The sequence below is a fragment of the Dermacentor albipictus genome, chromosome 9, assembly GCF_038994185.2.
Source record: "Dermacentor albipictus isolate Rhodes 1998 colony chromosome 9, USDA_Dalb.pri_finalv2, whole genome shotgun sequence".
Classification (NCBI taxonomy): Eukaryota; Metazoa; Arthropoda; class Arachnida; order Ixodida; family Ixodidae; genus Dermacentor; species Dermacentor albipictus.
In genome coordinates, this window is record NC_091829.1 from 40,396,096 (window position 1) to 40,467,927 (window position 71,832).

General features: G+C 48.9%; 2 protein-coding genes across 8 annotated transcripts; both read left to right on the forward strand.

Moving 5' to 3' along the window:
* Positions 1–7,354: 7,354 nt before the first annotated feature.
* LOC139049647 (anoctamin-10-like) lies at positions 7,355–23,810 on the forward strand. The gene is made up of 5 exons (XM_070525304.1): positions 7,355–7,656; positions 12,657–13,070; positions 17,718–17,960; positions 20,385–20,696; positions 23,040–23,810. Exons 1-5 carry the CDS (start codon positions 7,420–7,422, stop codon positions 23,652–23,654), a joined length of 1,821 nt encoding a protein of 606 aa, XP_070381405.1. The 5' UTR covers positions 7,355–7,419; the 3' UTR covers positions 23,655–23,810.
* Positions 23,811–28,462: 4,652 nt separating this feature from the next.
* LOC139049649 (E3 ubiquitin-protein ligase Siah1-like) lies at positions 28,463–44,942 on the forward strand. Of its 7 annotated transcripts, none has more exons than XM_070525311.1 (6): positions 28,463–28,716; positions 34,400–34,522; positions 34,578–34,830; positions 37,343–37,475; positions 38,373–38,479; positions 44,303–44,942. In XM_070525311.1, the coding sequence occupies exons 3-6, from the start codon at positions 34,656–34,658 to the stop codon at positions 44,674–44,676; spliced, it is 789 nt and encodes a 262-aa protein (XP_070381412.1). In that variant the 5' UTR covers positions 28,463–28,716; positions 34,400–34,522; positions 34,578–34,655; the 3' UTR covers positions 44,677–44,942. The 7 variants fall into 7 exon arrangements, with proteins under 7 accessions (XP_070381412.1, XP_070381410.1, XP_070381414.1 ...); XM_070525309.1 differs by having other exon boundaries at positions 34,400–34,518; XM_070525313.1 differs by having other exon boundaries at positions 34,400–34,518; positions 34,616–34,830.
* The last annotated feature ends 26,890 nt before the right edge of the window (positions 44,943–71,832 follow it).

Sequence of the window (71,832 nt, forward strand, 5' to 3'; positions counted from 1 at the left end):
TCGCGGCTGTTTTTTGCCGGCTTTTGTGAAAAATAAATCAGCGCATTTCCAGTGCGGCAAGAATGCACAGGTGATGAGGGGCAGCACACTTTACGCACACCACGGCACATCTAGCTATGGCTTGCTTAGAGCTACTCTATATGCAAGACTATCTGCTGTTTATGGGAACAAACACGTATGATGGTCATGGCTTTACAGTAATCGTTTTGCTGCTTTGTACAAGTTTCTGGCGACCGCGCAGAGATGTGACGAGCCACAGCGCGCCGACGAAGAGGTCAACAGAAGCGAACTTCATTACGCGTTTAAATGCACTGACTGCGACCAGATGCACATTGTTCTCACTGTAAGTGAAGCATCGCGGAAACAAAGTTCTGTGGTATCCCCCGCGCGGTGCCGAAAAGTACGCGCGTATGTGTGCGGGTAGCCCGTTGACCGGGGCCGACGAGCGACCGTCAGCCGTTTGAAGTGCGCGCAGGCGTAAGTTCTTCTGTCGAGCCTTGTTCACTCTTGCACCCGCATCCGCCAACTTTCACTTCCTTGCCCCATAGATGTCTGCAGTAAGCAGGGTTCGTCCGTTAATTACTAATTACTCACAGCAGTCGCTTCTTTCCCATCCTTCCGCATGGCTGTGTTGCGTGCCGCAAATGCATCGTATACACTGTCAGAAGCAGGAACTCTGCACAGCCGTCACTGGCTTGCAATGCGTTTACCGTACGTATTCCTCAACTTTAATTATTCGTAGGTTCCAAAGAAGGAGCCAAATATACAAAATGTATTTAATTTTCCGTTGGCCACCAGAAACATGGCGGCGCTATTGGCCAGGTACCTAAACTATAGCCCACCTCTCCACCCAGTGGTTTCCCCGCCTGTATCTTGACTCCATCTATATGAGGCTGCGACCTTGTGCTCAGAAGCAGGACATCATAGCCGCTGAACCAGTGCGTGCGCGCGCGCGTGTGTGTGTGTGTGTGTGTGTGTGTGTGTGTGTGTGTGTGTGTGTGTGTGTGTGCGTGTGTGTGTGTGTGTGTGTGTGTGTGTGTGTGTGTGTCTGTGTGTGTGTGTGTGTGTGTGTGTGTCATTGGAGCGCTCGACAGGATCGTAAAAAAAGAAAGGGAGGGCCGCCACCGACTGAATATGGAGATGTGTAGACGAGGATCTTACAAGTGTTATCGCTCAGCGCGGGACGCGCCCGCATGTATCTCGAATGTTATCGATGGTTATTTCCGCTGTCTCTTGTCGCCGAAGCTTGTGCAATCTAATTGCACGTCCGACGCGAATTGTGTAGAACGTTTTGGAAGACATGCGGGCACCAGCGATAACTCTGGAATCTTCGATGGCTCATGTATAAAAGCCGACGCGCTTGACCGGCAGATCAGATTTTGGACGATCGCCGACCGTGTTCGCCGCTTTTGCTGTGCTTTGAGTGCAATTTGCTTTTGTGAGCACAAGGTCGCCCAATAAAAAGTCAGTTTAGTCATTCACAGTTTTACAGCTGTATTATTCACCGTAACTACTGCGTGACAATGACGTGTGGTATATTCAGCTTATATTGCCACACCATTTTGTCAGTAAAGTTTCTCGTACCACGAGTCTTGCATTCCTGACGGAGTTAAGGAGGATGGCAGTCCATTAGCAAATGTCACGATGCAAAACACCGACAGCACATGCCTTTTATCTTAAATATTATCAGACTTAAATATTAAAAGTGTGAAACACTAGCAAAGCTCAAGCCTGAAAATGATTTTTTTTTCTGGTGACGCTGGTATGTTGAACCTCTACAGCCCAATCACGGTTTGCGCAATGGATTGTGCCGTTGTGGCCTGCCCACTCTGGGAATCCTGGAAACGAGGCTGCCAACGCTTTAGCCCGAGGTTCTCTCAACCGGGCACCGGCGGCCTCCGATCCAGGGTTCTCACGGGAGCGCATGCATTCATTCACTGAACTGACGGAAGCCTGCAAAGCCGAATGTCGGCTCTACCCCCCACCCCATCCCTCCCTCGACAATTATCACCAGACACTTTGGAGGCGGCTGCAAACACGCACCTTACCCTCCCCTTATATACGCTCGCGCTATCACTACGTCCACACCGACCCCTCCTGTACCCTCTGCCACCACCCCAAAGCCACTCGCGATCACATCCTTTTCCTCTGCCCGGCGGATCCTCCCCCGCGGGGCCTGGAGCACCTTACTACTTGGGAGGCTTGGGAGACCTTACTGCGCTCCGAGGACCCGGCCAAGCAAGCCATCGCCACAGGCCGGGCTGCCAGCGTCATGAGCCTCCGGGACATGAACGTTTGTGTGCTGGGGAGCCTTGCGGCGGCCAAAGGACCTGGGTGTCCGCAACTCCCCTGTGTACAATAAAGTTATCACCACCACCACCACTGTTGTGTCTGCTGTCACGACCTGCCTGCTGCCTGGAATGGAACACGTGACGACATAAGGTCGCGGGTTCGGTTCATGGTGCCCGCATTCCGGCGGCGATTGAATGAAAAAAACGCGCGTGCACCATGTCTTTGGTGCGAGTTATGAAAAAAAAAGACAGGTAGTACAGGTTAATCCGGAGTTGTTCTCGTTTTGCTCAAGTACAGATACTGAAGTACGTGATAAACAAATCGCAAAAGGAAGCTGCAACGTCCTTTTCAGCAGCACTTTCTCGGCAGAAATGTGAAACGACTTCCCGATACACAAATGCGCTTCTTATAATGCGTTTATGGCTAACACACGTGACGCTAATGAGCGTCACTGGGGAAGCGTTTGCAATTAAAACTGATCTAACGAGCAACACCGAAAAGAGGCAGCGTTCACCGCGAAAACGACGATTCGATGGCAATCTTTAAAAATGTGTTTGCCGCCGTCAGGATGAATGTTTCGCAACGTATGCGTGAAAAGCAAGGCGAACGCAACAACGCGGAGACTGCTGCACTAACACCCAGAAGATTTCTACACATAAGCATCACTACTGTAATAATGTCAACGTTTGAAGCGAACTGTGGAAAGTACTTCCTTGCACAGCCGCATAGGAATGTGCCCCCAATTCGAAGGCAAGAAAACGACAAAACGTCTGCTGCGCCGTCTGCTCGGTTCCGCTGGCTTTCCGCCGGCGCTTCCGCGATCTTCGGTGGTACGGGTCGCTATCTCGTCTCAGCATCTCTAGCTGTTTATTAATGTTGCAGGCTTGAGCCTGAACTGCTTGAGACTGCGCTGTCACGTCGTCGCACCCAGCAGTCGCGAACTCGGTGCCCCCCCGTCTGGCTCGCCACGCTTTGCGTCGCTCCTTTGTTTCTCCCGCTGAACACTAGGGGGAAAAGGCGGCGCTGCAGTGCTACTGCCCGCATGGCGAATGCCCCGAGGCGTTGAGATGACGTTTCCTTGCGACTCGTCCGAAGCCGTTGACAATAAGAGGTATAGTTTTGTTCTAGAGTGCACTTCATTCAATGAACTCTTGAAAGCTTTCCATCTAAATCCTTATCGCGAGCGGTATCTGGAGCCAAATTGTTGTGATGCATAGTTTTGACTACGTATTTAGGAGTAGGGACGCACGACCTATGAAGAACTCATGTGCTGTGGCGTAACGCATTTCAGTGTAAGGTATGCGCATGGTCAGGTAAGGTATGTACAGTTAACCGCAAAAGTTTACGGGACGCAGGATCTGCCAAGAAGCTGAATTCTCGCGAAGCATGGTCACACAGCCTCGAATTAAATGTTCCAGCATGTAGTAGCCTTCGCCACCTACACAGTGATTCATTAAATACGAAGTGTCATGCTTTAACAGTGCAGGAATTCACATTTGAAGTGGAAACCGCATCCCGCAAGCTTTTGCTGTTGACTGTACATGATCAAATTGAATTTATCCCGGAGTGGTGGTTTACCTCAGTAGATTGTTGATTCTTGCTACCATTGTAATATTCAGTGTATAAAATTTCATGGTTCCCTTAGTAACATGACCCACAGATGAGGAGGAACATTTATGACGTTTTCTGTATGCTCCGCGCAAGGACGTCTTCTGTAGCGGCGCAAGTGCATTAATAATCTGCTTACTGCAGTAAAAGCGATATAATGAAAAGACGCCTTCTTCGGGGACTCAGAATACCTTGGAGACACGCCCGGCGTCGAATGTTCGGCCTTTGAATAATCTAGCGTGTGGTCACACACCGTGCAAATTGGACATTTTAGCTATATTACAAGTATTTTGCTATTATATCACATACACTCATGCTGTAGTTTACAGTCATGCCAGATGTTTCTGCGAAGACATAAGGAAATTTTTAAATCTCGCCTGTGGCACACCAGCTCAAGGACTATAATTGCGCTATCTGGATTGCACAATTTTAGTCCTTGAGCTGGTCAACTAGAAGCGGTGGACATTAGTTCCACGACAAATCAAAATGCATAATAATTAACCAAAATGTACTAATAAGGCACAAACTCATTATCATATGGCACAAATTGAAATTTACGAATTGTAGCCGAGGGTTGATAGGCGGGCTATATGGTAACGCATAATAATAAAAAACGAACTTAGAGCGCTAAAAACACGAAGGACGTAGAAAAAGAAATACACACCACAAGCGCGTGTGGTGTGTTTCTTTTTCTACATCATTCATGTTTTTAGCGCTCTAAGTTTTTTTTATTATTATTGTAGCCGAGGAGTTCACAAGGCGGATCCACTTAAAACGAATTCTCAGGGTGACACCAGTTCCGAGATATTAAATCCCGCACTTTGCGATTACACTGGCGGTCAAGTTACGCTTATGCTGCAATGCACCAAGAGATGTTCTGTTTAAAAAAGAAAAACGTGCTCTTCTACTGCAAGTTTGCCAGCGCATATACCGCAAACGGCGTCATCCACAGAATTAGTTTCAAATGTACATACTATGCATTCTCACCAGCTGCGATACGTGCCGTAATATAATTAGTTCCAAGCTTAATTTAAGAATTTGTTAATTACTTGATTATGCAGTTCGATTTATCGTGCAAAATACGTCGATCCGCCTCTTCGAGTAGGCCAGCCCAAGGACTAGAATTGTGCTGTCTGCCACAGGCGACTTTTTTTTAATTTGTTTTAAATTAATCGCAGGAACACCAATTTATTTTGGACAATACCCTGAGCACGTGGCAAAATTTAAAAGAAATACGATGTAATAAAATTCTAGGATTTTACGTACGAAAATCATGATCTGATTATGAGGCACGCCATAGGAAAGGACTCTGTAATAATTTGGACAAGCTGGGGTTCTTTAACTTGCACTCAATGCGCACTAGACGAGCGTTTTCTTTTTTTTTTTTTCATTTCGCCCGCCATTGATATGCGGCCGCCGCGGTTGGGATTTGATCCCGCGTAACCTGCACGCTCAGTCGCCTGGCCACCACAGCGACAGGTAAACGCATCCTCGAAGAGCTGGGTTACCACCCTGCGGAATTCTCGATGGTCAGTACCCCGATCCCTAGGTGCATTCGAGACAAGTTCGTAGTGGCCCCTATGCCCCGAAACGTCCATCCCGTCCACAACGAGGGCCGACGCAAGGCCAGAGCAGCCGCCATCCTCAAACAGATCAAGCGACACGACATTAGCGCAAGCTTCGTCGACGCTGCGGAGTACAGTGACGGGAAGACCTTTGCCGTCGTTGTGGTCGACTCGAGCGGAAACATTTCCAATAGCGCCTCGATTCGCACTTCAGACCCCGGAGTCGCCAAGCAAGTCGCCATCGCCCTCGCCCTGCTAGACGGTCGTGGGTCCGAAATACATAGTGACTCCAAAACGGCAGTTAGGGCTTTTCAAAAGGGTTGCATCGCCAAGGAAGCTCTTCGTCTTCTTAGCGGCTCGAGTCCACATGCTCTCGCAAACCATTGAATTCACTGGTTTCCCGCACACGTAGGATCGGTCGAGGGTGCTCCCCCGAACCTCAATGAGTCTGCCCACGAGGCTGCGCGTGACTTCACCGACCGCGCTTCCTCTATAAGGAGCACTGACTCCCCTCCTATCTACGGTCACAGGGACGCTCCTGCTACTCACAACGAGATTATTAAATATTTCTACATGTGCAGAAGGGTCTTTCCACCCCCTCACCCCAAGTTGAATAGGGCGCAAGATGTTTCGCTTAGGCTCCTACAGACCAGCACATATCCGTGTCTGTCCGCTCTCCACGAGGCTTACCCCGACGTGTATCGCGACGACGCCTGCCCGTCCTGCGGCCAGACCTCCACTCTACCCCACATGCTCTGGGAGTGCGGGTCGACATACCCCAAGTTCATCAAGGAGGAGTGGGACTCGCTTCTGCGTAGCCCCGCTCTAGAAAAGCAAATCCTGGCTGTCCGGCGTGCCCGCGACCGGGCCGGTGGGCTAGACCTGCCGGTCCCGACGTGGGACTAGCCGGGTGCGCGACGAGTTCGCGTCTTCGCCGGACCTACAATAAAGTTTATTCACTCACTCACTCACTCACTCAACCTGCACGCTGCTTCTATATATATATATATATATATATATATATATATATATATATATATATATATATATATATATATATAGCCAGTACATCGCGAAATGGACATATTGAGCTGCGCTCAAATTTTGCATTTAAGAGTATCGTAATCATCGGTGCTTTTTTTCGTTTTTCTCTCTCTCTGTCTCTGAAATCCTTAAGGAAACTCCCAGTTCTGCTTCATTCATCCCCAAGGCATCCTCGTTTCTTTCTTTTCTTCATCTCTTTTTTTTTCAGTTTTGAATTCCTTCTGTATTCATAGTACATTTCTTAGGTATAGCACATTCTTACGTAAATATTCACATAGAGTAAAATACTAATAATACTTCCTTGGAAGTTAACAAAGAAGCTGGAGAACCGGTATGAACCACTCGTGGAGACGAACAAACAAGGACTGCGCAAGTAGCGGCGGAACGAAAGATGCTCGGCGTAATGTTAAGAGACAGCATCAGAGAGCGAACAGAGAACGAGGATAGTGTAGGTTCTAGTGGGCATGAAGGGGCAAAAAAATCGAGCTGAGCAGGCCATGCAATGTATAAGACAAATAACTGGTGGACAATTATAGTGCAAGGGAAGGGACGCGCAGTCAAGGACGGAAGACTGGTCGGCGTGATGAAATTAGAAAATCAGCAGGAGCAAGTTGGAATCAGGTAGCGCAAAACAGCTGTAATTCGAATTGGAGATCGCTTGGAGAGGCCTTCGCCCTGCAGTGGACTTAGAAACAGGTTGACGATTACGATGGTGATTCATTTCTAGCTTTACACCGTATTATTTCATTTTATTATTACACACATCCCAGTTGCTGGTATGTGCCACTGTGTGTTATCATCATCATCATCATCGCTTTCATCATTTCCCTGAGGAACGACCAACGAACTGACACCTGCGCAAAGAAGAGAACAAAGATGGCGGCAGCAGGCGGCGTCGCGTAGAACGCCCATGGCGGCCAGGCCTGCCGCCGGTCCAGGCGGCGCGGCCGCCGTGGGGGCCGACGGGTCGGGGTCCCGCGTCGAGTTCGCCATGATCGTGCGGGGCACCGAGGACACGGCGTACTGGCTGGCCGACCTGCTTCGCGGCGAGCGACTGCTGGTCGAGACCGTCTCCGTGCGCCGCAACTCCCAGTGGCTCCTGCTCGTGCGACTCAAGCCCGAGGACGCGCCGGCAATCGCCGAGAAGGTGCGCGCGCGACCGATCGAAATCTGTGCGCGATGCCCTACGTGCTCGGTGTGAAAGGCGCAGAACGCCCAAGTGCAGGGAGGTCGAGACACTCGTCCAGAAGGCGCTCCTGACGGCCAGAGCAACTGCCAGAGCATTGGCCGACCAGCTGAGCAAGATGAGACAAAGTATCCTGTAAATGCAGCCGCGAATGGTCACGTCGAGCCTGTTTCGGGCCACGTGTTATCGCTAATGTTGTCATGCACAGTCCGAAGCAGGCGTACTTCGCGCGTTCTGGACTTGAGTGTCTTGACCTCCGGACAAGGGTTCGACTCTAGACCTCGGTGGCGGCATCCAGACGGGAGCGGTATGCGGAAATGTTTGTGCATTTAAATTTAGTCGGGCGTTAGTGAACCCCAGGTAGTCAAAAAAATTGGAGGACGCTTAAGCTTCGCCTTTAACCCCCGTATTCAGAAATGCAACTTAAGTTGAAGCCCATGTTTGCCTTGATCCGAGTGACGCCTATGGGGAACGCGCCGAAAGAAACGCAGTGAGCGTCTATGGGCACGTTAACGCCAGGCGTCATCTAAATCAAGTCAAGCATGTGCTTCGACTTAAGTTGCATTTCTGAATACGGGGGTTAGAGTGGAACGCGACAGCGTTCCCGTCGACCCGCCAAGGGGTGTAAGACAATGGGCCACAGGGCAGCCATCACTTACGAGACGCCCCGCATCGGACGCGGTGAGCGTCGAGCCATATGGTCGAGCAACGCGGCGTCCGGCGCAGCAACGAAACGTGCGCCTGAGCAAGCGGAACGAACCAAAGAACTCGGTATCTCGGAGGGGGAAATGATGCACCCCAGCCAAACGTCGTGATCGGCACGGGCAGAGAGATAGACAGATAGTGATCTAAAGAAAGGAAGGACGCTTGATTCTGCGGAGGGAGCAAGGCGAAGCGTTGTCAGGGGAGAGAGAGTCCGTGCCGCAACCCGCCTCGCACAGCTCCAATGCGAGCGTGGCGCGCCATCTGTCGGGGCAGCACCGTACATGGAGAGGAGGGGGTATTCCGTGTTTGCCGCAAGATGGCTCTGCGTGTGCGGAAAGTGCAGAAGAAATGCAGCGGAAACGCACTTCGCTACTCGTGTAATTGCGACTTCTGTAAGTTACATGTTCATAATTACCGATATACACCGCAGTATAACTTTCCACGGCTCGTTTCGAAGGCAACAGCGCATTCACTAGAGGCGCGTTTGTACCGCTTGGAAGCATCGAACTCGTGGCTGAGTGGTAGCGTCTCCGCCTCACACTCCGGAGACCCTGGTTCGATTCCCACCCAGCCCATCTTGGAAGTTGCTTTTTATTTATGAAGTGCCTGCCGTGATTTATCGCTCACGGTCAACGCCGCGGACGCCGACACCGACGCCGACGACACCGGCTTTTCTGCGACACGAGCTCCTTAACGCTATCGCGTTAATACGTATCGGAGCCATCCACTACGGCGGCTGTCGAAACCCGTGGGTCGCTTTTCGGACGCTAAATCACGTAATTCGATTTACAAGAGCAGGGTTGATGGTGGCACCGGGAACGTGCCTCCCTACCAGCCCTCGGAGATAGGTTTGAGTATCAAAGATACCTGGACATAAAACAACATGCGAAAGCACCTTCCCCCTCCCGCACACACACACACACACACACAAAGAATTCCTGGATACGCCACTGCCATCTTCTTGTCTCCTTATTTGAAGTTACACCTACCATATTTCTTACATAATATTGACACGTGTATTTATATTTATCGGGCGACCAGGTTTTACCGCCGAACAAATCTTATCGCGCAGCGCGGGACGCGCTTGCATGTATCCGAAGTTTCTGGAAAGTTATCGATGCTTCTATCCGCGTGTCTGTTGTCGCCGAACCTTGTGTTATCAGATTTCATCGCGTGACATGAATGGTGTAGAACTTTGTGGAAGACACGCGGGTCCCATCAGGTAATCTGGAACATTCGACGACTGATCTATAAAAGCCGACGCGCTTGACCCGCTGATCAGTTTTTCCGACGATCGCCGACCGTGTTCGCCGCTATCGTTGTGCTATAAGTGTAGCCTGTTTTTGTGGGCACAGGTTCGCCCAATAAAAGTTAGTTTTCTCGTTCACAGTATTGCTACTGTGTTATTGCTTCTTTCTTCACCGTCACTACCACGTGACAATATATAGCACGGAACAGACACTGACAGGGAAATGCAAGGTCGACATGAACGCTTTCTGTGACCTAAATGAAACGCCCAAAAAAGTAACAAGATATGAACGCGTCTTTTTTTTTTCTTTTTTTCTGTAAATCGCGAATTTCTTCCACTTCGCTCAGTCCGCTGTCTTTGTTCCCATCGCCAGTTGCGCGTTCTATACAGTACAGAACATATTATTGAGGGCGCCGCCATATTGCGATCACAGCGCCGTCTACCGTCCGGCGCCATGCTGGTATGTGGGATCGCGCTGGAGGGTGCACGGCAGACGTGCTCTGGAAGACTAGTAGCACGTTATCGCGCTTTCCTGGGAGTTGTCAAGTTTTGGGGTTGGGAAACTTCTTATCGCGTCGTCACTAAGCTTTGAGCTTCAATATAGCCGCGATATCGAACGCCGACGGGCATAGGCGCGCTGCCACAGCTCTGCCTGCGATCGAAATAGGAGGCGAGTCAAGCCTCAACGTTGTCGATACGTAACACACTCGCAACGTGTTATTATTGCATGTCTCGCCTCGAACTACATTGAGGTACCACTCAAGTGACAACAATCAGGTGTCTACGAGTGTGATGCGGTATGCCGCACCAGCGCACATCCCAATGCAGGTAACCGCGAAGCTCGGAGGAAGCACGTTTTGCTAGCTTTCGTGCTCCTAAAATTTTTTTCTCGATACGATTTTCTAGAAATTGTTTACCTGGCATTCGGTATCAATCTGTGCGAAATAGTCACATGCAAAATAAGTCCACCGGAAGGGCTGTTAACACGGACAAAACGACCTGATGACAGTGGCCCGAGAGTATGCCACGACCAACTTGACGCACGCAACGCGCTTGGAGAATATGCGCACTCTTTAGTCTCGAGTGGCGCCCGTGCCATGCCACTTCACTGACTCGAGAGAGCCGAAAAAATGAGCAACTAGACTTTCTGCAACATCAACTTTATTTTGTGAAGTACTAAAGCACGCGGCACCGCGGCTTCGGCCAGACCGCTTGCCGGAGAGATTCGGAAGCACGGGAGAGCCTATGTGAACTAGGTATGGCCGGTACACCATAGGCACGCGTTTGGTAGGTTACAGAGCTAAAAAGAACACACCTTCGTTATCTTTGACGGCGCGTACTGTTTCCATAATACGTCCCCCAGTAAACTTCCGCTAGGACATTGTTTGTCAGGCGTGATAATCTTTGAACAAATTTGAACAGAATATATTTATTCTACGTGCACGAAGAAATAGTTGACTTCGTCCATTGGCACTAGTCTGCCTACTCAAATGGGTACCTTTCGTTCATATTCCCAGTTTGATCGTGGGTGTCGAGTTCGTCGCCGTGCGCTCACGGAGAACGAAATCTTCGGAGCATACACACGACGAAGCTGATGCCGTTAAGCCACTTCTGTGTATGCTGGCAACCCAAAGCCGACACTCGTCTGCAACCGCAGCGGCGGAGTCCACGGGGCCGCCGCGGCTGAGAGTGCCCTTTACATTCGTTACAAAAGTTATCTTGAAGCCGAATATAGTACAGTGATAGCCCGTTGACCTTGAATGCTTCACATCTGGTCGAACAGCCGCGGAGCCGCGGTTCCTACGGCCTCACCGTCTCCCACATGATGTATGTCCTGGGGCCCCCACTTTTTGTAGCTCAACGGCGGGGGAGTCACCGTGGGACCCTGGTTGCCAGCGCCACCTCTAGCCAGCTGATTCCGACAAGCTCGAAGTGTCTGGAATAAGCCGAAGCCCTCGAGACACACGATGGCATGGGGGTAAGTGAGCCGCACTTCATCTTGCTGCTCTCCGAACGCGCTGAAACGACGCGCCACGTACGTCTGGCACTTCAGTGAGAGCACGGGCTCTTCGTGAAGGAGCCATGGTTCAGAAGAAGGCGCCCGTCCTCAGTGTATGTGCGGACATAGCCGGATTTGAAGCCGACCACGATGCACGTCCAGTCAGGTCCTCCCTGGTAGCTCCTCCTCTGGGAGCTCATTGGCAAGCACAGCATGGCACAGACAGAGTCACCGTTTGATGCACGCAGCTGTCTGTGGAATGACACCTCATACTTCCAGTCATTCCTCTCAGATATACCATGCTTGGCCGTGAGAAAGGCGACTGTATTTTCCCTCGCCAGTGCCAGAACATCGGTCGTCGATGACAGCGCGACAACACAATCTTGCAGCCGCCTGACCTCCTCCTTGGCTGACTTTGCTTCTGCTGGCTGTTCATTTTCCAAGGGCCAATCCCAAGCATCGCTGGCTGCCTTTGACGCTGCGTCGTCCAGTTCTTGACCGCTTGGAAACAGGTAGGACTTGACTCTGGCGACGTTACTAATTGCTGCTATCTTCACTAACTGACACGACATAGGGCTGTTCACGGCAGTAAACTCAGGTTTCAACATACTTTCGCTCACCACTGACATACCTGGGCCTGTTGGTATGCCACAAGTATGTACAGTGTTGCTCGTAAAGGACACGGACACAAAGCGATGGCACACACAAGACGCAAGATGACTCAAGGCACACCTTGAGTCATCTGACACTGCAGCAATCACAGACGGAGCACGTTGGAATCCCGCTAATTCGCAATGAACCCGCTACCGTTCCAAGCTGACGCTGGGCTCCACACATACCCGTGCGAGCAGGAGAAGCAGCGCGGCGCTCTGGTTTGAGGCTTCTCCTCGCCGATAAAACGGTCTATAGTTTCTTGTTCTCTGTTTCTCTCCATGTTTCCCCCCATGGGACGTAAAATTCCCGACTGACGAATTAACGTTGTTTCCACGACTGCGACGCGCGCCCCAGGTGGGAGTCTTCAAGATGCACCGCACGGGCTCCGAGAAGCCGTTCGTGCTGGCGCACTGGCGCGACTTCGGGCGCGGCGAGGAGGCCCGCCCGGAGGAGCTCTTCTCGCTCGCCGAGCGCCAGGAGATCGTGCAGAACGTCATCGACAGCATCCGCGCCGAGCAGCTCACCGAGGTGGTGGGACTCGAGCAGCGCTGCGTGCTCGTCCACCCCGGCCAGAGCGTGTTCGCCGTGTGCCAGCGGGCAGGCATCCTGACGGCGCTGTTCCCACCGCACGACTACGAGTTGCTGAGTGCCATACGGCGCCAGTGGCTCTCGCACTTGACCATACCGGTGCACATGATCAAGGTGTACTTCGGCATCCGCATCGCCTTCTACTACGCCTTCCTCAGCTTCTACACCTGGTCGCTCATGGTGAGCGCTGGCAACTGTCCGCCGGGCCGCGGTGGCTCGACGTGGCGTTCTATTATTAGATACCTTTAGCGTGTCCGCTATTCCGGCAAACGGGGGTAGTTTGGGCGGATTGCCGGATGGTCGGGGCCGTAAACGTGAGCGGCCGGGGTGGTGCAGCCGCCTGGTGGTGTAGCGCTCTACCAGACAAAGACAGAGCTAAAACTGCAGTAACCAACTATATTCTGCTTCGTTGCTGGTGCAAATTTTCGGCAACGGCGTAGTTGTGAACACGATTATGTCGCTGTCAAAAATTTGCACCAGCAGATAAGAACAATATAGTAACTGGCTCTGTGTTAATGTAATTGGGATTTGCCCACCAGGTGGCGCCACCAATGTGCACGCTCAAGTTTACGCCCCCCCGCTAATCCGGCAAACCACCCGAGCTTGCCGGATTACCGGATGTTGTGGCGGATCCGTTTCCATGCCGCGGCGCCAGCGTAGTCGATGGGGGCGAAATGAAGCACGGAATTCAAGCACGTCTGCTAAATTAGAAAAATCATTTACGCTTTATTAGGGAGTTATCTTGGCGCAATATAAAAGAAATGCCGCTCCTACCGCGAGAGAATGATTGAAAGCCAGAAAGAAAGACGATGTTGACGCCGTCTTAAAGTTCACGCGCCATCTTTCACTGATGTCATAGATTCTGAGAGCGCCTGTGTGGTCCTAGTTACTATTGCGTTGTCGCTGAAGATGGAACTGAATCGTATTTTAAAAGACTCGAAAGACGTAACTTCGAAAGTTTAAAGACCTTTACTGAGTCTTTACATTACTTTTCTAAATGCGACAAATCTCACCAAAGAATTGATGCAGCCAATGACGATTGAAATTTTCGCCTTTCCTATTTATTTGCATAGGAAGTCTGAGGTAAAGCTGCATCAGCGCCGTTTTGAAAAGCTTATTGCGTTGCTCCGAACGCGTTAACAACGAAAAAAAAGCGCGAAGTTGCTATACTTAGTCGAATAGCTGGGCGAAAAATGTGGGAACCGAAAGGACTCCGCCATGTTGCTACTTCTCACATTTGTAACGCTAAACATAATAAAAATACAATGCAAAAGCAACTGTTTACACGTAGCACGTGTGTATAACAGTGTGTCAAGTTCAATTCGAATATTTGCTTTTGTAAAGATCCTGTCGCTATTTGAAAAATTTCGACGTTACATTTTCGACCCTTGAAAGAATGCCTCTGCAGGCGCCTGAAATAGATGGCGCCACCATACTGAGGGAGGCTCGGAATCGCCTTGATTGTGCGTCTTGCCTGAATCGCATCTCGTCGTCCGCAGAGGGGCAACATGGCCGCGCCCTTGCGGTTGCCGATTTCAGTGTCTAGGCGCCATGGGAAGCTTTTGCTCTTTAGTTAGTTTTATCAACTCTATGTGAATGAAAACTCATCGCTACCTAACCTTCCTTCACCGCGCACAATCGAGCAAGAAACGAGCAAAACGAAAGTGGACGAAAAGACGAGTTGCCACAGGTGAAGGCCACACGCGCACCTTCCGGACTATATACGCGTGTGGTAGGCTAGCGCGGCGGCCGGAGTTCTGTCAGCTTTCGTGGATATTTGTATATGTGTACACGGTTAGCCCTGCGAGTGTTTGCCTGTGCCACTCGGGGCCATGGCTGTGAATACAGAACACCCTTTCAACCACAGTTTCCTACACAAGTAATTTTCAGTACGCCGAAGGTGCGAGGCGTACCTTGCGCAGCAGAATATAGTTGTGGACGTAACTGTCCGATTATTGGCGGAATTCGATTGCTTATCTTTTTTCTTGGCAGATATGATACTTTACAACGATATATAACACGCTAGAACCATTGCGCTTGTGCATCGTATAAACCGAAGTACTGTTACTGTGAGCAGACGACGGGGCGCGGAGGAACACATCTTGAGGGTAATTCGGCCTTCTTATTGGTTGAGGAGCCCTGCAGCTTCCGCAGTGCTGAAAGCGACTTGTTAAAGCATGGTAGTGTGTGAACTACTTCAATCATTGTGCTTGGTTTTGACGCTCTTGGGGGTTATACCATACGCTTTATTTATTCTTTTTGAATTTTCACACAATCGTACGCTGGTAAACACGGGAGGGTGACAAAAGTCGTTTAGCACGCGCATAATCACTGCGAACTGCTGTATTTGTAAATTTATGAGGTGTCATTTTGTTGAAACATGATGAATTTCGAAGTCGCCATGCCGTTTGTAACCATAACCACCAATTCGAGGCAAATCCACGTACTGTTTATCACTCCCATGTTGGCTGAACCGCCACACTGGCAGGTTGCGTAGACGCTAGCGCTGGCGTTACCTCTAGTGATTTTTATTAGGTAGTGACTACAGCGACGGGGCCCGGCACATTAACATCTGCACTACAGTGACGGGGCCCGGTACTTTAACATCCACACTACGGTGACGGGGCCCGTCGCTTTAACAGCAACACTACACCGACGGGGCCGTCACTATAAAGATGTCGGTATTGGGGGCGAGGACCATAGAGTTTCCTACAAAATTCTTTTGAATTTTTAATATATGGGGTTTTACGCGTCAAAACCACTTTCTGATTATGAGGCACGCCGTAGTGGGGGACTCCGGAAATTTTGACCACCTGGGGTTCTTTAACGTGCACCTAAATCTAAGTACACGGGTGCTTTCTCATTTCGCCCCCATCGAAATGCGGCCGCCGTGGCCGGGATTCGATCCCGCGACCTCGTGCTCAGCAGCCTAACATCATAGCCACTGAGCAACCACGGCGGGTTACAAAATTCTTGTAGGAAACTCTATGGCGAGGACGACTTACGGAGTCGCCATCTGTCGGAAGCGCCTCACATGCGTCGGCGTTAAATAAAGGCTAAATAAACATACTAGGCGGCAGCCCTCCTGAACAATGTTGCAAGTACTCTCGAAATGGCAGTATTTTACCTTTAAAATAATCATGTTGGACAAACAGAAAGCACACAATGGTTTACAAACGCTATCTCTTTGCCTACTACGTACAGTAAGCTGGGACACTGCGAGCGGTCGCCGCAATCGATTCCACCGAACCGGTTTGCGTGAAACGTAAGCAATCGCTGAGAAAACTATGTGAAATATGTTCTTATAGTGGGATGGCTGTCTGTGTAACTAAATATAGCATAACAGAATGAAGCTGCAATGCAGCGATCGCACGTGCGGGTTCGCGGTGACCGACTTCGCGTCTGCATGCATGTCGATCGCTTTCGCTCCGAGCACGTTTTCGCACCATGCCGTGAGCTTTATGCCGCAGCATATGAACATTTGACAGTACGCAAGCAACCATTGTTGCACGGACACTATCGGAGCTGTTCAAAAATAATTTCGTTATAGCTAGGGTCTTCGACGCCTACAGCGATTTGTTATATGTTCCGTCGCGATGATTCAGTCTTAATTTTCTTTTTCTTTTCTTCTAAAGTCTTGGAAGCTTCAATATCATTATTTCTCAAATTTCATCGAACTGCATGTTTATCGGTCTTCTAAGCGAGCAATTACCCGCTGCTTCTTTTTCTTAATTCAGTAGAATATTCATTGTCTGGTGCTACACAAGCAGGAACATGTGCCGTGCCTTTTTTATAGTGTTTTTACCGTTCCCCTTCCATTAGAGTGAACTTTCTTTCTTTATTATAATCATCATAGGTGTTACAGTGCATACGCAATAGATTGTACATTCGTGGACAAGTACCCATTGCGGTCGTTCGATCCGTATGTGTGCAATTAATGTATTCCATTACTGCACGGAAGTTGCTGACATCGTGAAATTCACGTGGTGTTGTGGACAGTACTGGAATAAAATACCGCAGTCCGTGAAGTGCTTGGCATCCCCATAGGCGGCAGCACCGAGAAGCTCATGCAGCTGGGGGTCCACAACACCTTCGATGACGTTGGGTCACAGAAGTTAGTCCAGGTTGTCAGGCTCGCTTCCTCGCCTGCGGGGAGGCGGATCCTGGAGGCGCTGGACTTTAACCCGTCAGGGAAAGGCGGTGCGTGCTCGACGCGTGGTCGCGGGAGGCCGTCACGGTCTCGCCGTTCCCGCGCAACGTGCACCCGCAGCGCAATGTAGGCACACGCCGGGCCCGAGCGGCCGCACTTCTCGGATCCGTCGCCGACGATCCACGATCGGTCGCGTTCGTCGACGTCGCCCAATACGGTTCGTCCGACCGGTTCGCGGCGGCCGTGGTGGATCACAGGGGCAACCTAACGCCGCGTACGTGCGGGGCAGGTGTCCGGATTGCGGAGATCCATTCTGCACTTTAGAACACATGCTCTGGTTAAGGAGACGGGCCCCGTCACTGCAGGGCTGAGGTTAAAGCGCCGGGCCCCGTCACTGTAGTGCATATGTTAAAGTACCGGACCCCGTCACTGTAGTACAGATGTTAAAGTGCCGGGCCCCGTCACTGTAGTCACTACCTTTTTATTATTACACTCTATGCTTTCAATATGGCCTCCGAAAGGTCTCGGAGGGCACGCTCGGAGGGCACGCTTCTCGGAGGGCACGCTTCCAGTGACGTTTTCCTCCGAGTAATAAAAACAAATCTCGTAGGCTCATGACCGCCATGTTTTTAGACATCGCCTACTGGTGTATGTAAACGGCGGCGCGTTCTGCGCAGGTGCCGATGACGGTCGGCGTCCTGGTGATGGTGCACAGGGACTCTCTCACGTGGCGCATCTCGGGCGTCTTCTTCAACCTGCTGTGGAACACGGTCATCCTCGAGGTGTGGCGCAAGCGGGCCGACCACCTGTCCTGCTTCTGGGGCCTGCACGAGCACGTGGCGCCGCTCAAGAACCGGCTGCTCTTCGCCTACGGCGAAAACATGCTCGCCCAGAGGGCGTTCCGCATGCTCATCTCGCAGGTGCGCGCTCGCGGCGCTTTCGCGTATACCTGCATACGTTCGGCTAGAACAGCAGCTTGGGCTTGTTGGTTTTCCATCCTGCTAGTAACAGCGCAAAATGTAAATAAGAGACGAGACAAGAAGACACCACAAGCGCCGACTTTCAACAACGTTTATTCCGAAAGAAACACGGCTTCTCATAACCATTGACCACACGTGTCGCAGTCACGTGATCGCACATCATGCGAAACATGCACTTTCTTTCTTTTTTTGCACTCAAGATAGTGGTTGCATGTGCAAAAGCTCAAGTTCTTTTTTTGTCAGTAACAAGGACGGCGTGCTAACGCATTGGTCACGAAGTCTGGTAATCTCGGCTGCCTCAATTATCTCCCGGACCTCCCCGGTTGAAAGTCAGCGCTTGTGGTGTCTCCTTATCTCGTCTCTTGTCTACATTTTGCGCTGTTACTAGCAGGATACATTCGGCTGCTTCGCGGTGACGACTTACGTGGCGTCCGGCTGCAGAGTGCGGAGGTCGCGGGTTCGTCAATTGCCGGCCGGACTTTTCTAGGGCGGTCTAGGATGTGAAAGCCACTCGTGCATCGAGTTTTTGGCTGACACTTTTCACAGTTGTAGAGCTAGCTTTCCTGCCAGACCCACTTAGGCCCAATTAGGCCCACTAGTGGCGGCGTAATCATTCTTTGCAAACAGCGTGTGCGGACGCACAGTTTTCTTGTATTAAGATATGGAAAATGTAGACGTGGCGCTGGTAACGAAGGAACGGGGAGCGAGCACTTCGTCTTCATTTAAACAATGACCAGTGCCGCCATCATTTGAGCATACGTGCACTGCAGAAAAGCACACTTGTTAATTATGAAAAGGGTCTCCTAAACTGAATCACCCTGAAGTTTAAAGACTGCTGACTGGTCGTCTAAAAATTTAAGCTTTATTTATTTATTTATTTTTACCGAGCGTATTTCTGCTTTGGAATTTATATCGTGACTTTTCATACTGATGTCCTTTTTTTAGTTTAGTTATAGACTTAAAGGAATCCACAGCGTCAGCTCTAGTGTTAATCTTTTAGCCATCTCATGGTTAAGGGCTTTCTTTGCGAACATGTTTTGCTGACCGCGTCTGCCACCTGATTCTGCTACTGCGTTTTCGCCAAATAGCTCACACATCGCTGCGGGACGACGGCTCCTTCTAGAAGCGATGGCTCGCACCATGGAGTTTCCCACATGGAACTCTGGCGCTAGTGTCTACGGGAGCTGCAAGTGAGGTGGTTTCAGCCAGCATGAGTGGCACATGGATTTGCCTAAACCACGAGATGGCCTAAGCTTGTTCCTTCTTCTGGCTTCATAGGCCTTCGTAGACTCGTCATTTTCGCGAAAGTTCTGCGCAATAAATAACTGACTAGCAATATCAAGGTTATCCGACGGCAGGATTTGAGCCCAGGATCTCTTGCACCGAAGCCCGATATCGAAACCATTACGCCACGGACGCATGCAGCGGCGGCCAGCCATGGGACACTGACCCGCGCATGCGGGTCGTTGGCCGCTGGGGGAGAGGGCGAAGGGGCCGTGATGAGACGGCAGGGAGGGAACCGGAGGCGATGGCTTTACGTTGCGCATGCGTTGCGCCGTCTGGCGATTGCGTGGACGGTCCCATCTGCGCCTCCAAGGGGAAGCCTTCGCTGTATGTGGATTTTAACAGGGCACGTTGGATACATTATCCCTCAAGAGAAAAGTATATAATAGCTGTGTCTTACCAGTACTAACCTACGGGGCAGAAACCTGGAGGCTTACGAAAAGGGTTCTACTCAAATTGAGGACGACGCAACGAGCTATGGAAAGAAGGATGATAGGTGTAACGTTACGGGATAGGAAAAGAGCAGATTGGGTGAGGCAACAAACGCGAGTTAATGACATCTTAGTTGAAATCAAGAAAAAGAAATGGGCATGGGCAGGACATGTAATGAGGAGGGAAGATAACCGATGGTCATTAAGGGTTACGGACTGGATTCCAAGGGAAGGGAAGCGTAGCAGGGGGCGGCAGAAAGTTAGGTGGGCGGATGAGATTAAGAAGTTTGCAGGGACGGCATGGCCACAATTAGTACATGACTGGGGTTGTCGGAGAAGTATGGGAGAGGCCTTTGCCCTGCAGTGGGCGTAACCGGGCTGATGATGATGATTATGATGATGATGATGATGATGATGATGATGACGACGACGTTGAATCTGCTGCATTTCTTTAAGCCTCCTTGGCTCCACCCTCGTGAATACTTGCGTTTTGAGACGCTGAGACGGCACTGCCATCAGGATCGCCCCATATTTTCCGTTACATACGTCCAAAGTAGGTGGAAACAGCTCATAATGTAGAAAACGCACGTTCCCCAACACGCGGCCAGCGAACGCGTCAGCCAGTCACTTCCCCCCGGCTCCAGCGCAGGTGGTGGTGCTGTTCTGCGTGTTGCTGTGCGTCCTGCAGCAGTATCAGTACCTGACGTTCGAGGCGTTCGTGACCGGCGCGTTCCCGAGCTCGGCGCTGTGCGACGTCGTGGCGCGCGTCGTTCCGGGCGTGATGAACACGCTGGTGGGCATGGCCTTCTCGGACGTGTACCGGGCCATCAGCCAGCGGATGACCGAGTGGGAGAACCACCAGACGCAGGCCGAGTACCTGCAGCACCTCACCTACAAGCTCATCGTGTTCGACTTCTTCGGCCGCTTCGGGAGCCTCTTCTACACCGCCTTCTACCTGCAGGCATGCTTCTTTTCTTCCTTTCTCTTTTTAATGCGGTAGCGTTAGGCGTGTCAAAGTGAAAAAAACAAGAAAGTGCATGTATGTGAAGTGTGGGAAGTAAGTGACATGGTAGAGGCAGAAAGTAGACGGCAGAGCGGAGAAACGCATGTATGTATGTATGTATGTATGTATGTATGTATGTATGTATGTATGTATGTATGTATGTATGTATGTATGTATGTATGTATGTATGTATGTATGTATGTATGTATGTATGTATGTATGTATGTATAGCATCAGCAGCAGCAGCAGTTTATTTTTATGTCCACTGCAGACGAAGGCCTCTTCCAGCAACCTCCACTTGCCCATATCTGGCGCTAACTCGTTCGAACTTGCGCCTGCGAATTTACTAATTTCATTACCCCACCTAATTTTCTGTCGTCCTCGACAGCACTTCCCTTCCCCTACACCCACAGTGTACATCTAAATATCCACCGGTTATTTGCCCTGCGCTTTATACGGCCTGCCCAGTTCCCTCTTTTTCCTAATGTCAGCTAGAATATCGACTATCACCGTTTGCTCTCTGATCCACACCTCTCTGTTCCTGTGTTTTAACGTTGCGCCTAAGATACAGATAATGTGAATTGCGGTTGTCTGGCCACCGCCAGTTGCACATCGCTCCTAGCAGAGGCAGGATTGTGTCGAGCGAGCTCCTGACCACCACTTCGCAATGTGGCTAATGGAATTTAAATCATGGATCCGGGACTAAAGAGATGGGACCTAATACTAACACATTTGTTTCGCATTTAGCGCTCAATTTCCACTGACCTTTTATTTGGGTGTGGGGGGCGGAGGGGGCAGGGCTGATCGGGACTTCCCCCAAGACATAATGCATGCTGCGTATCAAATGTGTACTGTAAGGTCCGTGTGGTGTATGATTTCAAGCAGTGTATTGTAGTACCTGTTGTCGTGTGCTCCGCGATCATAGCTGGTCGTGTCGCTGTAGGGCATATGCCTGCTCCTACTGCCAGCTGGCATATTATGCCCTACAGCGACACTACATGCGACACATTGCCCTACAGCGACACTTGTCTCGGCTTGCAAGCGTTCCGCTTGCAAGCCGAGACAAGTCCTCACTAAATGGTAAGCATAGTAAGCTTCCATATATCTATTATACAAGATGCTTTCCAAAGTGTGTAGGCTTCGCTTAAAGACTTCATTCCCATGAAAAGGAACGGGAATAGAACTGACAGTCTCACTCCGCAGCTCATGTGAACCATTCCTCCTTGCCCGAATGAGAAAAGGAATGTTTAATACACAGCCACTTGGGGAATCGGATATTTATCCCAGGCCTTCAACGCCACGGAATCGACGTAGAGATATGCCGCTACACCATTCTGTAAGAATGAACAGTAATCGTCTTGATAATTGATAGCCCCATTCCGAAGTTCTGATGCAAACCCCTTGTCCCTGCCCGAGTTGAGGACCTAGTCCGTCTGTGTACTGCAATGTTCAAGTCATGCATAAGCAGCTAGCCCAATTCCTTAACTTGTAGATTAGAACGGATTGCTAATTCGTCCTGACAAACAGTGCAGTGATAAAGACACGGACGAGACTTGGACAAGCACATAGATTTGGGCAAGTTGCAAAATCCACCTTGTCAACCAGCGTTAAGAACACAATGGCAAGAACGTCTGTGCCTCGTCTTTTTCGTGAATGTCCCCAATACTGCGCTTTTTGTCCAGATTGACGTTTGTTATGGACATCACCCTCGAAGACGCTTTTTTTTGTTCCGGTGAAAGAGGTTGAACTAATGGAACATAGAGCGGTTTGGCGGCCAATTGTTGTGGAAAACCGTGCCTTTTCACAGGAAGACATGGTATTATACACATTGTATTAGTGCAGGGCCTCTGAGACTCCGGAAGAGTGGCTGGTCTGACATTTCGAATGGACTTTAGGTCAGCCTTTTAGCATAGCTGCAGTGACCAGAGTTTTCTTAAAGCCAACAAGCGTGCAGGACTTTTCCTAGTGCACGTAGGAACAGCTACGATCCTGTGTTGCTCACAGGATCGTAGCTGTGTTGCTCACTTCCGCTCGCAGTTGGCTAAAGCTATATGATACAGTTGTCGAGTTTTAAGTTTGTCCCGCATAGCGCACCGCAGGCCGGGCATGTTTGTAACACGAGCCCGGCGTACGATTATTCAACTAGGCTATCCCTGTTCAAATGTAACACTACATTTTAATGATGATGACGATCCTTTCCGTTCTGTGTGCTCCTTCGTCTTCCGGTACTCCGCCTTATTCGCTCTAGCGAAGCCCGTAAGTGCTGCCGAAAAGAGCCTACACCGAGGCCTTCCTTTCCAGGACATCCAGCTGCTGCGCAAGCAGGTCTACATCCAGCTCCTGCTGTCCTTCACCAAGGACAACCTCGTCGAGACCGTCATGCCGCGGGCGGTGCGTCACTTCAGCAGCCTGGTGCGTCACATGATGCGGCGCGAGTCCACCTACCTGCCGGGCGTCCACAGCATCCTCAGCGAGGCGGACATGGTCAGGTACACCAGCACGTACGTCGACTACTACAAGATGTTCTCGCAGTTCGCCTTCGTCTTCCTCTTCGGGCCCGTCGTGCCGCTGGCGCCGCTCATCGCCTTCTTCGGCAACCTGATGGAGATGCTCATCGTGGGCTACAAGCTGACCGTGGTCTTCCAGCGGCCCCTGAAGATCGGCCACGAGGGCATCGGCATCTGGGAGCCCGCGTTCCGCGCCATAGGCTTCCTGGCCGTGCCGTCCAACATCGCGCTCATCTGCGTCGAGAACCCGGACTCGCTGAGCGCCCTCTCCCGGCTCTTCACGGACATGGAGTTTGTGCTCTTTCTGGTGGGCATCGAACACGTGGTGTTGCTCCTCAAGTTGACGCTGCAGTACGCGCTGCGCTCGGAGGTTCACTGCCCGCACTACTCTCCGGTTTTGGCCGCGTGAAGCCGGGGGCGGTGTCAGTCGAGCCAGCGGAGCGAAATTGAATTTCGTGATACTCGTGTTTTGTGTGTTATGTTTCCGTTGCAAGTATGCAGCTAGCAGAAAGCATTAATATGTGTTACTTTTGCGCGCGGAATAAAAGGGAATATTCTATATGTTTATGGCCGCACCGTCGTTCAGTGTTATCTCCAATCGTTGACGCTTAGGACATCCGTAACCATTTGCTAAGGATATCCGCGTTATTCTTTCTTTTTTTCTTCATTTCTCTTGCTGAGCCTTGTGTATCGCACGTTCTCGTGAGTCGTATTGTCACTGAGTTGAGTTTGTTTCCTAATGAGTGCCACAGTAATAACTTGTGTACTATGTCTGGTTGGTAATTTATGTTCGTTTATTTTCGCCATGTTGACATAGTCATATCATTAACTGCAGGCTAGAGCATCTTAGCTCAGGCCGACCTCGCTGCCTTCTTTCAATTAAATTATCTCTGTCTCTCTCTACGGTTTTGTGAGATGACTTGCAAATGTCTGTAAATGCTTCGATCTCCTCTTAGCTGAAACCTAAGAATGTACCCAGCTGTATACTCCAAGTCATATTTCGTGCGCTCTCATTGTGACATAAAAATTATTGTAAATAAGATAAGCCCATGAGTTCATAACTAAACAAATAATCGACACTGAATAAATTGTTTCTCTACTCACAAGTCGACCATACAACATACTCTACACAAAGAGGTGTATACTTTGGGTACAACTGTTGCGGAGTTCCATTCGAGAATCGGGTACATTATTGAATTATTGAGGCTTTCTTTTTTTTTTTTTAGGCACGTAAGTTAGCAGGATTGGAATCGTTACCGACTGTGTGTTAACAAACGTAATGGAAATGGGATTGCGCCTACATTTGTCGCAATGGAATGGGAACTCAAGGGCATCGTATCCGTGAATGCTATTGCACTTTGGCACGCGAAACACCACGTGTTCTGGAACGCATCTGTACACAAGCATTTCGTTCATGCTGTCTAGAATACAAAAGCGCGTTGCCAAGTTTGTTACGTTGTTGGCGCCTCGCTGTAAATGAATGAAAGCAACGGTGACGCGCTGTCATGAGAGAGTTTTAACAGCGCCGTATTACGGCACGGTAAGTGCAGTATACGGTACGGTATCACCGTTCCGTACATACCTACCACGATGACCGAAGGACGTTTTAACGGCGTGTGCTGCTCTAAGTGTACGGTAATGTGATAATGATGATAGCGGATAACGTTGGGGCATTGCAGACTACAATAACTATGTGCTGAGTGCGAAATATTCATTTTGGCAATTACTAGAAAGGTCTAGCTTGTCCACACACGCATTATTCTTTACGGAAGTGCCGGGTTATTGCAAACGTAGACACCAGTCACAAGGCCGGTAGCGACCTCTTGTGAAGCTTTGTCCTACAACTCGTGAAATATATTTTTGTTACATAGGTGTTTTTGTCTGAGCAACATATAAAAATAGGGTGTTTGTTGTCAGTTGCACCGCTGCCGGCACTTTACACCAGCAGACAAGCAGAATGTAGTCAGTTACTGCTATAAAAACTCCGCGTCCCTTCTTAGTAAACTCTGCGTCACTAGACGGCGCCACCAACCTGAAATTGCTTTTTTATGCCACTTTTTACTTTCAGTTTTTCTTTTAGATGATTTTCGGTTTTCTTAATATTCTTTTTCTGCTCATTCGGCCAGAGTATACTAAACGCTTATTAGAAAGGTACGGCTACAAGCCAAAGTTTCCTCCCTGTTAGTAGGGCTGTCTTACTACTACTTCGTCGTGTCGCAGCAGGTGAATAAGTGTTAACTCGTGCCTTGGTCCTAGCATCGTGAAAAACGCACACGAGACTTGAACATTCACGGCGTGGACTCTGTGGCCGACACCTGCTTCTCACTGTTTTTGGCTTGGTGCAGCTCGGCTCGCGAAACACGGTGCCAGCCGAGCCTTACCGACTCCTTATCGTCTAGTATGCCGTACGGAAAGTTGTTACGTACGGTAATGTTCGCACATGCGCAATCCTCGACCGGTACGGTATTACCGCACTTACCGTACGGTAACTTGGCACTGCTAAAACTCTCTATTCCTGGAATGGGAAGTATATCGGACTTTCAATTCCGGGGAATCGAAAGGAATGGAATTATTCGGTCAGATCATTTCGTGAAAAGGGTTTGAAGCGGCATTGAAAGCCATACTCGGCAACCGTGGCGTCAGCCACTCTTCCTTGCCCAAACTGAGAGAAAGGAATCGTAATGGGTAGTTATTTCGAAATGGGAAATCAGCTCGGACTTTCAACTGCGCGGCATTCGAAGGAATGAGAATTAGGCCTCTACATCATTCCAGGAAAACAAACGCGCATGCCTATATACATATATAATTGACAGCCCCAATCCGAAACCCTGATCAATCCAACTCTTACTGAAGAACAATTCAAAGCAAGTTGCGAGCCGGGAAATGTTTATTACGGAGTAGATGATTACTTGTTTATTTGTTGTGACATAAGGAACAGAACAGAGCGTCAAGGAAAGCATTATCGATTCTTGTGTAGTATCGGTAGTAGTAGTAATAGACGTTATCAATCAAAAAGATTCGGCATTTGATACTAGATCCCACAGCTTTCTTTCGAGCTGCATAAGAAATCGACGTGGGATAGTTGGTGTTCCATTAGGAAAGGCAAAACAGCGCGTACACAAAGACTAACACATTATTCCGTTGTCGATCTTTCTTACACCTCGTCTTGCGCACTGTTTCCCCTTAATTTCGAAGCCGGATGGAGGGGGGAGCGGTGCAAAGTTAAATCATATCCACCGTTTCATTCGATAAGCCTTGCACTTAGTCAACTAGTTCACTCGCGAGTTCAATGCCAGTTCTTGCTCGCGCGGAACCAGCACAACAATCGCTGCGCGAGCGCTGAACTACCTTGCTGACGAGCGCAGCGAATGCTGTGAACTTGCCGCGCGCGTTGTCTGCACTCAGTGAAACGCATGGCGACGTGCAGGTGCCGCCATGTTGAATTGATGAAGTGCGGCTCCTCGTGAACTATATCAGAGAGTGTAGGCGAATTGAATAGACCGCGTGTACTGCCCGCCCATCCTTGCTACGGCAGGGATCCCCATTCTGGAGACTGTCAAATTTCGCCATACTGTCGAATTCGCAATCTCGTGGGCTGTGATTGGCTCAAAGGGCAGCCGCGCCCTCTCTGATTGCTCCAGACTACTTAACGCAACAGAGTTCGATGACGTCACGAAATTTTGACGGTACTCGGAATGCAATGCCGTAGCTGAAACGCCAAACGGGCAGCGCGCGCACACTCGGGCCATATTTCCCTGTAGCGTATATAGCTTGGAGCGCAGCCGGCGCTAGCGATCGGTGAAGATTTCGGAGGCCATGTTTTCAGTCGTCCGATCTCGGACGCCACGCTGGGATTATGCCAAGAGCTGTCTTTTCTGAAACAGGAGTCGCCGCTTGCGTCCGCACGAAATCGACACCGATGTTACACGCTTGTAGTGCTTGAAGTTACGTTTCTCGTTTCTCGACGATCGTTTCTGGACCTCTGGCTCTAGCCCGCGACAAGCGCTCGGCAGCCAACGTCTACTGACGTAGCTCGTGAACAGCTCGAATGCCCCGTCACATTCAACACGCAACCAACAGCCAGCGACGTTATTATAATCTTAGTTTGTTTATGTTGTTGCTTTGTTGCACACGTTACAAATCGCGGCCATTCGATACGTATCGACAGGAGGAGGTCCCACACGAAGTCAGAGGCTGAAGGAGGGATCTGTGATAAGTCCGGACTTAAGTATATACATTCAGTGTGGCTTTCGTGGTCAAGTAACACGAGAAATACAAGTCGGAATATTAATTACTTAATAAATTATCATAAAAGTTTAGCGGTAAAGCGATAGTTGTGCTTAACCATATTCGTACTGCAACGTTTCTTCAGGTTCCTTAAGGAGTGGACATAGAATGAGGAAGCTGGATGCAGTCAATTAGTTTAAGAGGAAGATTTTCATTGATGAAATGCGCATTCTTATATTTAGAGTGAATTCCAATTTCAGATTCGGAGTGGCCGATGAACTCTGCGCCGAAGCAATCCGCTAGGGCGGCGGCCCACAGAATGAAAACTGCGATAAGAGAACTAGCAACGTTGAATATATTGCACACATGATATTTAGTAATAGTATAAGCACAGACGTTGGTAATTTTAGCAGCACACTGAATTCCGGGGCTAAGCAACAGCATTAGAACATAACGCCTCATCCCTGCTTGAAAAGGCGTTGAAAGGTGCTCGTTAACGCAGCACGTGTCTCAGTTAGAGAAGGCAACATTTCAAGAGAGTATATCCTGGAGAAGGATTTCTGCAAACTGTTACTGCAACTTCACACGCAGCATCGCACAGAACACGAACTTACATTAGCTACTAGTACTACTACTACTACTACTACTACTACTACTACTACTACTACTACTTCTACTACTACTACTACTTCTACTACTACTACTACTACTAGTACTACTACTACTACTACTACTACTACTACTACTACTACTATTACTAGTAGTAGTAGTAGTCGTAGTAGTAGTAGTAGTAGTAGTAGTAGTAGTAGTAGTAGCGCCACTTTGGTTGCTACTACTACTACTACTACTACTACTACTAGAGTAACGTTCCTGCTCACCGGGGAAAAAGGCGACAGAGGTCGCCACTCACGATGCGAGTGGCACCCCTCTGACATCATCCGTCCATCCGCGCGCTATCAAACCGTAGCGCGGCGACGCCTGCCGCTTATCTGTCGACCAGTGTGCGGGAAGTTCCGCGTGCTTGCGTCAGCGACGGAAAGTGTAGCGCCCCTGTTGCCGCCTTGGCTAGGTTCCACGGCCCGACCGCGCCGGATATAGCGCTCGTGATTCGATTGTTGTGTGTGTGCGAGCAGAAGCCCACAGCAGGCAGTTTGAACCTGGGGCCGCTGCAAACGCATCGGTGACACCCTCCCAAAGACAGCGACCGTACTCGTAAAGCGAGCACCTCTGATCAGCCGAAAGCGGTAAGTCCTTTACAAGTTTCTCGCGTATAGCCTAGTTTTTCGAACGACGCGAAACAGGCAGCAGAAGAATAACGGGACAGACACCCGAACTGCATGTATTCCCCTCTATAGGGTGCGGTCTGTTTTCGCGCTGTTGAGATATAATGTATGCAGACGGCTATTAGGCTGCCCCGGAAAGGCGGTGGTCCCGGGTTCGAGTCCCGGACCAGGACGAATTTTTCTTCAACTATGAGGCTTTTCTTTCGAGGAACCCGTATGGGTTTCCTTTGTAGCAACAGCTACGAACAGGTGGATGTCTCATTTTCCCTTGATTCATTACTTCAGTCCACCTTGCGGGCTTCCGCAGAACTACTACGCCAAACTCTTGCCTTTGCTTCTTGTTGTCGACAAATTCGACTTCGCCCTGCCATCTGCTAGCCGCCTGGTTAGCTCAGATGGTAGAGCGGCTGCCCCGGAAAGGCGGTGGTCCCGGGTTCGAGTCCCGGACCAGGACGAATTTTTCTTCAACTATGAGGCTTTTCTTTCGAGGAACCCGTATGGGTTTCCTTTGTAGCAATTGCTACGAACAGGTGGATGTCTCATTTTCCCTTTATTCAATGTATGCAGACGTAGTACACATTTCCGCCCTGAGCACTTTGAGCGTTGCGCTGCTCGAATGCTTGTGAATCGGTGTAAAAGAAGGATAGCGAGAAGCTTGCTGCCACAGCGGATGTGGAAGCCACATCCCGACACATCGTAACTCGCAGCCTCTGCGATATTAGAGAGTTTCGTTTGCGAGGGCGCAAGATGCTTGAGTCTCTGCAAAGCCCAAGCAAACTGTGTTCTTGGGTGCGCAAACTGCTTGCGTGCCCTCAACTAGAACTGTTTTTTTTTTCGCCCCACAGTGCTGCTCTGGAGTGTTCTAGATAGAACGGTAGACGTCTGTAGTTCAGTAGTGCGCAGCAAGGAAAACCGACTTTGCCAGCGACGAAATTGTGAATTTAATGACCTTGCTGCGTTCTGATAGCGGTTTTCCTGTAGTTCACATTTATTATCTTGTTCGCACTTTCCCCGGCACCTTGCAGGCATCTTTCAACTTAAGCTACTTTTCTGTTGCACGTGATTCCTTTTTGCTCATTTTGTTCCTTGCCTTTTCTGGCAGCGTGTCATGCCAGTGGCAGCCCGCTTGAAACGTTGGTCGTGGTTTTGTTTCTCTGTGCTACCGTCTGAATTAGACTGTGCGCACATCTGAACTAGTTTATGAAAAAAAGCTGTGTGGTGCCATCATTTCTGAAGTGTTCGATGGTTTCCCCTAACGAGATTTAATATTCGCAATCCAAATGCCAGCTTCGTACGCACTGCCGTACTATCACTTGAAGAGCACTGATAAGCTCATAATTTTTTTTAACTCTCAACGTTGTGCACTTGTATAGATCGTAGAATACCTTTTAACTAAATGCAAGCCACACGTCATTAGGAGAGTGCTAAATGTAGCCACACCTACTGACGTTATCGTTTCTTTTCTTTCTTTGTTAGCATTAGAGGATATGTCAGCATTTCTGAAGTACCCGTTTCAGCAACGAAAAAGTTCTTCGTCGTCATGTATTTATCAATGCCACGTCAACATTTTGTTTATTTTAGAGATGAGCGAGGTTCGCCTAAGCGGTTCGTAACGCTGTCGATAGCACGAAAACGATACGGCAGCGTGGACTTCTCGCATCTTTCCTTATCGTACGTACAATCGGTTCCTCGTCTGTGCTGTCGTCGATAAAGAGAAGAAAAATAAAATCCTGAAACTCGACGCTACGTTTCACAAAAGAGCCGATAGCCATCACAGACACTTACCTGGCTTTTCTATTCAAGTCCGGGAAGAGAGATAGTGTGTTGGAATGCTACTGTGTCACACTCTAACGAAACGAAATTCAGAACCGAGGGACTCGATCTTCTTTTTTTTTCACTGAGGACCAGCACAAGCATAGGAAAAGCGTCTCTTTGTTTTATTGAGGTATAGAATTCATCGTGGATGACGGGTAAAGTTTATTGTCACCCTCCTGTTCCTAACAGACAAGATAAGTGAAAGACAACTTGACGCCAACGGGAGCCGAACCCGCAACCCTCTCATGATGTGTGCGATGGTAAAGCAACTGAGCTACGGCAACGGCCGTCTTTCCGATTGTTGTCTCGGAATATATTTGTGTATGCCCTTGCAACATTTTTATTAAACTTGAGCAGGCGTCTACCGCAGAGCGTGTCAAGATCTTAATTTCTTGTGCTACATCCGCCGTTCTCTTCAGGCGTGCTTTTGTTTTCCGCGACCAAACAATCGCGCACCGCCACAAACACGGTAGACAGTACCTTCAGCGATACAGTGGTTCTCTGTAAAAACGTGAACGAGTTGACCGGGCTTATCATTGAAGCACAGCACATAGCGTCACCATCTATGCGTCACCATCTATGTCAACCATGCGTCACCATCTATGCCATCTATGCCAAGCGTCACCATCTATGGTGACGCTTGCATCAGCAAAGCATTCAGCTCATTATCTAGAAAACAGTTTCAATTTGTGTGCATGGCCTGTGTTCTTATCACGAGATAGGTCCCAACTATGGCGCGATACACGTTGTAAGTGTGCTCCCAGCACGCGTTCTTCTACGCACCTAGTGGAGCTTATATGCGCGTTTTCATCCCGCAGGTAAACTTGAGAGTTACCGCCATGCATGTGTGCACTCTGTGTCACTTTTTTGTTCAGTGTCAGTGGTGCTACGCCTAAGGCCCTCACTATGTCATGCCAACAAGCCTACACTCTAAGCCGAAAACGGGGAAAAGGGGACTAACGGCAGCCGTTGGACCTTTGGATCAACGGTTAATCCACCGTGCGTGCCGTGTGCAGAGGCGAAGTGTCGTGCGCAAATTTGTGGGACTAAATATTCGTCCTTGCAAGGTAACGGTCGACGGTGGGGATCAACGGTACAATTTAGTCCTCTGACTTTAGTCCCTTTAGAGAGGGGAGCTCCGTGTCCCTCTCCTCCCTGCCTGGACGGGGTGGCAGCGGGTCATAAAACACTGTCGCTCTGCTGTCATCCCGCCCACACGAAGGTCAACAGGCTTTCGCCATTGGCTAACATTTTGGCGGGAATCGGGCCCTGCTTGCGTGCACTCCGGGTAAGCGCGCGCAAGTCGGGTCCCGGGGAGACCACATCGGGGCGTCTGAAGGTGCGTACGTGTTTTTCTCTGCCGGCGGCGGCCCCCTTTGTCCGCCGCCGGCCGATGGCTACTTCGGCTCGTCGGGGTCCCGGCGGGCGCGCGCGCACTCTTCCGTCGTCTCGATATCCTGAGGCAGCGTCTGCCGATCATGCCCCCGTCTGTTCGTCTGTCATTTCTTTCTCGGCTTTTGTTCTCGATTGCCGCAAGGCGTTCATGCGCCGTCTGGGCCGGCAACCGGATACAAGAGGCCGAGACGAGGCATACGGTCGGTTTCTGAGGGAGCTCGCGCGTCCCTTTTCGCCTCTAGGCATTCCAGAACGAAGGCGACGGCCCGTGTTCTGCTCGGGCTACGTGACCCTTTGAAGAAAAAGCCAACCTATTCGAACGCACTAGGCCGGAGTCACAAACAAGAAAAAAAAACTGCAACATGTGCTGTGAACAAAGAGTACCGAGCGCCGTTGAGTCCCCTGCCCGGACCCATATGGGTGACAACACCCGATAGAAAACAAAATAAATAAATAAAATGACACGTGCAAACGATTTGCCTGCTTCGCATGGAGGGTTTGTCGAGAACAACGAGAGGGAGAGTGCGGCACCGTCGTAGACATCGCAAATCGGCAGTGCGTGTCGTCCGCTAGGAAAGTGTCGTCTGTTAGGAAAACAAGTTGTGGGGCTCGCGCGACGGCCGCGCGCCGCATTTGGTACGAAATTGCTGTTCTGTCAACAGGCTTTGACGCTGAAATGTCGCACTCACGTACGGTCTGCTCCCAAGAGAATGCACCGCAACGCAACACGGCAGCCCGTTTTAAAGAAGACGAAAGGAGCCTGCCGACGACACTCCTGAACGGCTACAAGCATATTGTGGAATGCAAGAAAACTTACGTCGCGTCGTTGACCAAGAAGAATAAGACATGGAAAGAAATAGCAAAACATTTGAATGCCAACCACGGGATTACGCGGCGCGATCACCTGCAACTGAAAAAATGCTGGACCAACCTGAAGCAAAAGCGGAAAGAGGAAGCTGCGGAAGAACAGGGAAAGCGCCACAAAACTGGTAAGCGGACATGTTCTGCATGACTGACTTATTTGGGCTACTTTTTATTATGTGTAGTCACAGGAGATAAGAAAATATGCTCGCAATCAATCTTTCCGCGACTGCGGGATGCGCACCAGTACCAGCGCGGGTGCTTCGCGATGAGCAGAGTCACCTTTCCTACTGCGCGGCACACTGTAACTGAGGAATGCGGACCGGACCTCCGGTGACTGTTTGAAACGTGCCAGCGCCGTAAAACATCACAGCCATCAGCAACTGCAGCATAGGAGGCACACAGTCGGTCCTCTATTGTCCCAGCTTACCCGGATAGGCAACGTAGCGAGAAGTCGCACGGCGTTCTTCGTGAATCTGTAGCGACCGAGGAATTGTTCGTCGTCGTACAGCTCATCGAATTCCCTCGGTCACGTAGGGTGGGTCGCGAATTTTCGGCAAGGCTGCGCCTCTGAAAATGCTGTATCCATGGCGTAGCAAGCAAACTCGAAAGCAGCTAACCTCCGCGCGACGTCCGTTCGGGAGGCTGCCATGTTGAATAACACACGAAGTCAGTTTCAAGCTAGCCCGGGAGCAGACTTCAAACTTGAGCGGACTTCGACGCAGCCAAGTCGTTCCCAAGTCGTCCGCAAGATCAAGCACGATTTACGACGCGCGGCGAAGCTGTCTTGAGACTGCCAGAAGTCAAGTTCGAGCCAAGTTAGATCACTGCATTGGGGGGTTGTAGAGTGCTTCTAACTTATATTTGACTGTGACTGCTCCTGACTTAATTTCATTTTCATGATTTTACTCTGGCTATGACACGTTCCATCTGCTGTATACTTTGGAGTTGTTTTATTTTGTTTGAACTGCTGCATATTTCCAGTCAATTTTTTTTATCTTCTGTATCTATATGTCATTACTGTATACCAAGGACTTGGCATTTGTATGCTAGTATTCCTTTATTTGTTTTGTTAATTGTGGCTCAAGATGATGGTGGCAATATGTAATCAAAAATAAACATGGGTTACTTGAGTTCGATCATTGTTTTTGCTTGAAAAGCTATGGCAACCTGGAATCATTGGAAAAGTGATTTCGGACTAACTGGGAAGGACTAAAAGTTGCTCCTGCAGTTACTCCCTGTGGACTAACCTTAACAGACTAACTGTTGGTCCTCTAGGAACTAACGGGAAGGACTAAAAGTTGCTCCTGCAGTTACTCCCTGTGGACTAACCTTAACAGACTAACCGTTGATTCTCTAGGGACTAACTGGGAGGGTCTAAAAGTTGCCCTCACTTTTAGTCTGCAGTAGTTGCTCCCCCAGTTAGGCCGCTGCATTTGCTCCCGCAGTTAGTCCAAAATTGGTTCAAAATCTGTGGCAGGTCATTTAGTCCCCCAAGAGACTAACAGCCATACCCGTTTTAGTCCTTTTTGGCTTAGAGTGTAATGTGTAACCCTAGTAAATTTCATTTCAGTCTTTCTTTGATCTAAAAGGTATCCCACCCACCGTCACGAAGACCGATCGGAAGTGTGAGCACGAGTAAAAGGGAGCAGGAGGTCGAGAGCCAGTCGGTGCCAGCGGACACCAACGGAGGTAGGTAGGACATTAGGCAAAATAGGTTGGTCGTGTAGCCTCACAACTCCGTTTCAAAGGGGACACTCATAGCAACAATCCATCCATCCATCCGGAGGCCAAGAGCTGCGACAGCCGCAAGCCTTCCGGACGCCGTGATGGCGGCGCAGGACGGAACTACGTTCACTCCGGACAGCGTGGACAGCCTGTTCGAGTGTCCCGTGTGCTCGGACACCGTACTGCCGCCCATCCTGCAGTGTCACAACGGCCACCTGCTATGCTCAAACTGCCGAAAAAACGTCACAAGTTGTCCCGTCTGCCGAAGTCCGCTGGGTGAGTGGATTGCGTCGACTGTGGTCCCGCTGACATTAGACAGATCAGGCACGTCCGGTATTTTGGTAAACGCGGGGGAACTTGGCGTTTTGCCGGATGGGCGCAGGCTCAAACATGAGTGGGCTGCACCGTGCAGACCACTCACGTTTGCACCTACACTCACGTGGAATACCTGATATTTAGCGGAATACCGGACACACTAAAAACTATTTCAGCCCGAAAGAGAGGCTGGAGCACTCTCGTAATTCGTAGAAAAGCTGTATGCGTAGGTACAGCTTGTACACTTCATAGTCGTCTGCTGCCATGGCTGCCGTGCTAGGTCTAAACGTCCTCGCAATATCCCGTGGCATCGGAGATTGACGAAGCATATGCGATCTCATGCGCATTCATCACGGTTTGGCAGTAGACAGTATCAGATTACGCGCGAGCGCGACCAGGTAGTGCACCCGCTATGCCAACATACTACGACAGTTCGCTAGGCGCTCGCTTGATTGTTCTGCCTGTAACGTGCGGCTCAAAATTTCGTTTTCACTGTCATAAACCTAGCAAATATCGAGTGCGAAATCAAGGCTAGGACAGAGCTAGTAACGTGTAAACGGAACTCGTCTTCATTTCACGATCATTAATTACTTGTCTGTCCAATCTGAACCAACTATCTAGCAGCAAGTAATCTAATGTACTGCGAGAAATGCGAAAGATTTCACTCTCTTTCACGTCTTGTGCACTGCAAAAACGTGCAGCAATAAGCTCAGTCAAAAAAAACGCTCGAATTACTTGCTGGAACCAGAATGGTTAAGGACCACCGAGGCTGCAGCATACCGCGAAATGTTTGCGTACAAAATCGGCTGTGCGCTACCACAAATATAGTCTATCGTTACACTCCCAGCCCGCTGAGGCCCTCGATGAGCCTCCAACCCACGGATTAGTACAGGTTCCAACCTTGCTGTCCACGGAGAACCATTGGTGTCCCGGAGGTGCCAGCCAAAGTGTGCTGAATAATCGCACGTTGTGTGCACTTTACACTTGCGCAAATGCTAGTGGACGCGCACTCTTGACCGTACCTTTAGACGAGGTCTGAACTGCAAGGCACAGCCGCACAGATACGCGGCGGTTTCCGTGTTTAGTAGCGGGCTGTATTGGGAGCAGGCTTACAAAGGCGCCCGCAAAGCTTTCTACGGAGGCTTCAGCTCGATGCGAATCGAGCACAATAATCCCCACGTTTTCAGACTTTGCTAGATAAGCAAGAACTCACCAGGCAGACTGAAATATGTCGTAGTTTCGCCCGAAAGGCGAACCGTCATTTATAAGATAGCGATACTAAGTAAGGATAGCAGTTTTATCTGCCGTATAAACGTGCAAATGTTCCCTTACCGACTAAATGAACAAGAACGGTGTCAGGAGAACACAGGCAAACGTGAACACATGTCACTCGATGAGCGCGAACACCCGCAGTCAGAACGCTGACGTGAGGAAGTGCGGCAGCAGCAGCGAGCGAATTTCCTTCCGTGCTGCCTCTCGCTTCAGCGCGAGCGAAGCGGTGCGAACACAGCGCACACGAATGCATCAGCCCTAGGCGCGCCTAGACTCTGACACCTACAGCAGATCGCTTTCAAGATGGGTCCTCCTGCTACCTTGCGCGCGGTAGAAGACAGCGCGCTTCCTTCCCCCCTTCCTCCGCGTCGGCTCACAGTTTGGCTCGATATCTCGCGGGCCGAGTCTCGTCCGCGGATGCGGGCGGTGTGAATGAGGAGGAGAGACACAAGGAACCCTGCGAGACTTATCATGAAATAGCCCATAGGTATCGCTTGAGGCGTCGCGCGCTCCCACCACCGGCCAAGCAACTCGATAAAACGCAAGCGGTAGCGTTTAGGCGAGTCCAGACAAACACATACCTGCACCCAAAGTACACTAACAAAATCACAGGGGGCAAGGAAAGCGACCAATGTAGGCTCTGTTCACAAACAGGAACACGCACACAAATAATGTGGGAATCCACCTCGCTCCTGTTTTCTCATCCCACCGTCAGCAGCGAGACTGACTGGACAGCCTGGCTCAGTTCCGGGGACGTCGACCGACAGCTTGAACTAGTGGAATGGGCGGAGTAGGCCAAGCAGGCCCAGGGCCTTACTTGAGCCCGATCCGTGAGCCACGTCCCCCATTACCCTTCCCCCTTTCAATAAAGTTTGTCACCACCACCACCCTTGCGCACGCGAGACCGAGCCACCATCCGTCTCTGATGATCCTTGCACGCTTTCACTCGCACCCACAGTGTACGGCGCTCGGCCGCGATGTTATCATAGTTGGACGTCATACGGCACTTCGGACTTTATCGTGGCCACGGAGACTGCGGAAATGCGCCTGGAGTACGCATATAATTGAAAATTATCGAAAGTACAAATTGTTCATTCTGCAGCCGTAACTTACTCGGCTTTCTGCATGTACCTCTAGAACGAAACTATTGCTGCGATGAAACCTTCGCTATAGTGTGTGTATCCGCGGCGTTCATGCGCAGGCGATATCCGCAACCTCAGCTTGGAAAAACTCTCTGAGAAGGTCAGGTTCCCGTGCAAGTTCAAGGTCATGGGTTGCCCGTTGAGGCTATCTGCAGTTGACAAGCTCAGACACCAAGAGAACTGCCATTTCAGGTCAGTTTTTCGTTGCTGTTGTTTCTTCTTGTAGGACGTGGTATTTATTTACCTCTAAAAGTAAACCAGAGGACAAAATTCGCATTAGCCTTGCGACAATTATGAACATTACCTCAATGTCCTCAGGAAAAGCAGACCCATGTATTACTCCACTGCAGAGGGAACGTGTGTTAGGGGTTGTTTTCTCAAACCGCTTGCACACACTGGCGGGAACATTTTCAATTTGTCAACGAAATGTTACTAAGGACTGTGACGCACGAAATGGTAAAGGCAACGTTGCTGAACCTGTTTTAAATGAACGCTAACAAGCGACGCTCCATTAAGCTAGACGTTGCGTTGTGCCTGTCCATTAAGTTGACCATGTTTACTCTAAGGCGTAGAGATCACTGACTCGCGAAGAAAATCGCCGATTTTAGGCACGGCACAAATATTCTGCAACTCAAATCTCCCGTGAAGAAACGGGATCATTTACTTACGTGTGAAATCCGGGGACTTGTGCCTGTTTCTTGCGCACAGAGGATGCTGCAATCCTGCAAATACGAGTAAAAAATTAGGTTAACGACGTGGGCAGTTACAAAAAGGCCGCATATAAGCGTCCGTCCATCCATCCCGGATCCATGGTTCCGAAAACTTTGTGTGAAGTACCATATAAGTGATTTGCGCAGCTTGAAAATTCGTGTGCCCCTTCAAATTGGCAACTATTTGAAAAGGAACGGCATTATGGTCGTGAGAGTTGATCCCGGATTTTATACAATGGAGGCAGACAGCCCTGTGTTCCGTTTGCGGAATCTTCTCGCACATCTCATCTCGGTACAGTTGGATGCTCTGGATATCCTAAAGCGCTAATAATCTCTTTACCTTGACATGATCCGTGTTCTCTTTTATATATTTATTCAGGCCGTTTCGGTGCCCGTACCCAAGCCGCCAATGCGAGTGGCACGGATGGCCGCACGAAGTAAGGATGCACCTTGTCAGTTCGCACCAACATGTTTCGACGTTCCAAGGTAAGATATCGCGCCACTCAAGTACTGCGTATATAAGGGGAAAATGTGGTGGGGGGGGGGGGTGCAGGAGGTGGAATGTCATGCAGGTCAAACGCACATTTTGGAATAAATGGGACGCGAAGCTTTCGTGAACCGGGTAATTAAATGATACGCTCTCCTAAGAACCCTCGTATAATATACTGCACATTGCGTTCAATTTCTCAAAATTATCTCTGAAACTATTACTCAAAATATTCATCCTGGACATAGCTTCGTGGAAGTGTAACTGTAAAGAACTCATTTAGTTACATTCTGTTCGTCCGTTTTCTAGAAATTTTACACAACATTGATCTAGAACTGTGTTGCCGCAGACGGCGGTGTTTCCGATTCCTTGAGACTGTGTGAAAATGGAGAACGCGGCAGTATGACAATGTACTACACGAATATATTCCTCTCGTCGTCTCTGCTTTTAGGCAGTGAAAGGCAGTTTTTACCGTGGCAAACATGCGCATGCGGTTACTTCTCCCGCGTACCTACAGATGCATATATTTTCGCATCTAAGCATGGTGTTTAAATACGAAAACTTGCTTTTGCGTCGGTAGCGTACCAGTGGTCAATGAAAATCGGCTCGGGAAGCGATTATGTCTCATACGTCTATTCACATCTCAGGGGGATATAAAACTGTTCATCTTCTGCAATGCGCTTTGCAGCTGCGTTGATTACGTGCCCACCCGGCAAACGAAGCTAGACGCGGAACACCCGCTCCTCATGCGACCCGCGTAATCGACCGAATTACTGATCGCCTCCCCCCCCCCCCACATTATTTTTTGAATTGCATCATCTCCGTGATCAGCCGCGTTTACTATTGCGCTGCCTCCAGGATCAAGCCCACTTTACTAAGCAAGAAGCCGCTCGAACAGACGTCCCAAAGCACGCAAAATAAGGCACAGAAAGCTGTGCATCTTATAAACGAATTGTGCGCTGGCAGGCGTATGTTTGTTGCAATCAGGACAACTAGGCACCATTTGCTGTTTCACTGCGTAATTGCGTAGAGAGCAGAGCTAGCTACTGGCATATCTGTAGGGGTAGAGCAGATAAGATAGGTTACGTATTATCCGATTTGTTATTTAAGTGATCTCGTGTGCGCGCTACTAGGCGAGACGGCAGCAGCTGCCACGACCCGCAAACGCGGCATGGTTCTCCTAGAAAACTTCGCTTTAAAAACATCGCGCCCAACCGAGCCAGTGAATACGCTGAGCACTTCCAGTGTCATACACCCTTTCGATTGAATCCGCAGTCAAACGAGCGACCGAATGTCTACACACAGCCGCCCGATGAAAATGCTTTGTGTGTGTGTGTGTGTGCGTGTGCGTGTGTGTGTGCGTGTGCGTGTGCGTGTGCGTGTGCGTGTGCGTGTGCGTGTGCGTGTGCGTGTGCGTGTGCGTGCGCGTGCGCGTGCGCGTGTGTGTGTGTGTCCACACAAGGGACTGTCAGCGAGTCGCAGTATTCATACAGAAGTAATTGATCAAGGACGTAGTCAATCCTGCGATGCTATTCCGGATTTCATCTCGAAGCACGCCATACTTTGTCCAATTCGCCATCCTGTCAACTCTGATTGGCCCTGAGGCCTGCTACGGCGTCTCCGATAGGCTGAACGTGCCGCAATTGCAGAACTTGAAGATATGGTGGACTTTGGGGTTAGCTTCGCTTACAATAACGCGACGTGAGCGCAGGTCGTGTCAAAAAGCAGAGATGACTCGAGGTCGCGGGATCGAATCCCGGCCACGGCGGCCGCATTTCGATGGGGGCGAAATGCGAAAACACCCGTGTACTTATATTTAGGTGCACGTTAAAGAACCCCAGGTGGTCGAAATTTCCGGAGTCCTCCACTACGGCATGCCTCATAATCAGAAAGTGGTTTCGGCACGTAAAACCCAATAATTTAATTTTTTTTTTCTACCCGACTGAGCGTTTACGCGCGTCTTTCCAAGCAGCTTGCACGACTTGCAGGGCGGGGCTGGCCGAAAACGCCTCGACGCTCACTCGGCCCAACCCTCTGGCGCTTACACGAATCCGGCAAGCCGACTCGACCCTACTTCAACATATCGAAGTAAATGTCGCTAGCGTCCACAATATAGCCCTCCAGCCTGAGGCTACAGTAGTAGTGACGCCTTGTGTTTTAATGGTAATCGAGGAACCGTGAACGAACGTGCTGTGAAGAATAGTAAGAGACAGCTAGAGTATTGTTGGCGTAATGGTAAGGGAACCCGCAGAACGAATGCGTTACTTTTCAGGGCCACTACTTTCTGTCTCGATGGTTTGTAATCGCGAACCATGGATTGATCTAAACAGCTGTTAAAGGCTGCCACAGGAAGTAAACACAAAAAACACAGCTTGGTTACCCAAGACAACGCCTTGACTCAGCCTTTTCCAAACTTGATTGCGTTCCAGACAGGAACGCAATCACTGCGCTGCAAAGCGCGTTGCAGAACACTAATAGTTCATAGCATTTAAATAACCGCTTAGTAGTAAAGTAGTAGTAATTAGTAAAGGCAAGGCGCAGAAGACCAGGACTCAAGAAGAACACAAATGACAGGACCGGCGCCTCCATGGTCTTCTGCGCCTTGCCTTTACTAATTCAAGCATGAACCAACTAGCCCAAGCAAGAGTTTTACTTAACATCGCAGATTCCGTTTGAGTTCAATTTCAATTTGACACTAAAATTAGACTCGAAATACCGCATACCTGGCGTCATCGGCATTATTGTATCGCCATGAGGCAAAACGAAATGTGAGGCGAATGAAATTCACTTCCAGTGTAGTGAAGCTGATTGTAGGAGTGAATATTAAGGTAGATTGTTGAGGACGTTCTTACGCTTGCCGTTACCTTTTTCTGCTGTTTAGAGTGTTAGGACCATCACTCACCGCAAAATTGCAGTACTCCTTAAGGGTCAATGTACTTCATGGTACGAACTTTACGTTTAGACCCTATATACCATAATGCTCACCTTTGCACGAATGGTTTCTTCGCGAAGTGTCTGTAAAGAAAAACCCGTGAACGCCATATGAACGCGCGTGGGTTCCATATCAAAACCCGCATTTTGCCGTATGTCATATGGGGGCATACCCATGTGATACGTAGGAACATAGATGTTTATGTTGTGTGCCAATAGGTTCATGTCTTATGGGACTTTCCCCATATGACACCTGGGGACCCACAGGTTTTGATACGGACGCCATATGTCCATACGGGTATCGTATGCGACATGCTAATACCTTCGCTACTGCGTAACGTCAAATTTAAAGTCCGTCTAAAAAAATTCATAACATGATAACATGCATGATAACTTCTGTAAGAAGTAGAGAGTGGTTTGTTATTCCATTCAGTCTTTGTATGACGCCTCTCTTTTTTGTTTGGTGTCATATGCCATATGTCTTTACACTATCAATGTACCGTCCCCCTCATGCAATACTTCAACCTGCAGCCTGTGAGGAACATGTAAATAAATAAATAATTCCCTTCTATGATCTATGGGAAATCCCAGGTTTTTATACAGACCCCCAAATGTTAGTTCTGGGGATCACATGGAAGAGGCCCCTTACGATATATAAGGGGGACATGCCGGGTGTTACATACAGAACCTCGATACGTTCAAGTGGCACTATTGGACATTGGATACCCGTGCATTTATTTCCTTCACTCTAAAAACAGTTGCACCCTTTGGGGTGTATATTTGTCCCACAACAATAATCGTCATCTGTCTTGCCCGCGTTTCCTTTCTTTAACGCTGCGAGCCCGGTACTTCCCAGTCACGAACGGCATGCGCGTTATCAGCGTTACGCAGCATTCTCGACAGGAAAGTAGCGAGCGCCGAGTTTTCAAGAAAGGAAACGCAAGCAAAGCAGATGGCGATTATTGTTGTGGGACAAATACCGTATAAACGCGTGTAAGGGCCGCACTTTTTTTTACAAATTCGAGGGCCTATTTTCGGGGTGCGGCCCATACACGCGACATACGAAAAAAAAATTTTTTTTTTCAAGTAAAAACAGACCAATAAGTGAATGCGCGTTTATTTACAATAATCCTCATCAATCATCACTATTTACAATCAGTCATCATCACTCGCGGAGTCCTCAGACTCCGAGCTGGTGCTGCATTCTTCTGGCTCATCACCCCACAAGTCGTCGTCTTCAGTTCCGTCCAAATCGTTGGAAATCCCGGTCACTTTGAAGCTGCGGGATACAATGTCCGTAGACACCGAATTCCACGCGGTCAAAATCCAGCCCAGCACAGTCGCGAGCGGTGCCCTCTTGAGCCGCCCGGTCGGAGTCTCATCGTGATCGCCGTTTGCAATCCATTCCGAGTATTGCCTCCGGAACTCAACCTTAAAAGGCCGGTTAATGCTCACGTCCAGTGGTTGCAGCACGCCGGTGAGGCCGCCCGGAATAACGGCCATGTCTGTGCGGATACTGCCCAGTTGTTTTTTGACTCTATCCGTCAAATGACCGCGGAAGCTATCCAAGACGAGCAGCGATCGTTTGGCCAACATCGCGCCTGGGCGATTCTGCCAAACGCTCTTGATCCAATCGAGGACGAGCTCATCATCCATCCAGCCCTTTTCTTGGGCTCGAACTACAATTCCCTTGGGGAAAGCCTCATTCGGAATCCTCTTCCTTTTCAAAATCACATACGGGGGCAGCTTCCGCCCGTCTGCAGTGACGCACAGCATAACTGTGCACCGTTGGCGCTCCGCGCCAGTTGTCCGCACAGAAACGCTCTTCTTTCCTTTAAGCTCAACTGTGCAGTTCCCAGGACAGTCGAACCACACGGGGGTCTGGTCGGCGTTTGCTATTTCCGACAACATGTAGTTGTGCTCATGGCGCATCCCGATCACGTACCTTTGAAAGTTCAGCACCTTGTCGGTGTAGTCGGGGGGCAGCCTCTGGCACAGCGTGGTCCTTCGCCGAAAGGATAGGCCCTTCCTCTTTAAAAATCTCCGCAACCAGCCGACGCTACCTTTGAACTCCTCGCGGGGTATGCTTCTCGCACGCGCCAAAGCTTGCGTCTTCACGCGCAGCATGTCCGTCGTCAGCGCATATCCATTGTTCCGCACTTCCATTGCGTAGCGGAACAGCTCTTCTTCGAGCTCAGGATATTTGCATGGCTTGCCTCGAAAAGCACGCCTTTTGGAGCTGGTGGTCTTCAACGCATCCTTCTGGTTGCACCACCTTCGGACGCACTTCTCATCCACGTCAAATTTTCTACCCGCCGCACGCTTGCCATGGTCGAGGGCAAACTCCACTACCTTCAATTTAAAGCCTGCCGTGTAGCTATTGATATGTTTGCCCATCGTGCTAGAATGGCAACGCTCGATGGCAATTCGTGAAAAATAAAGCAAAGCACACACGAGAGCCGCAACAACAGCGTGCGCCCACGCCAACAACGCTGCTACAACTCGCGTGCCTTCGACAGTCGCAAAACAAAGCCGGGGTGGCCAGCATGGTGGCCAGGGCTGATGATACCGATGACGATATGGATTGCGGAAACTCGCGGCAGAAAGAAAATATGATGATGATGATGACCCGCGACATCGGCGCCATCCGTGGGCGGCATCTGGAAGCTTCCGTGCGCGCGCATTTTGAAGGCTAATCACACGTGGGTCGTGGAAAGTTCGGGGTGCGGCCCTTACACGGATATTTTTTTTTTAAATATTTGCTTCGGGAAGTTGGGGGTGCGGCCCATACACGGGTGCGGCCCTTACACGCGTTCATACGGTATACACCCCAAAGGGTGCAAACTGTTTTTAGAGTGTTCTCGACGAGTGTGTCTCACGATTATGCGCAGGCGAGGAGATGATGCTGCGCGTGAACGCCAATGGCGCCGACGCCATCGCCTACTGGGTCCGGCTTCAGCTCTGCTTCGGCCGCGAGTTCATGGTCGTCCTGCGCCGAACGTCGATAGGCGACGAGCTGTGGCAGTTCTGCGCCGTCATGCAGGCGCTCGGCCCGGCCGACGCGTCGGACAGGTTCGCCTACCACATCGCCTACAACGGGCTCGACGGCGGTTGCGCCCACGAGGGCATGCCGCTCGCCATCGAGGACAGCGTCGAGGTTGCCATGGACAACGGCGACTGCCTCCATTTCGAGATAAGCAACGATCAGGTGCAGGTCTGCGACGGCATACTGCGCATCAAGTCGACCGTGAGGGACCTCTCGTGAGTGTGTCTCGTCTCTCCCAGCTGCGTGATCCACCTTTCTGTTCTCGCGAGTGAATTCCGTGTGAAGTGCAACAAGCGATGAAGGCGCGGTGTGTGACGCGACACTAGGATTGCTGGTGCAACGGTGGGACGTGATGGACGCAACGGTGTGGATGTCGTCGATGCGAAGTGGTTGCATGAATATTTATCTTTTTTATATGTATTTCGTGTTTTAATGACGTTTAACAAACCTCAAATAAAGTGCCTGCAGTCAGGGGAAGGCCCAAAGATGGCGTGTCAAAGGCCGCGGTATACTTGATTCCTGCATTTGGATTTCGGATGTACGCGGATACCATCGTATACGTGGCATTTCAACTATGCGTGCGACGTAGACGCCACGGCCTCCTATATTGTGGGCTGGCGTCAAGGTTCAGCCGACAAATCTGTCTTCGTGGAACGTGTTGCAACTTCTTTTGCAGAAGAAAAAAACTGATTGTTTTTATTGCAAGTTTACCACGCAGTCCTTTCGATTGCCCTAATGAAAACGCAGGGAGAGAAGTAAATGTTCCTCGAGATCGCTTGTTCTTGGCAAGTTGGTTGATACTTGGTGAACCCATGGCAGCGCGAATAAAGCAAACACAAATGACGTTACACTGGGCATAGAAGTTGCTTCTTTTGAAGCAACTAAATCATTACGCGTAGGTGACCTTCTCGCTACCAGAAGCGCAGAGCATGTATATCCTCCCTGCGAGAGAACATTCTTTTTCTGTTAAACTTAAAGGGCCTAAATACGCGGCCGTACACTAAGGTAAACATGAGTGACATTACGTTCAGACTGGAATCACTGAGTACAAATGAGGCTATTTGTGCCGCTTTCTGCACAGAGCGAAATGTGTGCTCCCGTAAAGGTGTGCATTAAGCATAACGGTTCGTTGGTATTCCGAAATTCAGTAAGTATGTCGACTGATATTTTTGTCGCTATTGAAGTTTCAACTTAAATCTACTCATATCTACTTGAATGTAAACTTAAATCTACATTTTGATATTGATCTGCATTGGCAAAGCAAATGCATATGTATTGGTTCGTGTCTCGCCCTGGGGCAATATTGCGACACTTCAAACGGTTCGATTTCTGGATCGTTATAAGAACGCGCCCCGGCATCACTGCAATAGTGGTTTGGTATTGCAGATATGCCGAGTTCTTTTCATGAGTAATCTCGATTTTAGATGAATTTTAAGAATTGGTTATGGTGTTTTAGAAAAGCATGGTAATGGCTTGACCTTCACAGATGGAATATATCCCCGCGGGCCACTCCGATTTTAGACTCATCGTCTTTCAGCGAAAGCCTCGTCTGTTGGTCATACAGTCCCCGCGTTCATAAAAAGCGCTTATGCCCTACGATTCTGCTCTCTTGACTACATTCAAGAAAGAAATCGCCGCCCTCAGCCTAATATCCGCCCTCATGAAATATTATGCCCATGTGATACAGGCTACTTTTGATAAGCAATAGCCGAGTACCTTTGCAGTCGGCTTTCCATGTTGAATATTGGAAGCGGTCTCGAAGAACCTTCTTAAAGTATTGCGCCATGTCCATAAGATGCCTCGTAGCGTGAAGTTGTAATAAGCAGGTGTGGCGCACCTGTGATTTTAAGCGCAGAGAAAACTCGCTGGCCTCTGCCACCCTCTTATCTTCCTTTTATGCAAAAGCATAGGCATTGGTGCCACAATCACGCAAGGCCCTATGTGAAATGCGCACCGGACGTTTGCTTGATGCTGCTGTCGTAAGGGAGCGACTATATCGTCTGACATGGGCGGTCCTATGTGACAGAACACCAATGCCCGGATGCATTGTACTGCCTATCCACCTGCTAACTGCACGGCTTGCAAGTGTGAACCTCGCTTTTACGATGTTAAGATTCAGGGTAGAAGCAACGAAACAACTTCAGAAGAAGTTATGGAAAACTTTCATGTCGGGAAATGATTCCTTTAGCGACACAACAATCCTGCCGGCCTGCCTGCCTGCCTGTGTGAAGCGAAATCGCATTTGTGGCCTCAGAGATCGCACGGGCCGATGGTGCAACTTCGGTGGTCGCGCCATTTTCGAAATCTTCCTTTCCATCAACACGCAGTGGCAGTAACTCGAAAGAAAGCAAGACCCATCGTCCGACAGTTATCAAGGCAACTGGTATCGCCTGTACTTTCTGAACTAGTTCACGAGACGCTGTTCTTCGCTATTCGTTTCACCGGTTCAACAAGGTGGCATCTGCACATCTCCATTCGTTTCACTTCGTGCAGGCATCGTGCAGGTCGAGTTCGCTGCACTTCTCAGACAAGTGAGTGAATGAGTGAGTGAGTGAATAAACTTGTATTTGGTCCAGCAAAACGCGATAAAGCGCGCACCCGGCTAATCCCACGACGGGACTGACAGATCTAGCCTGCCGGCCCGATCGTGGGCGCGCTGGACGGCCAGGATTTGGTCCTCAAAGACGGAACTTCGCAGGAGCGCGTCCCACTCTTCCTTGGTGAACTATGGGCCCAGCGACCCGCACTCCCAGAGCATATGAGCCAAAGTAGCAACCTCACCACAGGCCACGCAAGAACAATTCGGGTAAATCTCGGGATATATGCTATCAAGGGACGCCGGATTTGGGTAGGAGTTCGTTTGCAGGAGTCTGAGTGTGACCGCCTGCGGCCTGCTTAGCTTGGAGTGAGGCGGCGGGAAAACCCTTCTCTCTAAGTAAAAGAATTTAGTGATTTCATTGTGCGTCTCTGTGTCCGGGGACACAGAGACGGCACTTGTCGTCAGACAAGTGCCGTGTTATTTTCACACGAGCAACAACTGGGCCGCTTCAAACGTCGCACTGTGCTTAGCGAGACCGGAGAGACATGTTTTCCGGTTATGTGGTGGCTTTCCGGACAATGCTCCCATGTTCTGGGACTTGCCGGGCGGTCGCATTGCCAAGCCTTCTATTCTACGCAGGAAAGGCCGAGTTGCAAGGCAGCCTAGGTGGCAAGACAGCCTATGTCCCAAGATAGGCTAGGTCGCAAATTGTGACCGAATCGAGCATGAAGGCTGTCTCGAAATACACGGAAGGAGAGGGCTTTCCACTGTTCCCCGTTTATTTTCTCAGAATATTATTCCACCAATGGTGCACAAAGATATAGTTCCTGAAACGTATAGAAGTCACCACTCCCGGGGTCAATACTTTTTAAATAAGATTAGTGTCCTTGTGGTCACTTCAAGCATTTTATCAGGACCTGGCTAACTCTATATCTATCAATCTAGTTATCTGTCTATGTAATCTAATGTCTCTATGCGTCTTCCCGCCGCATGGGCCAATGGGCAGTGCGTGGTCGAAAGGGTGGCACATCGTGCTGCTGTGCTGAAGGAACACGGTTCGAAACCGATCATTGGACCAACCTGGGTCAGTTGGTATGTGTACCCATGTTGAGATGGCGGAGAGTGTTCGTAGGGAAGCGTGATAGAGGAGCCTCGCTGCAGTACACGCCTCAAGCATAAGGCGTCAAGTTCCACGATGGCCATGCGTTGTGTCGCCATATCGCTTGAATGCTGAATGAATCAACGTCTACATTCACCGCGAAATGGGTTCAGCCGCAATTTCTTTTCTTTTTCTCTCCGTTGTCACCAGATTTTCCAACAGACCGTAAAGGCTACGCCGCTGATCTTCGGCGCTGCTTTTCTCCCATCCCCACCCTTCTGCCACGGTGAGAGACCCCTCGAGATGTTTTCGTCGGCCAAGACCTCGTAACATGCGGCAATGTTTCAATGTTTTCAATCGCGACAGCGTTTCAAAGTGAATCTATGGTTTGGAATGAACAGCTGCCGAGTCTCGCCATCCTTGCGTTCTAGAGCCGACAAACGCATTCGCTGGACCGGGAAGACTTTATGAATTTAACGTGATACCGCCCTTTCTAACTCTATAGCCACATGTGAGCGCAATATAGGCAGTGGACTAAAATGGAAGACCTGCCTCTCTTACTTGGATGACGTCGATTTTTTCCCCCTATAGCTTCAGCCAACATCTCCAAAGATTAGACAAAGCCCGCAACTGACCTAACGCTGGTATATAGATCAATACAAAAAAATCACGTTAGCAAGCAAAACCATCAATGTCCTGGGTCACATCGTCTCGAAGGATGACATCCGGGTAGACCCTGAGAGGGTCGATGCTGTTGGTCGATTCCCTCGCCCAGTGCATCTGAAAGTGCGCAGCCTCCTGGGCCTGGAGGCTCGCGTTATACAGAACTCTACCACAATTAATAGCAGCTCCTCCGCGCAAGCTGTGGGTTCCCGGCGCCTCTTTCGCATGGTATGACGACTGCGAGTCGGTTTTTAAAGCCCTTAAGCAGCACCTCACTTCCGTACAGGTCCTTTCTGCCACTTCCATGAACGAGCCCTCACCATAGTTCAGAGTGACGCAAGCGTCACGCATACGTGATGCTTGACGCTAAGCGTGACGCATACTGTGTCGAGGAAAGCTTATGTCGCCTTGAAGAAGACAAGTCCACTTGTCGAAACGTTGGCTCCTGCATTCACCTTGTTCACGTTTTGCTCATCGCAAGGGTACAAGGTATTCGAGCGTGTCCCAGTTAACGTTAGCCGAGCTCCTCAAACAAAATAAAAGGACTAGAAAATCATGGTTCAAGATACGATTATAAAACTTAGTGTTCGGTAGGCAGAAGTGTGCCAACTGAACATCTCTTAGACAGCATGTATGGCCCCTGTTTGATATTCGGCCACCAACCAACCATAAAGGGAAGTAGCACTTGACGATCTTGAGCTAGTTTTCCACCCTCTGATGACAAACATTGCTTTGAATCTAACGGACAAGAACTACGTCAGGGGGGGTATAAACTTTTATTGTAGAACCAGCATTTTATGATGACCGGGCCTAAGCCTCCCATGAGGGGACGTCGAGGGCTTGCAAAATGTGCATTAAACCGACTGTCGCTGCTGCTGTACAAGCAAGTCATTTGTGGTCATGCAACACTTTCCAAACTTCATATTGTCTTCTATTCCCCGGCTACTGTGTAATACAGCTTGAATAAAATGTGTAAAAGCACACGGACGCATTCCAGTATAAATGAGAGCAATCTCTTATGCTCGTTCCACCCCGCCCTAAATTTCTTCATTCTAGAACGCCTCCTAAGCAGCCACTCTCCCAAAGTCACCAGTCAATTTAGCCAGAGCCAGGGCACAGAACGCACAGTCAGTAAGCGCAACCAGTGACGGCGCATTTCAACTCGCGTTATGTGGCTCCACCTCCCAGACAACTGTTCTTTCCAGAAAGGCACGTCAACTGAAACCTGCAAGGAGCTAGTGACAAAGAATGAATATGATAACGCCAGTTCGTAAACACCACAATTCAAAAGCTGTGAAAAAACGAGGCCTTCCAAACCGCCCAGCGCAACACCTTTAGAAATTAGAAGCGAGACAGGAATCGGCTTTCGTGAGTTATCAGAGCCAAGTCATCAAATAATACTAATATCCCAATCACACGGGGGCCTTGCGATCACGACTGCCTCATTTGCGCAAGCTGCGCTAGGGAGCCAATCGAAATCGAAAAATTCGAATGCGTTGGAGATCGCAGTTTGAGACCGGGGGAACCACGTGGACATTCATATCTGGCGGGAGCCGAGAAGTGAAGCGAGCGCCGGAGCACTTTTTAAAACTTCCGTCAGATGGCAGCACCTCCTGGGCTATCTCAGCCTAAAGGCAGGTTGAAGCCAACTAAAGCTCCTGAAGTTGTACTATCATGCGCCAAGTCGTGAAATGCGTGATTGCACACCTGTTACACAACGAGGCTTAACATAATTTCAACCTTTTAATTATAATGACACTCTACTAGGAGCTTTTGCGAGAAAAGCAGCCCAAGCGAACCGTGAATTCTTGCGGGCGGAGCGGGTAAGCGAAACGATTTATTTGCAATAGCTCTAACGTACTGAAAGAATTCAAGCGTCTACGAAAGCATTAAAATAGCGTGCTCGGGGAAGCTGAAGTACACAAGAAAGTGTGCGATATTATTGAGTTATAAATAGAAATATATATCTCTTATCTGAACGCATAAAGATTTTGCTGTACAAATCCTTAATCTTGGCTAAATCTAATTAGGTTCACTTGGTTTGGGGAATGACTACAAAGAAACAGTTAAATCGTTTATTAATTTTACAGACGAAATCAATGAGGATAATACCAAATGCTTCTTTCAATTAACACAAGCAAGAGATGTTTTATCGGCATCGAATAAGGAAAATTAATCACCTTTGTAACTACCGCATAGCGTACTCAAACTCAATAGCTAATAGAAACATTATCACATTCTAGGTCGACATGTCAGTGCTGAAGAAAAGGCAGCACTACATCTGCAACCTCCGCTGTCTAGAGAAATGAATTATTCCAACACCAGTGAACAATTACTATTATGCGAAGCATATTACGAGAGCTCAACCCAGCTCCTCAGGCGCGGCGGTGTCGCCTTCAATGACCTTTGATTCCATGCCATACCACGTGACACCGTGACGTCACGACAGAGGAGAAACGGGGCTCCAACTCGCGCCGTCGCTCGCGGCGTCGCGGTGGTATATAAGCAGCTGCGCTTGTTTCTAGGTGGCTTTGGCTCAACTCTTACAAGATGGGCTGGGTGGGAATCGAACCAGGGTCTCCGGAGTGTGAGACGGAGACGCTACCACTGAGCCACGAGTATTTTTTTTTTATTACCGGCTTGGCAAAAGAAGGTACAATGTGAGTATTACATGTCCATAAAAACAACTAGTCAATGCCGGATCAGTGTGGTGTGATAAGAACGATGTAGGCTAGTCACTTTGTCCAAAGCACTCAGCCAATCAGGAGGGTCACTCTGTGCACAGAAAAATTCGCGTATATATAACACACTTTCAATGAAATATTCATGTGCTGGGGCCTGAACAATGCGCTCATGTCTAATATCCATACGCGTTCGCCACACACTGTGCATGCACAAAAGCATTAACAGATCGACAGGCACTCCCTCTGGTTCCGCGCATGGCAGGAAGCGTATTCCGAAAGCACTTAACGGCAATTCCTTTTTAAGGCTACGTTTTAGAATATCCCACAAAAACACTGCGTCATGACAGTCCAAAAAGATATGCTCAATCGTCTCCGGTTTTTTGCATATAAAGCAATTCACAGACCAAGGTACAAAAATGCCTTTGCTTTGCAGCCACGGTTTCACTGGGAGAGTGCCTGTATGTAGTTGAAAAAAGAAAGATTTTACAGAAGCTCTTACCGGCATTCGTTTAACTCTCTTAAGAACATCTCGTTCTGAACCTAAAACAAATACTGTACGATACAACGGTACAGGCAAGAATACATCAACGAGATCTTTGTACAACTTCTTACTAGTAACAACGGCCAGATATTCACTGGAAAATCTTGCTTTTAGTATTCGGAAAGACGCGACCACTTCACGCAAAAAAGCACTTAAAGGCATTGGCCCCGTATACATGGACGACACTACATAATCAGGCAATGAATCACGCAGTCTAGCTTGAATCATTGTTCTCAGAAAAGCGTCCTTTTGATCACGCAAAAAAAGAAACCTGCTTACAATCTGTTTGAGGAACAAATGTGACAACCCCAGCCCCCCATTCAACACTCTATGGAACAGATTACTACGACTTGTACGTTCCCATGTTGAGGCCCAAATGAACATCGCAAATACTCTATGTAGCTTTTGCACAGACATCCTTGTCAGACATAACGCTTGCATCACATAAAAGATTTTCGCGACTAAAAACAAATTACACACTGTGGCTCTTGCAAACATTGAAAATTTATGCCCTCCCCATTTGCCGGTCTGGGTTTTCATTCGCACTACTTCATTATCCCAATACTCTTTGCTATCTCGATAATGTTCGAGGGGGACACCTAGGTAGGTGCCTGGAGTTACCGCCCATTGCATGTTACAAAAAGTCTCGGGCTTGTATTGCCAATTCCCATGCCAAAAACCAAGACACTTGTTCCAGTTAATAGCACTTCCACTTGCAGTACAAAATTTTACAGCCTCTTGTACAACTGCTTTAACACTGTCATGGTCCGTACAAAACACTGCTACATCATCAGCATATGCTAAAACTCGAACTTCAGTTTTATGAAAAGTGTAACCCCGAATGTTTGGGCTCTTCAGCAGCCGCAAACAAAAGGGCTCGAGGTAGAGAGCGAAAAGCAGGGGGGATAAAGGGCAGCCTTGTCTCACAGACGAAAGCACAGGAATACCATCACTTAACTGCCTATTAATTATCAGCTTCGCTATACAACCATTGTACATCATTTTAACACCTTCTGTAATAACAGTTCCAACATTGATATGGTCTAGGATCGAGAACAGAACTTCGTGTACGACTTTATCGAACGCCTTGTGCAGATCTAATTGCAACATGGCCACGCGCCCATACATTCCGTCACAGCATTCAAGGACAGTTCTAGCTGTGTGAACATTGGTAAAGATTGACCTGCCTTTTATGCCGCATGTCTGATGTGGCCCTACAAGTGACTTAATAACACTTTGAAGGCGCCGAGCTAAAATCTTCATGAATGTCTTATAGTCCACGTTTGTTAGACTGATGGGACGGTATGATTCAACAGACTGTAACTTAATCGGATCAGTCGTTTTAGGAATTAGTACTACGTGGGACGCTCGGAAGGAAGGAGGACTTGTTTTCGTTTCATAGAATTCGCTAATCAGTCTCAAGTGCGACTGCCATTTCTGTTCTAAAGGCTTTATATAGAGATGCACCGAGACCGTCTGGCCCAGGTGACTTGTGTGAACTGAGCTCCAGAATCGCTGATTCAATTTCCTCAGCCGTAATACTGGCTTCTAGAGCGTGCACAAGGTCATCCTCTAATCTCGGCAACAGCGATAGGAATTCTGTTCTGAAGTAGTCAGTGTCCGGAGTATTAAGGCTGAAAATATCTGTGTAATGTTCGACGAATGCCTGTTTGATTATTTCTCTTCGATTTGTGATTTCGTTTTGATAGCATATTTCCGCTATCTCTTTCGACAAAGCGTGCCTTTTTTCATCACTGAGCGCGCGTTTGGTAGGCGTCTCTCCGGACCACAGTTTCTCGTTACGCGCCCTTATCACTGCGCCACGGTACATTTCTTCGTCTATTGCCTCGAGCTTAGTTTTAGTCTCTTTAATTTCCCTTGTGAACAAGCCCGGCTCGTAGCATTCCATACTTAGCATAAAATCTAGGGCACTCTGCAGCTCTTTAACTCGTTGTTTTTCTTTTCGCCGGAGTGCACATGATCTATCAATAGCGGCTATTTTAATATCACATTTGAGCTGCTCCCATACTTGCATAAAACTTCCGGAGTTACTTCGCAGCATGTTCGCTATATAATCCTTGACTTTAGTCACGTACTCTTCATCTTCCAGTAATTTATCATTAAACTTCCACAAGTCCCAATTAAATTTCGCAGCTATTCTCTTCGTACCGATTGTAACCATGACTAGGCAGTGATCACTAAAAGAGACATAGATCGTCTGGTAGTCAGAACATAACAGCGAACATTCGACAGGTACATATATACGGTCCAATCTAGCATGACTGCCTCCCTGAAAGTGAGTGTACATTGCCTGGCCTTCATGCGTCGATATCAAGCCTACATCTTCAAGGTCGTGCTCACCTACAATTTCGGAAAGTAACTCGGCGCTCCGATCTCGAAAGGAACGGTTTGTTGTCCTATCCTCTGGTCTACAGACGCAATTGAAATCACCAAGCAAGATCACCCGCCTTTCAGTAAGCAGGACAGGCTTCACCTGTCGGAAGAAACTCTCCCTTTCAGCAATTGCATTCGGAGCGTATACACACACAGCTCTCCAAGCCACTCCATCAGATTCAAAATCACACATTACAAGGCGCCCACTTTCACACGAGAACACAGTATCAACAGCCCCAATACCATTTCTTAAAAAAATAACGCATCCACCCGCTCTTCCAACAGCATGACATACGCAAACGCTGTATCTGCTACGATAGACCGCTACCATTCTGTCTGTTTGTTCTTCGTCTTCAATTTTAGTTTCCTGAACCGCGAGCAAATCTATTTCGTTTTCTAGCAGAAGGCGGTTCAGTTGCAGTTGCCTTCTACGCGCCGACAGGCCCCTTACATTAAGCGTAGCAACACGTAGGCTGGACGTGAGGTTGGTAGCCATCTAAGAAAGAGGGAGACGCCGATCAGTCTACTCACACATCAAACAGGGTGAAACTATATCCATTAAGGCGTTTGAACTTAGTACTGACCCGATCAAAGACCGGGCTTCAACCGTTGTGGCAAAGGTAGCCTCCGCTAAGGCGGAGGGAGAGCAGACGCAGCACTGCGTTCCGGTGGCAATTTCGGTTTGGGCTTGAACGGTCCGCGGCGCGTTGAAGGTGCCTTCGGCGGAGGCTCCTCGCCGCGTTCACCGACCAATCTCGGTTCCTGAATATCCGAATCCTCGTGAGCCCGCTTCACTGGTACACTTGACGCGGCGGGCATCTGGCTATCGGCGTCTTCCCGGTTGTCGCCCTGCTGCCCAGTCGTAACCAGGCTTACAGCAGTCACGCTATCCGCTTTTTCCGGAAGGAACGCTGGCTTTGATGCGACGGCCGGCTGGGTTTGGTCCTTACCGGCTTGGCTGGTATCTGCAAAGGGTGCGGGTGCGGTTTCCTTGGATGTTGACTCCTTGATGGCATCATCTCCCTCACTTCCGTGGGTTGCTTCAACCGCGTCTGCTTCATCCATAAGGTGTTCGGCCACTTCATCACTTCGTGCCTGGCCCGTAACATTAGCGTAGCTACGCACGCACTGGCTCTCATCGTGGCCGAAACGCCGGCGTAGCCCGCAGCGTGGCACCCGACACTCACGGCGGATATGTCCTTTTCCACGGCACCGAAGGCAGAGCGCAGCCCTACCAGGAACATGGACGAGGGCAACGTCCTCACCAACACGCAACTGATGGGGCAAGTCCTCGATGGTAACACCCACCTTCAGTTTCAGTGTAACCGACCGTGTTGTTGAAGCCTTGTCGACGCAGCCTTTAACCCTCCATTTATCGCGGGTTATTTCAGTCACTTTTCCGAACGCTGCTAATGCCACTCGCACGTCGTCGTCTTGCACACCATGGAGCAGCCAAAACAGCTTCAGCCTGACACCTCGGTTGGTCGGGTCAATAACCACGCAGCGGTGGTCTTTCACATTGAAAGCTTCGGCCTGCAAAATCTTTGCCTTCGCTCCTTCGCTGTTGAAAGTAACGGCCCACAGGTGGTTCATCTGATATGCCCCAAGGGCAACCACATCCGGCAGCAATGACAGACGCGCTAGGGCGTCGCGAAAATGCTCGACGCGATATGGCCTGGCGGTGACATTACCATGCAAAAATACTGTGTTCAAAACACTCGAACCTGATGGCAGATGCGGAACAACCATTTCATAATCCTGGGCAGGCATTTCAGTGCTCCTGATACCGCGACCCGGCTGGGCCGCTAAAGCCGCTCCTTGGGAGCCCATGAAGCACACGTCCGTCACGCTCGGTGGCCGGAAGTCGTCTCACTGAGCCACGAGTACGATGCTTCAAAGCGGTACAAAAGCGCCTCTAGTGAATGCGGTGTTGCCTTAGAAACGAGCTGTTTCTAAGGTTCAGGCGTGCGTCGCTTGCTCAGGCGCACATTTCGTTGCCCTGCGAACGCTGCGTTGCTCGACGCTCACCGCGTCCAATGCGGGGCGCGTAGTCGCTGCGCCGTAGCCCATTGTCTTACACCCCTTGGCGGGTCGACGGGAACGCTGTCGCGTTCCACTCTTGAAGGCGAAGCAGAGTAACGCATGAGTTGTTTCTTCGTCTAGCCGAACCAAATATAGCCAAGCAACAGCAGTTCACCAGGCTAAACAGTGGTTCAACAACTAAAATAAAGGCTAGTATGCTTCGCATCCTGGGCTTAACCTTAGCTAAGCCACAGCCATTTTTGCAATCACTAAGTTACACGCTCCGCAATCTTATAAACAAATGTTCAGAGAAAAGCGGTGACCGTACCCAGCTACACAGAGAACGTTATGATATATTTCTCTCATCGAAAAAAAATACTGATTCTTTGCTATCATAATTATTTGTTGAGGTGCCTTAAACGCTGTATTTGCTTCGGTTAAAATGCGTCATCTTGTCTGACCCTGTGCAAAGGAAACTCCCCGTATGACTTAAGTGTTAGGATTTATCTTCACTGCTTTTTCCTGTGCTTAGCAAACACCCTTTGTGTCTGTCCGTTCCTCATGAACAGTTGTTTTATATATACTTTAGATCTTTGATATGCCCTAAGTTGTTGCCGACAGCTGGCCCGTCGTCTCGAAAAGCTCCTTGCAAAAGTAGCTTTTAGCGGCTACCCAGCCTTTCTGTAACGAAAGGAAAAATAATAAATTTTTCTATTTGTCACGTTGTGGCGCCATATCAATGCCAGATCGTAGAGCCTATTTACATCAGCTGCAGTAGGGAGCCAATCTATATAGAAAAATGAGATGGCTTTAGAAATCGCCGTTTGTTCCCGGGAGAGCCAAATCAACATGCATATCTCGCGGGAGCGGAGAAGCGAAATTAGCACTGGAACACGTTTTGATACTTACGTGAGATGGGAGCACCTCATGGGCCGAATCTGCTAACAAAAGATAAATAAGGAAACGTACCGCGAACTAAAGCTTCTAAATTGGCAGTATCAGCAAGTCGTAAACTGCTTGATTACGCACCTGTTACACAAAGAATCTTGGCCGCATTTCAACATTTTAATCGTAATGACGCTCTACTAGAAGCTTTTTGGACGTGAAGATGGCCAATGGAACCATCGGTTCTTGCCAGCGGAGCCGGAAAGCGAATCCAACGTTGTGGCGTCATGGCAATGTCCGATCACAGAGGCCATAACAGAGTTAAGACATCGTCCTTTTCGAGTCCACGTAAGGTGGCAGCACGTCCTCGACTCAATCGTACAGTTGGTTGGGTTAATGGTGCTTCTTAATCTTAAGGCGGCTATTCTCACTTGTGTGTTATTCCGTGAATCGCGTAAACTAAAACGTGAAAAGAACTACTCGACACATCGCGTATTGGAGTGCGCCTGGTCGCCGTCGGCATAATTAAACACTTCTGACGAAACGAGGCCTTCCAAACCGTCAAGTACAGCATCTTCAGAAATTAGAAACGATACACGAATCGGCTTCCGTGCGTCGACAGAGGTAAATCATAAAATAATGCTGTAATGCATGTTATGAAGACAAATGCGCGCGCTTGGGCTAGGGCGCCCGCACTGCGGTCACGTGAAGATACGAAGTAAAAAAGCGCGTTCGGAGCGTCGGAATCTTATATTTAATCGCTTAGCATTTATGTAAAATCTGCCCGACTCTTGTCTAATCTCCGTGAATGGGTATAAGTGTAAAGACAAAGGTCATCATCATTAGCAGCAGCAGCGTCGTCTTGTTGTGTGCTTCCACGTCTGCCTCTCTCCTTTATAATGGCGCTGCCTACAATGAATTAACCTGCCTTTAGGGGTTCCAGCCTTCAGCGTATCGCCGTAGAGCTTCGGCTCGCTGTGTCCCTTATGCGATGGAACGCCGCACACGCTTCATCGCTTCTGGACTCCGCAAGCCTACCACCGTCGCGATAACCCACCACACCGCCCCTAGACGAAGTCCAAGAATCGTCATCAGTTATAGGTTACGACAGTACAGGTGATCTCTTTCTTCCTAGCCCCCGCCAAGCTGACACAGCAGCTCCATGTTATGACTAGCGCCTTCACATGCGTCAGCACTTGTGCCGTACCTCGACCTTAAACAGAGACGGAGCTTCGGCCCCACTATCTCGGACCCGTACAGCCTTGGAACGCCATCCGCGCTTTCCTTGGCGAGGATAACCTCCCAGGTGTTACTTCGATCTCTAAGGTACCAAGGGATGCCCTCCATACTTCCTTCGTCTTAGAGCCGGCTGTCATTACTGCCACAACGATCGCATTCTCCGTGGACTCCACCTTTGATTCATATTGCAGCTGTATCCGTAGCCTCGTAGAGATGAGGCTCTCAGACTTACAGCAATCGGCTTTCTTTTAAATACTGGCGTCCCTGCCTTTCCAGACGACGCCATACTTCCGATTCGCGTTATCAACGCCTGGGTGGTCGTCTTGTTTGGCCTTGCTCTAAAAGATGACTGGTTGCAGCAAAACGACTTTGCTTTGCGGCAAAGGCATGGCACAGCTACGAAGACGTCAAACAGCGGTCCTGGTATGAATGCATCCACTGCAGCTGATAGCTGCTTTTGACCGGCTTCCTTAGGCCAGCGGTGAGTCCGACCAACGCAATTCTGCGCACGGCGCTCCTAAGAGATACAACTTCAATGCTATGGCAGGTGTGCACTGCAGTTGCACGCCTGCCATAGTTGCATCAGATGGCAGAGATGCGTCAGGTGGCCGCACATTCGGCGCAAATCCTGCTTTAAAAAATAAAAAAAGCAAGTTGCCGGAAACTGAACAACCTAAAGTGGCCCTATCACGCGCAATGTCGTAAACTGCACAATTGCAAAACTTTAATGTAAAGTAACCTGGCAGCTTGTCAACCATGTCAACATAAGAACCCAGTACTACAAAAACTTTTGGGAGCAAACAAGTTCATGTGAACTATCACTTTTTACGAGACGTGCCGGAAAGCGAAATTATAACGTCTTGACGCAGTGTCAATATCAGATCACGCAGGGTATTACATCGTGAAAACTTTTTTTTTTCTCTTTGGAAGTTCAAGTACGTCGGCAACGCCTCCAGGACTGATTCTCTTTCAAAAGGCATGTGCAATCAAACGTGCACCTCGCTCTGCTTTAGGATGGATAGTTGGGCGGGTTTGTTAAGCTTGATCTGAAGTCCACCGTCGTTGCCGCGTCTTCACTTCAGATCTTGCTCTGCTAGGGCGTCTAGTGCCACATTCCTATGGCGGCAACTCTCGCTTATTTGGTACGTTATTTCGTGCTCAAAAACGTCAAAGACAGTCAAAAAATGGAACTCATTGCTAACGTCATCAACACTTCTTCCTATAAATATGTCATCGAATGTTACCATTCACAAGTAGACAGTTGTCAATCTTGCATTTCTTAATTTCTCCTTCACCACTCTCTTCTGGAAGCTGTAACGTGCAAAACAGCTGTTGCACTTACTGAATCTCATAGGTTGTTTGTAGCAGTGCCGAAGGCACCAGGCGTGTGCACGTAATATTCTTTCACAGTGGAACATAGGTACGGACGTAATCAGTGTTGAAGCTAAGGGGTGGTACACTAGGAACGTCCCTCCCCTCGAAATTTTTCTTTTTTTTTTAGTCTACAGCCTTTCCAGACAAGCTACCCGCTTCCTCCACCTCCCGCTCATATGGGATACAACCCAACCCCGCCGCCTTAATTAAGAAATTCCAGACAATGACTCTGCCCCTGCACCTAATTACTGTAACCTAATGCAGTGAGTTTAGCGACAGCCAGGCCACAAAACATCTAGAGACAGGACGTGAAACCAGCGATGGAGCATTTCAACTCGACTTACGTGGAAGCACCTCCCAAACAAGTTTTCTTTCCAGAAAGGCAAGTTAACTGAAACTTACAATGAGCTAGTACCAACATTACGAATTTGACAGCGCCAGGTCGTAAACAGCATAATTTAACACGTGTGAGAAAACCGGACCTTCCAAACCACACAGCGCAACATCTCTGGAAAGTAGGAACCTGACGGGTTTCGGCTTTCGTGAGTTCAGCAGGTCCAATTCATAAACTAATACTAATATCCTTGTCACACGGGGGCCTTTCGATCCCGATTGCCTCGTTTGCGCAAGCTGCACTAGGGAAGGGAGCCAATCGAAACCGGAAAATCATATGGTGTTAGGAATTGCTCTGTATTGCCGGGGGTACCAAGTCACCATTCATATCTTGCACGAGCCTATCAACAAAACTAGCGCCGGAGCACTTTATTCAACTTCCGTCAGATGGCAGCACCTCCTGGGCAATATCTACTTAGAAAAAAAATGCAGGCTGCCGCCAACTAATGTTTCTAAAATGGCAGTATCAGGCGCCAGATCGTAAACTGCACACCTGTTACACAATGAATCTTACCAACAATTCAAACTTTTGGTCCAAGGCAACTTCGGATATCAAAGGCCATAAGAGAGTCAATACATCGTGTTTTCATATCAAGGTCAGGGCGCAGTACGTCCTCGACAGCTTCTTTCTAGAAAAGGCGCGTAAACTCAAATGTGCTGGTGGTTGGGGTTGTGCTCATTCTTATATTAATGGAATTAGATGGCGTTCGAAATTGCTGTGTATTCCCGGGGGAAACAAGTCAACATTCATATCTGGTGGTATCCTATAAGGAAAATCACCGCCGGAACACATTTTGCAGCTTACATCAGATGGTAGCACCTCTTGAGCTACATCTACTTAGAAAAACTAAAATGGGAAGGTTACCGCGAATTAAAGTTTCGAAAATGGCAGTTTCAGGCGACAGGTCCTAAACTGCAGCATTGCACACTTGTTCCAGAATAGATCTTGCCAGTATTTCAGCCTTCTGATCATAATGAAGCTCTACTAGAATCTTTGGGCAGTAAACACGACCAAGCAATTGAGAACCATCAGTTCTTGCCAGTGGAGACTGGAAGAGAGAACAACGTTGTGGCGCCATGACAACGTCCGATCTTAAAGGCCATAAGAGAGTGAAGACATCGTCTTTCCGAGTTCACCGCAGGAGGCAGCACATCCTGGACTGCTTCTTTCTACATAAGCCGCGTAAACTCAGAGGTGCAGGTGGCTGAATTAGGTCGCCTTCTTATTTTTATGGCGGCTATTCTCGAGTATCTTGTGTGTTATCGGGTGGTTCACGTTAACTGAAAGGTGAAAAGAACAACTGGATATATCATGGATTGGAGATCGCCTGCTCGCAATCGGCATAATTTAACACTTCTGGCAAAACAATGCCTTGCATACTTCAAGTGCAATCAAAACTTTCAGAAGATGAACCGCCAACAGAGGCACCACAGCAATGAAGAAGCTACAATTACTGTACAAGGCACGTCCTGTCCTGTCTCTGTGTCGCTTCATCTTCTGAAAGCTGTGAACCAACTGGCCCAATAACGTGTTCTACAGCAATGCCAAGTGCAACATCTTCAGAAATTAGAAATGAAACACGAATCGGCTTCGGTGCGTCAACAGAGGTAAATCATAAAATAATTATGTAATGGATCTTATGAAGACAAATGCGCGCCCTTGGGCTTGGGCGGTCAGACTACGGTCGTGTGAAGATAAGCTGTAAAAAACGCATTCGGAGCGTCACATATTTATATTTATTTGCTTAGCACCTATGTAAAATTTACCTCACTCTTGGCTAATCCCCGTGAATGGGTATGTGCAAAGACTAAGGTCATCACAACCAGCAGTGGCGGCGTTGTCCTGTTGTCTGCTTGTATCCGTTACAATGGCGCCTTCTACAAAGAATTAACCTGCCTTAAGGGATTCTAGCCTTCAGCGCGTCGTCGTGGTGCATCGGCATCCTGTGTATCTTATGCGAAGGAACGCCGTACGTGCTTCATCGGTTCTGGAGTCCCCTAGCCTACCATGCACAGTCACGATTGCCCACCACACCGCCCCGAGACGAAGTCCAAGCATCCTCGTCAGTTATAGGTTACGACTAGGTTACGAAGCACCTCCCAAACAAGTTTTCTTTCCAGGAAGGCAAGTTAACTGAAACGTACAATGAACTAGCACCAACGTTACAAATTTGACAGCGCGAGGTTGTAAACAGCATAATTTAACATCTCCGAGAAAACCGGAACTTCCAAACCGCCCAGCGCGCAACGCCTCTCGAAATTAGAAACGAAACGGGAATCGGTCTTCGTGAGTTAGCAGGGCCAAGTCATAAATTAATAATAACATCGCAGTCACACGGGGGGCCTCTCGATCCCGATTGCCTATTTGCGCAAGCTTCGAGATGGAGCCAATCGGAATCGAAGAATCCGAATGCGTTGGAGATTGCCGTTTGAGGTCGGGGTAATCAAGTGAAAATTCATGTTTGGCGGGAGCCGAGAAGCGAAATCAGTGCCGGAGCACTTTTTAGCACTTACGTCAGAGAGCACCACATCCCGGCCAACATCTAATAAGAATAAATAAGGAAGGCAGGTTGCCGCGAACTAAAGTTGGTAAATTGGCAGTTTCAGGCGCGAGGATCGTAAACTGCACCACGGCAGACGTGTTACACCGTAAATCTTGCCAGCATTTCAACCTTTTGATTATAATGACCCTCCACTAGAAGCTTTGGTCAGTAAACACGGCAAAGAGATTGCGAACCATCAGTTCTTGCCAGTGGAGCCGCTAAGCGAGACTAACATTGCGGCGCCATCGCAATGTCAGATCTCAGAGGCCATAATAGAGTCAGGATATTGTCTTTTCGAGTACACGTCAGGTGGCAGCACATCCTGGACCACTTCTTTCTAGAAAAGGCTCGTAAACCCCAATGTGCAGGTGGTTGGGTTAAGTATCCTTCTTATTTTTGTGGCTGCTATTCTCGCGTATCTCGTGTGTTATTGGGTGGTTCACGTTAACTGAAACGTGAAAAGAACTACTGGATACATCGCGGATTGGAGAGCGTCTGGTCGCAATTGGCATAATTCAACACTTGTGGCAAAACGAGTCCTTCCAAACGCCAAGTGCAATCAAAACTTTCAGAAGATGAAGCGCCAATAGAGACACCACACCAATGAAGAAGCAACAATGACTGTACAAGGCGCGTCCTGTCCAGTCTCTGTGTTGCTTCATCTTTCGAAAGCTATGAACCAAATGGCCCAACAACGTGTTCTACAGCAATGCTAAGTGCTACATCTTTGGAAATTAGAGACGAGACAGGAATCGGCTTCCGTTCGTCAACAGAGGTGAATTATAAAATAATGCTGCAATGCGTCTTATGGAGACAAATACGCACACTGGTGCTGCGGCGCTCGGACCGCGGTCGCGTTAAGATGAAAAGTAAAAAGCGCGTTCGGAGCGCCAGAATTTCATATTTATTCGCTTACAACTTGTGTAATATCTGCCAGAATCTTGGCTAATCCCAATGAATGGGTACGTGCAAAGACGAAGCTCTTCATCATCAGCAGCAGCAGTGTCGTCTTGTTGTGTGCTTCGATGTTTGCTTCTCCCCATTACAATGGCGCCTTCTATGACGAATTAACCTGCCTTAAGGGGTTCCAGTCTTGTACCCGTCGTCGTGGTGCTTGGCTTGCTGTGTACCTTATGCGAAGGAACACCGTACACGCTTCGTTGGTCCGGAGTCCGCTACCCTACCACTGTCGCGACTACGAGACTAAGGTCATCACCATTAGAAGCAGCGGCGCTCGTCCTGTTGTCCGCTTCTCTCCATTACAATGGCGCAGTATACAACGAATTTACCTGCCCTTAATTAAGGCGTTCCATTGTTCTGCCCGTTCTCCCGATGCGTCGGCTTGCTATGTCCCTAATGCCAAGGAACGCTGTACACGCTTCATTGGTTCTGGAGTCCGCTAGCCTACCACAGTCGCGATCAGCCGCCACATCGCCCCTAGACAAAGTCCAAGCGCCCTGGTCGGTTCTAGGTTACTACTGCACAGTCGATCCCTTTCTAGGCACCGCCATGCTGACACAACCACTCCAGGTTATGGCTGTTCCCTTCACATGCGTCAGCGGTTGCGCCGTACTTCGACCTCACACTCAGACTGAGCTTCGGCCGCAGTGTCTTGGACCCCTACTGCCTATGAACGCCCTCCCAGCTTCCTTGGCGAGGATAACCTCCCAGGCCTTACTTCGGCCTCTGATGTGCCAATTAAGGGATGCTGTCCTTGCTTCCTTCGTCTTAGAACTGGCTACCATTACTACCACAATGACCGCGTTCTCCATTGACACCGGCTCTGATTCCTCTCGCAGCTGTATCGGTAGCCTCGTGAAGATGAGACTCTGCCACTCACAGCAGTCGGTTGTCTTGGAAATACCTGCGTTTCGTGCCTTTCAAGACGAGGCCATCCTTCCGATGCGTGATTCAACGCCTTTGGTGATCGTCATTTTTGACCAATACTATAAAAGATAACTTAATTGTTGCAGCAAAAAGAATTTGCTTTGTGGTAAAGGCATGGCAGAACTACGAGGACGTCAAACAGCGGATCTGGTATGACTGCATCGACTGCAGCTGATAGCTACTTTCGGCTGGCTTCCTTGTGCCAGCTGGTGGCAAATCCGACTAACGCAATTCTGCGCACGGCACTCCCTAGAAATACAGCTTCTATGCTACGGCAGGTTTGCCCTGCAGCCCTCCGAAACAAAGCTTAGAGTCAATGACAATACCTGGCAGGAGTTCAGAAGCAAAACCAGCTCCCGAAAAATTATTGCAAGTTGCGCCAGATGGCGGCACATTCAGTTAAAATTCTGCCAAAAAATAAAGCCAAGTTGACTTAAACTAGACACATAATGTGGTATTATCAGGCGCCTTCTCGTAAACTGCATAATTGCACAACTTTGACAAAAAGAAACTTGCCAACATGTCAACAATTTCAACCTGCTAACGCAGTATTGGAAGCTTTTGGGAGCAAACTAGAACAAGCGTTCGATCACTTCTTACGAGAGGTGCTGGAGAGCAAAATAACGTCTTGGTGGCGTGGCAATATCAGATCACGCAGGGTATTACAGCGCCAACACATTTTTTTTTAGTTCAAGTCAGACAAAACTGAAGCAGCTTTTATCGTTGAGATAGCCACAAAATATTTATCTCGGGTTAAGCCAACAATTCACCCAGATTACGCAGGCACCAAAAACAGACAATTAGACGAGGAGATTAGCTAAATGGAATTGAGAGCAGCTCTACAAAAGCTTAACACTACATTCACGCCGAGTCTGGACGGAATAACAAACAAGACTATTCGAAATTTCGATGATGCCTCTCTAGAACAACTGACCAACTATCTCGAGGATAACCACGTTCCCCCCCCCCCCTACAACGTTGGGCTTCCGGAGGAATTTGTCTACACAGGATGCAATGCTCAAACTTAAGCATCAAATTATAGACAACACAAGTCGGAACACCAAAGCTATCGCAGGACTGGATCTAAAGAAAGCTTTTGACAGTGTTACCCACGAAACAATACTAAACAGAATAAATGAGCTAGGCCTAGGCCAGCGAGTATACAGTTATTTACCAGACTTTTTTACTAACACAAAGGCACACATTAAGATAGGGGACCTTAACTCCGAGCAACTAAAGAGCGGAAGCGCAGGTTCGCCCGAAATTTCAGTAATATCACCGATGCTGTTTAACCTGGCTCTTATCGGATTACCAAAAAAGCTACAGGAAATCGATGGCCTCAATCATACCATCTATGCTGACAATATTACCCTCTGGGTGAGCTATAGCAACGATGGACAGGTTGAAAACACATTACAACGTACAATAGAAGCAGTTGAACAATACCCAGCAGGAACCGGATTGGTGTGTTCGGCAGAGAAATCTGAGCTCCTCATTTATGTACCGTCGCGACCTGGCCGAAAATCGCACAACTACCAGGAACGAAAGAATTCGCAAATTCACCGAACTACGGCACATGGTACGCCGATACCCAAGTTTTACAAGATCAGAGTATTCGGCCTCATCATTGAAGGTAACGGCTACAATGGAGATACCATACGCAAATTAGACAATATAACATCACAAATAATGCGGCTACGTGAACGAGTAGCCAACAAACATAGTGGAATGAAAGAAGGTAATCTGATTAGACTAGTCCAAGCGTTCGTAATAAGCACAATAGTATACGCGGCATCGTACCTACGATGATACTGCGCAGAAAAATACGAGTTAGACTGCTTAATCAGAAAAATCTACAAGCAAGCGATCGGACTCTCCATCACCACCAGCAATGATATACTATACTGCAAATAGGTCTCCACAATACACTGGATGAGCTAATCGAGGCTCCCGTCAGGGGAGCCGAAACGTCTTTTCTTGTATTCATTCAGTGGTCGGTGTCCTTCTTTTTACCCTTCTTAACGAATAACACATTACGAACGTCTGTCCAAAACTATAACAGGTAGGCAAATATTGGATCGCCTAGGTATAAGGTATCATGCCCAACATGGAGTCAAAGTAGATATGCCCAGACACATCAGAGACATGATAACCATCCCTGCAATACCCAAAAATATGCGCCCTACCCACCATCAGGGTATGCGAAAAAGCAGAACACGCACTATACAAAATAAATCCGGTAACACGAAGGGCAGCACATTTGTATACGCAGCTAGGTACAGACACAAGCGCGCCTACAGAGCAGTGGTTATAAATGACGAGGGAAAAATCACGATGAGCGCTACTGACAACACGCTTTACGCAGAAACCGCAGGGGAAATAGCGATCGCGCTAGCCATAGCACAAACGCAAGCGGGCATAATCATAAGTGATTCCCAGACGGCGATCCGGAACTTCGCCAACGGTCGAATCTCCCCAGAGGCACTACGACTCTTATAATTAGCTAATAACCACGACAAAAGTGTCGATCTCATCTGGGCACCTGCTCAACCACTACTAGGCAGTAGCAATGAGGCGGCGCACCACATGGCTCGAGAGCTTACGGAGCGAGCCTCGGTTAGCCCCGCCTCACCGACTACCGATGAGTGGGAGTGGAAAGAAAGATTTCACGAAATTACACAACACCATAGATTGCAGATGCGCACATTCCCGCCGCCGCACCCAAAATTAAGCGAAAGCCAGTTTGTCGAACGGCGGCAGTTCCAGACCAGATACTATCCCAGTGCAGTTACCATGCACCTAATACATCGAGATTTATACACGACTGACAAGTGCAGACATTGCGACTCTAGAACCACCATGGAGCATATCCTATTGGAATGTACGGCTATAATAGAGGTTAACGGTGATGCAGCTTTAAACAGCGACAGCCTCCGCGCTCGCTGGGAGTCTGCGTTGCCCAGCTCGGCCCTGCATCACCAACTCTGGGCCGTCCAGCGAGCCGAGGAAGCCGCCAAGTGCCAACAACCCTTGGCCGAAACCTAGGCGGGGTCCAAGTCTACCCCTCCAAATCGCAGGGCACTCAATAAAGTCACTTCAATGAATGAATGAATGAATGAATGAATGAATGAATGAATGAATGAATGAATGAATGAATGAATGAAGTCAGACGGCAACACCCCAAGGACCGCTTCTTCTTTTAAAAGGCGTCTGTATTCAAACGTGCTCCTGGCTCTGCTAGGGCGCCTAGTACCACATTACTATACCGGCTATTGTCCCTTATTTTGTGCTCACATACATATTGCTTCCGTCATCAAAACTACTTCGTTTAAATATGTCATCGAATGTTACCGACCACAAGTACACAGTTATCAATCTTGCTTTCTTTTATTTATTTCCTTCAACACTCTCTTCTGCAAACTGTAAGGTGCAAAATGGCTGTTGCACTAACTGGATCTCATAAGTTGTTTGTAGCAGTTACGAAGGCAGCAGGCGTGTGCAGGTAATATTATTCCGCAGCGGAATATGGGTACGGCCGTAATCAGTGGTGTACCGAAGGGGTAGTGCCACACTAGGAACGTCCCTCCATCGAAATTCTTTTATTTATTACAGTGTTTTTCAGTACGCGGCCTTACCAGACATGCTCCCCCTTTCTTCACCTCCCACTCACATGGGAGGCACCCCCACACCGCCACTGAAAGAAATTCCTGAATACGCCACCGCCTCTACGTAATGCCCGGAGTTTATCGAGAGCCAGGCCACATGAACACCTAGAGACAGGATGCGAAACCAGCGACGAAGCATTTCAACTCGACTCATGTGAGAGCATCTCTCAAACAAGTTTTCTTTCCATAAACGCACGTTCACTGAAACCTGCAATGAGCTAGTACGAAAATTACGAACTTGACAGAGCCAGGTCGTAAGCAGCATAATTTAACACCTGTGAGAAAACCGGACCTTCCAAATCACCCAGCGCTATATCACTGGAAATTAGAAACGAGACGGGAATCGGCTCTTGTGAGTTAGCAGGGCCGAGTCATAAATTCATATCAATATGTTATATTGTCACGGGGTGGTGACGTTGAAGAACACAGTAGCAATACTGTGAAAGACAAAACTAACTTTTATTGGGCGAACCTGTGCCCCCAAGAACAGGCTACACTTATAGCACAACGATAGCGGCGAACACGGTCGGCGATCGTCGAAAATCTGATCGGCGGGCCAAGCGCGTCGGCTTTTGTACAGCAGTCGTCGAATGTTCCAGACTAATCGTTGGGACTCGCGTGCCTTCCACAAAGTCCTACATTATTCGCATCGCGCACACACGCGATCAGATTACACAAGGCTCGGTCAAAGACAGCGGATAGAAGCATCGATAACATTCCAGAAACTTCCGATACATGCAGGTGCGTCCTGCGCTCTGCGATAACATTTGTTAGGCGTTAAAACGTGTCGCCCGATATAGACAAACAAGTACACGTGTCAATATAGAGTCACACGGCGGTCTTTTCGATTGCGACTGCCTCATTTGCGCAAGCTGCCGTAGGGAGTCAATCCAAATGGAAAAATTCGATGGTGTTAGAAATTGCTCTTTGTTCCCGAGGGAACCAAGTCAACGTTCATATCTGGTGCGAGCCGACGAGCGAAATTAGCGCCGGAACAATTTCGGCAACTTACGCCAGATGGCAGCACGTCCTGGGTATCATCTGCATACAAAATATAAAAAAGGCAGGTTGACGTGAACTAAAGGTTTTATTATGGCAGTATCAGGCGCCAGATCGTAACCTGCATGTTTACACATATTTTGCCCAATAAGGCTAGCCAGCATTTCAACCAATTTGATCAAAATACCGCTCTGCTGGAAGCTTTTTGGCTTGAAGATGGTCAAGTGAACCATCGGTTCTCGCCCGGGGAGCCGGTAAGCGCGAGCCACTGAAGCAGAACCAACGTTCTGGCGCTATCGCAGTGTCTGATCGCAGAGGCCATACCAGAGTCAAGACATTGTCTTTTCGAGTCCACGTCAGGTGGCAGCACGTCCTGGATCACTTACATTTACAAAAAGCGCGTAAACTCACACGTACAGCTGGTTGTGTTAGTGCGGCTTCTCAGCCTGAAGGCGGCAATTCTCGCTTATCTCGTGTGCTATTCGATGACTCACGTTAACGAAAACGCGAAAAGAACTACTGGACACATCGCGGATTGGAGAGCGCCTGGTCGCAATCGGCATAACTAAACGCTTCTGACAAAACGAGGCATTCCAAACCGCCAAGTACAGCATCATTAGAAATTAGAAACGAGACACGAATCGGCTTCCGTGCGGCAACAGAGCTAAATCATAAAATAATTCTGTAGTACCTTTTATGAAAACAAATGCGCGCACTTGGGCTTTAAGGTGCGTTCGGAGCGTCGCATTTTTATATTTATTCGCTTAGCACATATTTAAAATCTGCCTCACTCTTCGCCACGCCCTTCGCTAACCCCAGTGAATGGGTATGTGCGAAGACTAAGGTCATCACCATCAGCAACAGCGCCGTCGTCCTGTTGTCTGCTTCTCTCCATTACAGTGGCGCTTTCTATAACGCATTAACCTGCCTTAAAACGCTCCAGTCTTCTAGCCGTCCTCGTAGTACTTCGGCTTGCTGTGTCCGTAATTCAAACGACCACAGTACACCACGATTACTCACCACACCACCCCGAGACGAAGTCCAAGCGTCATCGTCGGTTCTAGGTTATGAGTGTACAAATGATCCCTTCCTAGGCACCTTCAAGCTGACAGAACAGCTCCAGGTTATGACTACAGCCCCTCGGCATGCGTCAGCGGCTGCGCCGTACTTCGACCTCACACTGAGACTGAGCTTCGGCCCCAGTGTCTTGGACCCCTACTGCGTTGGAAGGCCCTCCCCGCTTCCTTGGTGAGGATAACCTCCCAGGCGTTACTTCGACATCCAAGGCACCAAGATATGCCGTCCTTACTTCTCCGTCTTAGAACCGGCTGCCATTACTACCACAACGATCGTATTCTCCGTGGAAACCGCCCCTGATTCATTTCGCAGCTGTATCGGTAGCCTCGGGGATATGAGGCTCTGCTAGTCAAAGCAGTCGGCTTTCTTGGAAATAACGGCGTTCCCTGCCTTTCAAGACGAAGCCATCCTTCCTATTCGCTATATCAACGCCTTGGATGATCGCCATGACTGATCTCACTCTAAAAGTCGACTGGTTCCAGCAAAACGACTTTGCTTTGCGGGAAAGGCGTGGGACACATTCGAAGACGTCAACAAGCGGTCCTGGTATGAATGCATTCACTGCAACTGATAGCTGCTTTCGACCGGCTTCCTTATGCCAGCGATGAGTCCGACCAACGCAATTCTGTGCACGGTACTCCTGAGAGATGCAGCTTCTATACTGTGGCAGGTTTTCCCTCCGGCCATCCGATAGAGAAGTTCGCGTCAACGATAATACCTGACTGATGCCCAGAAGCAAAACCAGCGCCTGAAAATTTTTTCTAAGTTGCGTCAGATAGCAGCTAGCACCTTCGGGGTAAATTCTGCCTTAAAAAAAACATTGACGCCAACTAAAAAGCATATAGTGGCAGTATGCGGCGCAATACCATAAACTGTATAAATACACACACTTGACGCAAAGAAACTTGCCTGCAAGTGATACATTTCAACATAATAACTCAGTACTGGAAACTTTTGGGATCGAACAAGTCCAAGCAAGCGATCGCTTCTTACAAGAGGTAGATTTATTTTTATTTATTTACTTATTTAGTACCCACAGCGCCCATTCAGGCATTAAAGTGGGGGGGGGGGGGGGTACAGATGAAAAACAAGCATCAATATTGCAGGTTTGCATAAATTTGTGTAAGTCAACAACACATTATTATAGGCCGACAAAAAAAAAGAAAGAAAAGCACACAGCTAAGTTTCACACAGCCATATCGCAAACAGGCACGTTGCAGATGTCACATTTGGAAAAAAACAAGAAAGAGTACATAAAGCACAATGATTACAGAGACTCACAATGAAAACGCAAAAAAAACAAATCGAATAATAAGTTGGAACAAAAGAAACAATTCAGTGATTAAGATACAGTGCGACAAGGTAAAAAAA

What these genes read in the sequence shown, in the direction of transcription:
- LOC139049647 (XM_070525304.1), top strand. Translation starts at nt 7,420, where the DNA reads ATGGCGGCCAGGCCTGCCGCCGGTCCAGGCGGCGCGGCCGCCGTGGGG. An exon ending in CGCCGGCAATCGCCGAGAAG is followed by an intron (nt 7,657 to 12,656) that starts GTGCGCGCGCGA and finishes CGCGCGCCCCAG; the next exon opens with GTGGGAGTCTTCAAGATGCA. An exon ending in TCTACACCTGGTCGCTCATG is followed by an intron (nt 13,071 to 17,717) that starts GTGAGCGCTGGC and finishes CGTTCTGCGCAG; the next exon opens with GTGCCGATGACGGTCGGCGT.
- LOC139049649 (XM_070525307.1), top strand. Translation starts at nt 31,368, where the DNA reads ATGCGCGTTTTCATCCCGCAG. An exon ending in GCGGACACCAACGGAGGTAG is followed by an intron (nt 34,523 to 34,615) that starts GTAGGACATTAG and finishes ATCCATCCGGAG; the next exon opens with GCCAAGAGCTGCGACAGCCG. An exon ending in ACATGTTTCGACGTTCCAAG is followed by an intron (nt 38,480 to 44,302) that starts GTAAGATATCGC and finishes GATTATGCGCAG; the next exon opens with GCGAGGAGATGATGCTGCGC.